The sequence below is a fragment of the Acipenser ruthenus genome, chromosome 38, assembly GCF_902713425.1.
Source record: "Acipenser ruthenus chromosome 38, fAciRut3.2 maternal haplotype, whole genome shotgun sequence".
Taxonomy (NCBI): Eukaryota; Metazoa; Chordata; class Actinopteri; order Acipenseriformes; family Acipenseridae; genus Acipenser; species Acipenser ruthenus.
Window position 1 is genome coordinate 829,679 of NC_081226.1, and position 60,614 is coordinate 890,292.

At 43.1% G+C, this 60,614-nt stretch overlaps 3 protein-coding genes across 8 annotated transcripts in view; 2 read left to right on the forward strand and 1 right to left on the reverse strand.

Annotated features, from left to right (window-relative positions):
• Positions 1–436: 436 nt before the first annotated feature.
• LOC117433589 (rRNA 2'-O-methyltransferase fibrillarin-like) lies at positions 437–6,557 on the forward strand. Its single transcript, XM_034909664.2, has 9 exons — positions 437–587; positions 2,157–2,309; positions 2,527–2,655; positions 2,815–2,909; positions 3,510–3,680; positions 4,428–4,560; positions 4,943–5,055; positions 5,563–5,708; positions 5,876–6,557. The coding sequence occupies exons 1-9, from the start codon at positions 578–580 to the stop codon at positions 5,898–5,900; spliced, it is 975 nt and encodes a 324-aa protein (XP_034765555.1). The 5' UTR covers positions 437–577; the 3' UTR covers positions 5,901–6,557.
• A 1,862-nt stretch (positions 6,558–8,419) lies between these two features.
• Positions 8,420–43,139, forward strand: LOC117433552 (dual specificity tyrosine-phosphorylation-regulated kinase 1B-like). Of its 4 annotated transcripts, none has more exons than XM_059009417.1 (11): positions 8,420–8,947; positions 32,428–32,585; positions 33,871–33,990; positions 34,883–35,071; positions 35,533–35,680; positions 35,938–36,224; positions 36,554–36,700; positions 36,897–37,058; positions 39,327–39,630; positions 40,301–40,404; positions 41,300–43,139. In XM_059009417.1, the coding sequence occupies exons 2-11, from the start codon at positions 32,523–32,525 to the stop codon at positions 41,978–41,980; spliced, it is 2,205 nt and encodes a 734-aa protein (XP_058865400.1). In that variant the 5' UTR covers positions 8,420–8,947; positions 32,428–32,522; the 3' UTR covers positions 41,981–43,139. The 4 variants fall into 4 exon arrangements, with proteins under 4 accessions (XP_058865400.1, XP_058865401.1, XP_033911763.2 ...); XM_059009418.1 differs by having other exon boundaries at positions 8,420–8,773; XM_034055872.3 differs by lacking the exon at positions 8,420–8,947 and adding an exon at positions 21,258–23,652.
• A 1,678-nt stretch (positions 43,140–44,817) lies between these two features.
• Positions 44,818–60,614, reverse strand: part of LOC117968509 (G protein-activated inward rectifier potassium channel 4-like) — a 25,757-nt gene continuing 9,960 nt past the window's right edge. Inside the window, exons 1-5 of one of the 3 annotated variants that reach the window (XM_059009424.1) lie at positions 53,293–53,840; positions 52,899–52,974; positions 51,305–51,423; positions 49,878–50,724; positions 44,818–47,104 (exon numbers count right to left, since the gene is read on the reverse strand). In XM_059009424.1, coding sequence (XP_058865407.1) covers positions 46,812–47,104; positions 49,878–50,724; positions 51,305–51,391 — 1,227 coding nt within the window. In that variant the 5' untranslated portion in view covers positions 51,392–51,423; positions 52,899–52,974; positions 53,293–53,840 and the 3' untranslated portion in view covers positions 44,818–46,811. Of the gene's footprint in view, positions 47,105–49,877; positions 50,725–51,304; positions 51,424–52,898; positions 53,841–60,614 lie in introns of those variants that run through there. The other 2 variants (XM_059009425.1, XM_059009423.1) reach the window with 2 other exon arrangements.

Genomic DNA, 60,614 nt, shown 5'->3' on the forward strand with positions numbered 1-60,614 from the left:
TGAGTGTTGGGTAACGGCCTAATTCTGCCCTGTATGCATGATTTGGTGTTTTTCTTTGCACCTGTAGGATGTTTTTGTAGAGTTCAGCATGCAGGGTTTCGATTGGGTGTTTGTCCCATTTAGTGTAGTCCTGTTGACTGAGTGGACCCCATATCTCACTACCATACAGCGCAATGGGCTGGATGACACTGTCAATTAATTTTAGCCATATTTTGATAGGAATATTTATTTTATAGAATCTTCTTTTGATGGCATAGAAAGCTCTTCTGGCTTTTTCCTTTAGTGCATTCACTGCTAGGTTAAAGCTCCCTGACGCACTGATAGTCAGGCCCAGGTAAGTGTAGTCTGAGGTGTGTTCTAGTGTAGTGCTGACGCCCATGTGTAATTGCATGTCTTCCAGGCTAGGGGGCAGCAGCGGCAGAATCGGGGGTGTCGCGGTGCGGGGCATTGTGGGCGGGAGGAGTCCACGTGTGTGGAAGGTGGAAGGGAGCAGAGCGGCTTGCATTGAAACCGGACAGCGAGCTGCAGGGAGACCATTAACAGAAGAGCTCGCAGGGACTTTAAAAACAGCAGCAACATGAGGCCAGGTAAATGCAGCGCAGTCTGGGGCATTTAAACCACATAACGACGACTTTCACATAAGCGGTCTGGTGTCTGTTTTTCCCGTAAATACAGAAATCGACACGGATTGTTGGAAGTACGGTAATGGGGGTTAAAACGTGCACCGTGTGCAAAAGTCAAATTAATTAAAAGTCTTGTTAATTAAGTTTATTTCATAAGCTAAATGTGAAATCGGGGGTTGGGTTTTGACCGTAGTGTTTGTAACGCGGCGCATTGTAAAGCCTCGGGCCCCGGTTTTTAAATAAATAAATAAAGCAATTTAATAAGTGTAAGCCGTAGCTGCTAATACTGGCTACTGCATCACTAAAGTCGTGTTTAGTAACCAATGCTAACTTTTGACGCTGGGTTACTAACAGACCATGGCAAGGTTAAACATCGCATTGCCTTAATCGATCATTGCTGTCTGTTTTTTTTTTCAGCACTGATATAATATAATACAATCGGATTACTTTTGTTTGCAGGAGTGTTTTTATTTTATTTTGAAAACAGATAAGTTTGCAACACCATAAATGCGCTGTTTTGTTCCCTCTCTAAGCGGAGCCATGTGGCCACCAACGTGACACGAGGAAGGTTTACCGGAAACAGATTCAAACAAACGCGTTCGGAGTTGCATGTTTGATATATCGGTGTATCTAATGTTCGTACGTCTACTTCTGTCGTTTGTTGCCAGGATGTATCGTTTAATTTGACTACCCGAAACTAACATTGGCTGTAAGGCACGTGTGTTGACAAATAAACAGAACCGTATATCCTAGCCCGTAGCCTGCTGTTGAATTCTCCAGCCCACGTGTGGAAGTCTTGTTTAAATAAACGTGGTCGGGTGTTTCACGTTTAGAGCTGCGTGTGCTTGCTACAGTCCGAGATAGTGTGTAAAAACAAGACACGCCTGTAAGATATGTTGCAATGCGTCCTATATTGTGGTGTTTAATTCCACAGCATCACAGGCTCGGATAGCTCAGCGTTTAGAATACGGACTGTAAACAGGGTTCGGATAAATGACTGTGTTTAAATTCTAGACCCATTTCCAATTCTCGTTCCCATTTCAATGTACAGAGTTGCAAGCCGCAGTGTTGTTGAAACCAGTGGCAACACGTTTACTTTCAAGGCACTGTTCGCGTGTTAGTCGATGGAAGCGTTCAGCTGCCTTCGTTTGAAGCCAATCGCAGTGTCTCGAAAATATCCATTTCAATTCCTTAGATGGAATTGATTTTCAAATTGGAATTGAGACCCCCTCTAGACTCCTCTGTCCAAAGTTTTTGCGGCATAGACTCCAAACCTTCCGGAACCAAAGCATTCTATTTTATAATTAACAAGTTACAGGCTAGGCTTCATATTTCTGTTTTGCTTTGCAATCTGGTAAGATATTCTATTACAGGTGGAATAAAATCTTCGGGTCCCGACCCAGGCCTTGGGCGCACATTGTGTGTGTGTGTGTGTGTGCAGTGATTCTGCAGCCCTGCTTCTCTGGCAGAACACGCCCCTGTGTTTGAAGCACCCGGTTCACTGTCCATGTCTCTCTCTCTCTCGTTGTCCAGGATTCAGCCCTCGAGGAGGAGGATTTGGGAACAGAGGCCGCGGTGGGTTCGGAGATCGTGGAGGGCGAGGAGGGTTCGGAGATAGGGGGGGCCGTGGAGGATTTGGAGACCGGGGGGGTCGCGGCCGAGGAGGATTCCGGGGAGGTAGTAGAGGTATGTGAGCGAGATTATTATTATTGTTATTGTTATTATTATTATAATAAAAAACTCATCAGGGATAGAAATAAGACTCCCATTGCATAGCAGTTCAATCCATCCCTGGGGGCTGATCAAGCTGTTAGTAAAACCTGGAATGGGTGACACTGCTGTGCAATAGGAGTCTCTTTCCTACCCCTGCGATGTATTTGAGGTGGTGCTCCTTTCTCCCCAGGTGGCTTCAGGTCCCCGGGAGGTGAAGGAGGTTTTCGGGGGGGTCGCGGGGGGCCCCGTGGAGGAAGAGGGGGTCGTGGGGGCTTCAGAGGAGGAAAGAGGGTCACAGTGGAGCCCCACAGACACGAAGGTGAGAACAGCTGTACGCAGCACCGCTCTAGTAGAGGGATACCGATTTCATAGAGCCATGGCTGATATTGCAAACCTCGTGTCTCGCCTGTTAAACCCGACTGGCCCGCCAGGACCTTCTTGGTTTGATCGAATCCCCTTTTGGATTAAATGTTCGCAGGAGTCTTCATCTGCCGAGGGAAGGAGGATGCTCTGGTCACGAAGAACATGGTGGTGGGGGACTCTGTGTACGGAGAGAAGAGGATCAATGTGGAGGTGAGCCGAGGGTGAGGAGTGACGCGGCTAGCTTCTGTGCTCGGTGTTGCATTGAGATCGCACTCCTGCACAAACACCCTAGCAGGCTTGGGGGCTGATTTCAATTCCTCTTTGGCACGTTTTTAACTCCCTAGTTTTATAGTTTAGCCTTTTTCTTTTTTTAAAAGCTTGATCTACAAACAATTGTTTTATCTATTTGCATGTTATTTGTAATGTAAGGGCAGCAGTGTGGAGTAGTGGTTAGGGCTCTGGACTCTTGACCGGAGGGTTGTGGGTTCAATCCCAGGTGGGGGGACACTGCTGCTGTACCCTTGAGCAAGGTACTTTACCTAGATTGCTCCAGTAAAAACCCAACTGTATAAATGGGTAGTTGTATGTAAAAATAATGTGATATCTTGTAACAATTGTAAGTCACCCTGGATAAGGGCGTCTGCTAAGAAATAAATAATAATAATAATTATGATTTATTTAGATGTTTTTATCGATTATTATTGCTTTGTTATTGACGCTTCCTGATGTTGCAGAGTGCTTTCCCGTTCTCATGTAAAGCGCTCTGGAGAGAGAGAGACGCTCTGTAAACACAATGCGTTGAAATTGCAGGAAGGAGAGACGAAGATCGAGTACAGAGCGTGGAACCCGTTCCGTTCTAAGCTGGCCGCCGCGATCCTGGGAGGAGTGGATCAGATTCACATCAAACCCGGGGCTCGCGTCATGTACCTCGGAGCCGCCTCGGGCACCACGGTGTCGCACGTCTCCGACATCGTAGGACCGGTGAGTGACCTTCGTCTGCGTTTAAAAAAAATCTTTCAGGGGCTTGCTGGTCCCAGTGGCTAGAGAAAGGGGCTTGATACCAGGAGCTTCAAATCCCAGTTAAGCCAGTGTGTATGTGACCCTGAGCAATTCACTGAACCTCCTTGTGCTCCGTCCTTCGGATGAGATGTAAAACAAACGAGGTCCTGTTAGTGACTCTGCAGCAGTTGTTGATGATGCATAGCTCCCCCCCCTAGTCTCTCCAAGTCGCTTCGGATAAACCATAATGAATAATTTTGAAAGTAAACCTTTTCCCTTCAGTTTTTGATTGCCCAGCTTTTTAGAAGGGATATGTTAATGGATAAGAAATGCAGTTTTCTGCATTCGAGAACAATTTACGAACGGCAGGAGGCTGTCTGGCCAACGCGTTGATCGTCCAGTTCCGAGTAGCCTGGTAAAACCTAGAAAGTTTTTTAAAGGCTCCCAGTGATTCAGCGTCATAACCTGTTTCCATAGCCTCCGCACTCTGCATGATTTGTAGTCTCCCCTTCTCGCTGAAGTCTGTTTCGTTTCCGGCTGTGTCCTCCTGGTTTATGTCCGGTTTAACACCATGCTGGAAGTCTGGGATAAACAGTATGAAAATAATTGTATGTGGACTTTAGGGGGGAACAGTCTGAATTTTTTATTTTTTGCAAGTCCCTCTTGCGTTCAGTAGGCGCACATGATTTTGTTGCAGCTGTGTGTGACGGGTGATCTCTCCTCTGGTAGGAGGGGCTGGTGTACGCAGTGGAGTTCTCTCACAGGTCTGGCAGAGACCTCCTCAACGTGGCGAAGAAGAGAACGAACATCATCCCCATCATTGAAGATGCCCGGCACCCGCACAAGTACAGGATGCTCGTGGGTAAGAGGCTGAAAGGGAGGGGAGCGTAGAGGTTCAAATTCTCACCCCCCTTTTTTAATCCATTCCACCACCTGTTTGATTGGCAGCGTTCCTGTTTTAAAACAAGCTTCTGACAGCAGCAGCAAATTACGTCAATCAGGTTTTGTTTGGCAATTTTTTTAAAAGATTTGGCTTCCAATGAAAGCAATCGAACACAAGCACTTGTATCCTGTCTCTTCTAATTCTCCAGTTCGTCTTGTCGTGTTTTTTTTTTTAAATGTATCGTTTTTGATCGTGCTGTGCGTCAGGCAAGCAGCCCCTCTCCTTGCACCCCCCTGGTCTCGCGTTGCGCCGCTGGTGTCTCGCGTGTGGGTCAGTAACGGCCCTGTCTCTCCTCCTCCAGGCATGGTGGACGTCATCTTCGCTGACGTTGCTCAGCCTGACCAGACCAGGATCGTCGCCCTCAATGCGCACAACTTCCTGAAGAACGGAGGACACTTTGTCATCTCCATCAAGGTACTGGGAGCTGCTGCAGTTTAATATATCTGTACCTGTAATCTATCTATCTATCTATCTATCTATCTATATACATTTGCAAGGGTCAGCAACTAAGATATAGATAACTAAAGGAGGCTGTGTGGTCCAGTGGTGAAAGAAAATGGCTTGTAACCAGGAGGTCCCCGGTTCAAATCCCACCTCAGCCACTGGCTCATTGTGTGACCCTGAGCAAGTCACTTAACCTCCTTGTGCTCCGTCTTTCGGGTGAGACGTAGTTGTAAGTGACTCTGCAGCTGATGCATAGTTCACACACCCTAGTCTAAATTAGTTTAATTAACCCTCCTTCCAAACTAGTTAAGTAATATCATTGACTGTTTAAACCTGGAGTGGCACAGCCCTCCAGGACCGGAGATTGGACACCCTCGTATTGCAGCAAAACCTCTTGCATGGTGATTTCGGTCTGTGTTCTGAGTCGAGGACCCTCTCTCTCCTGACACGGCTTTCTCCCCCCCCCCCCCCCCCCAGGCGAACTGTATCGACTCCACGGCGGCCCCGGAGGCTGTGTTTGCAGCGGAGGTGAAGAAGATGACGCAGGAGAACATGAAGCCCCAGGAGCAGCTCACGCTGGAGCCCTACGAGAGGGACCACGCCGTGGTTGTGGGAGTCTACAGGTAGGCACTCCCAGGCTTTCGTGTCCACATCCCGCTGTTTTTCGGAGTTTAACCGTGGAGTGCGTGAAGTCGGACTGAGCAAGAACTAGTCATGAAATCCGCTCTGAAATGTGTGAATTACGCCTGCGGCTTAGTTGACTAATTTTTTTTTTTCTTCTGTTTTGTAGGCCTCCACCTAAGCAGAAGAAATGAAGCTCCTGAAAAAAACGTTATAAACTTTGACTCTTTTTTTCCCTGGCACTGCCAGTGTTCCCCTGGCACGGAGAGCGTGAGGAGGGAGGGGCGGCATCACTGACCCCCCGTTTGGAAATTCGGACGTGCCAAAAAAAAGGACCGTTTTCAGGGCTAGCGGTGTCGTCCCTGCCTTCCATTTTCTTTTTCTCTTGTATAAAACAAACATTTAGGACTGATTAGATATTTCTTAGCTTTAAGGAAAGCCACTAAAAATACCTTTTGTATACTTAAGAAATGTTCTGCAAGTTAGATTCAGTGGACTGCTTTTGTGTGTGTCTTTCATTGTAAGTGATTTTAAAACTGGTTTCTTTTTTCCATGCTTTGGCTACCAGGGCCTGAATTCAATCAAAGTTGATGGCGGTGCTGTACTTTTGTAATTATGGCGGGTGCCATAATATTGATTAAACCCAGGCCCATGTGTCTGCTTTTGACAGGACTTTATTCCTCAATTAGTACTGAGAATGACAAGTTCAATTTGAGCTACAGATTAAGGAAACTGGCAAGGTGAATGACTGAAATGAGGAAAGAATTGGGATTTTGCGACACGTTCTCATCATTTAATATGCTGTAGTAGTGTTTTTTTTGGTCTATTTTTTATTAAAATAATTAAACTGAGTAATTTGATTTTTTTTCTGTCTGCATGGGAAACTGACATTGATTCACTAGTGCCAGGACAAATACTGGAATATTCAAACAAACATAGTTTGAAATGAGGTTACCATATGACCCCATTTTCTTGGGGACAATTCAGGCTTTTCAACTCGCAAGGCAGCTCTGTCGGTTTTTGGAACGAGTCCTCTGCGCTCCTGTCTAGTCATTTTAGAAATGCTTAACTGAAATTCAAATGACAATCATTTCAAAGTCTCGTGTTTCGGTCTGTCTTGAGCTGATTTATATAGTTGAAGCATTTGGTCATTGAAGTTAGTTACTTGTGTAGTGTTTCTAAATTTACCACAGAGTGTTCAATAGTGCTAAATACAATGACAAAATTGCCAGATTGATGCAATTCATCAAAATGCAATTCCATTAAAAAGAAATACATTGCTGGGTGTAAATCTGCAACTTGCTGTACTGAATGGGACTGCTAACTGCTGCTTGCCTTGTGTGGGCACAATACTTAACACAGAGTACCCAACGCAACTGCTGCAGTCAGTGTGTACTATAAATAATCCGTGGAACTAGCAACCCAACAAAGTGTTTTAATTGATAAGTACACAAACTACCAAAGAATGCAATACTTAATAAAATAGGATGCAGTTCTGTATTTTTTTATTTTTGGTATTTAATTCCTAGAGACTAGGATATTGAAGAGATCTATGTCACACAGTTTTAGTGATCAGAACCTCTTACCAATTGCAAAAAAAAAAAAGTGTTTGCATTCTTCAGTTCAATTTACTGATATCTGGGGGTTGCAATGAAACTTGGTAGGGACATTCTTGAAAGTAACAATTTGGGGATATATACAGACAGATAGATGGCTGTATCTCCTATTTAATGTTACTTATGGAAATGCCAGTTTATTTCGTTTCTCCATGTGTAGCAGAGATTTTCAATCAGTAGGATATTTGTGTTTCCTTGGCGATTAAAAATAAATAAATAAAAAAGGCAGTGCTTACTCTGGACTGTGTTAATGTATGTAAAGCTGGATCCAAATGCGGTGTGGACGTAAGTTAATTAGTTTATCTGTCATCGTGATATGTACAGCTTAATAAATATGCTTTCCTCGTTAAATAATAATAATAAAGAAGCCGAGCCGAGCAGCATACAACTTCACTGCGCCATTTTAGAAAGTGAACGCGCTGTGCTGCGCACTCAAAACCGCGGCGCCAGAAATAAAAGTGTTAATAAAATACATATTTATTTAACAACAACCTCCCAACGTATTCGCATCAGAAGCGTATGGTGTGTGTGTTCGTGATTACGGTTTTAATTCGCCAAAATGTTTCGTATGTAATCTAATTTTCATTAAGTAATACCGACAGCTTTAAGATTTCTAAACCCCAAACCTCAGAAGCAGACGCCATTTTGTGAAGGTGAACGAGCCGGGGCTTCGCTGTCACGCACCGCGCGCGCTCTGGCGGCGGGAAATTTAAAACACAAACTTCTAAAACGAAATGCAAATAAAAAAATAATAAAAAAAAGGACAACTTAACAAACACCCACACACATTTTATTAAAACATTATATATAAAAAAAAAAAAGAAATAACATAAAACCGGTAAAAAAAAAATTAAAAAAAATTAACATACTTTTTTTAATTGAGTTCAGCTGATGTAATAAATTCAAAGATAACAAAAAAAAAGAAAGAAAGGATACGATTCTGGCGTTAAATGTACGTACATGATTAAATATAATACATACTTATTTTTGTTTAGTTTCATTAAAATAGAGATGTGTATTTGAGATTGTTATTTATTTATTTATTTTTTTAAATGTCAGTCTTGATTCTTTTCCAACTTTTTAAACCGCACTTTGTTGTTGTTTCTCCGGCTGTAGTGACGGCGAGTTGCCGTTGCTTGCCGCCATCGGTTTGTTTTGGCAGCCATTTTGTGTGACACAACTCTACTACTGAAAACAGGAGCGAGCCTGAGCCCGGGAGCGCGCTAGCCGGGCAGACCCCGCCAGCCTTGTGAACGAGATTATCGGGGGGGGGCTAACTATTGTATATCGCGACAATCCCCCCTCTAACAACCCCTCCTTCGATACCGATACCCCCGTGAGGAGGCAAGAGAGGTTCCCGGGGAGAGAAAACGCGGCTACTGCAGCTCCCCTGCCTCCGCCTGCCACCGCTGTCCGTGCCGCGCCGGTTGAGAGTGTTGCCGCTGCGTCAGGTCAGGATAACTGTTTGGGAGGGAATTTAGGAGGACCGTTTTAAAATAAATATATATTTTTTTAAAAAGCAACCCAATAAGTGTGAGTTTCAAACCGGGACCCACCCGGTGCCGGTGGTGAGGCAGGAATAATGATGGCCGGTCCGGGCCGCCCGAACCGAATCGCCGCCTGAGGTGAGTAAGCAGACCTGATTTATTTAATCTGTTTCCCAGCCGGGTTTATCGCTGTCTCCCCTTTCCTGCCTGTTTTCAGTGTGTTTCAATGGGGGTTTGCACAGGCCGTGCTGGGAGAGAGACCGGCGCTGTCACTCCCAGAGTACCGGTGCAAAATAACCGGTTAAAAGGGAGAAAGAAAGATGGATATACGTGTGCAGTGAATGGGACACACAACCCATGCATTATAACTGTAGTAATTTCCTACACAGCAGCGCCAATGGGTTCAGCCCTGCACCGATTCTAATTAATTTCAAACTAACTACTGTGCTAATATCACTTCTACTATTGACTGACCAGTAATCCAATCGTTGGGGGGTGTGTGAGAGATATCTCTGTTTTTAAATGACCCCCCTGTTTTAATTTTTAGCGAGTGATGAATTCAAAACTAAACCCCATAGATCTGGTTACGTACTGGTAAAGGATGAAATCCCTGACGCATTCTTATTTTATTTTCAAAACAAACAAATAATAGTAATCGGTTGAGTTTAGTGAGGTGTTGGGAGAATTAAAAGAAAAATCGATGTGGGGATGTGATGTGTATTTATCAGCGTTGTTAACAGGTAAGACCTACTTCTGTGAATGGGCCTGGTGAATATGTTGTGCGTCTTTTTTAAATTATTTTAATAAAATAAGTTGCAGTTTGAGAACGGCTTTTTTTTTTGTTGTGGTGCTGAAATAAAGCAAGCCCTTTCAAAATGGACATTGCCTGATCATGACTCCCTGCTCCTCCTATCCCGCCTGAACTTATTTTCCAACTTCAAGTCGCCCACTCCCCACACACAGAGTCCACTTCGGGACACATTTATCAAACCTTACTAAATAACTAAGACACGAACTGGTGTGTGTAAAATTTGAGGTACGACGATTGTAAGGGAATTGCCAGGGTCGACACGCATCTTAGAATGTGAAATATTATTTCAGACTTGTGCCATGTCTCGGTTTGAACCTCTGACTGCATGGTTGTGTTTTTTTTTTTTAGTTTGTAAGAAGCATGTGTAACTACCAGTGCTGTGAATTCTCTTTAGTGAGGGTTGTGCCTGACACAGTTTAGCACAAGTGAGACTGGACAGAGATTCATTGTATCTGAAAACAGTTCAACATCTTCAAGATGTGGGAGGAAGTTGTTTTTTTTTTTTTCTTTTGGCAAAGGTTTTGATATTAACCCGTTTATACCCATCTATAAAGTGATTATCAAAGTGCCACCTTTCTGGGAAAATAGTGTTTGGTGGAACTTGCTGCACACAAACCTACAGGCTTTAAAAACTGGTTTTAGTGCTGAAGTAAGATTGACAAATCTCCTGCCACTTTTTTTTGTGAGCCAACAGCGCCAATGACAAAGTTAACTTACACAGGCAAATTAACTTTTTGTGCTAATTTGCCTGTAGACTCTGGCAGGCTTGTGGCCAGTGGAGTAGGGGGTTTACAACTGTGTGTTTTTTTTTAAGTTGCACGATCATTTGACATATGAAAAAGAGATTACGAGTCAAAGAAACTCTTTTTTAGTTTTTTACAAACATCTTTCTCCCATTATAATCTACATACTCAAAAGGGATCCATTCCCCATGCTTTAGAATGGAGAAATTAGGCCTGATTGTTCATATTATATAATTATAATATCACTTCATGTGTCATTTTTCCCTTTTGACAATGGGCTGATATTCCCAAGTTATTATTTATTTCTTAGCAGACGCCCTTATCCAGGGCGACTTACAATTGTTACAAGATATCACATTATTTTTACATACAATTCCCCATTTATACAGTTGGGTTTTTACTGGAGCAATCTAGGTAAAGTACCTTGCTCAAGGGTACAGCAGCAGTGTCCCCCACCTGGGATTGAACCCACGACCCTCCGGTCAAGAGTCCAGAGCCCTAACCACTACTCCACACTGCTGCTCTGCTGTTTGACCTCCTAGAATGATGGGGAGGAGAATTTTCCCACAGTAAAAGTTTGAGCTATCTAACGGCTTTGAAATCAAACCCTTGTTCATTTTAAAATGCATCCCATCAGCCCTTTTCATAAATATTATTTTTGCACTTCACAGTGATGCTACTAAACTTTTAGGATATATGGTGGGCTGGGTAGGAGATTTATTTCCCTCGTTTAGAACAACAAAAAAAAAAAGTTAGAATATTTTCTGCTTTCTGATTTGGGGTTTATGCATTGCACATTTTTTACCAGGGATTGTAAAAAAAAAAAAAAAGTTAGTACTGTATAGAATGGGAATCTCATTTCGGCCACTGATTTGTAATTGAAGCAACTTAATTGACAGTGTTATCTTAGCTTGCATGTACTGTAATTGGGTAAAATGGCAGGCGTGGGTTTTTGTAGTGTGTGTGTGTGTGTGCTGAGGTACCAAGCCCTAATAATCTCCCTCCACTCACCCACTGCCTTACGTGTTCAGGTATGTGGACTGCTGGCCTCAGTGCTATAGGGTGCTATCCTTGGTGCTGTGTTTATATCTCACTGTTCCAGCAGCCAAGAACACATTTAAGCCTGCTTGAAGCAGAGATAAGATTAATAATGGAATTCAAATGACTGTTGTTGTTATTATTATTATTGTTATTGTTATTATTATTATTATTATTATAGGTTAAAATGCACCAATAGGAGTGAAAGCCACTTCATGGAATTACTCGCTGTCTTGTCGCTGGGCCAAACTACAGCCTACTAAACAGCAACACAGACCAGCAGAGTACGAAGGCTGATTTTAGGCAGGTTCAATGTGCTGAAACAGAGGTAACTTGAAAAAAGGATGATGTGAAGCACTGGGTTATTTGCTGCTGCTGTCGTTTTTTATTTGACACGCTTTTCCTGTTTTCCGTGGAATTTCTGTGTCTCCGTTTTTAAGGAATGCTTTACTGCGGTGTGGATTTTTACTTCATTTTTTTTTTTTTTACATACACTGTGAAGAATGAAATGCCGCTGAGCTTCCTGTGTTTGTAGGTCACATTGACTCCAGTAGTCGAGCTACAGTCAGACCATGTGATCCGCAGTACACAAAGTGATGATACCAGCCACCCGCAGAGCTGTAGAAAAGTTACAGCAGTTTTGATATAACTCTAGACCCAGGTAGCTCTAATGTACATTGTTGTGGAAAACCCTATACCCATTTTCTACTTATTATCTTCAAACTGCATGGTTGTTTTCGCTCCTTTTCCAGGTTGGTTTTTTCCCTGTGGTCTTTCTGAACCAAGGCTGCTGTGTTTTGGATGCGTTCTTCAGCCGTACCCCACCTTGACTTGGAGCCTGATCTTGTCAGATCCCAGAAGCAATTCTTAAGAGCTTGGTCAGTGACCTCCAAAGCAAGGCTAAAGGAAAGCAGTTGCATAGATCTTCTCTTCCAGCAGATAGAAAGATCTACAGACCGGGTACCTTTTATTACTAACTGGATCACTCCAGCAATGATTGTTTTCAGCAGAATAAACAAGAGGCGGCACAAAGTAGAATAAAAAACGGTGCTGGGAGCAAGTAGACGGAAAGCTGAAGACACTTTTATCATGGGCAGCTTGGACAAATCCACACAGCTTCCATATAATGAACTCGGTGTGGAAATGAATGCACACACCCAGCCAGCACTGAGTAGCAACTCGCATGAATGGGTCCCCACTCCACAGGCTGCTCACAGGAGCTCTAAGTGGGTCACTGATGCCTGCTTGGGAAGCAGCAGCATTGGACAGTAATGATGAGGCTGTAGTTTAAAACCTGCAGACTTGAGGGGAGCTCTGCCAGGCGTGACTTGGGTTCTCTCTGCCACCCCCCCGACTCAAAAGAAGGGCTGGGTCAGTCACAAATTCCAGAAACTAACGTCCTCCGTCTACAGCGATGGCCAAAAGATTTGCATTAGGAGGCTGTGTGGTCCAGTGGTTAAAGAAAAGGGCTTGTAACCAGGAGGTCCCCGGTTCAAATCCCACCTCAGCCACTGACTCACTGTGTGACCCTGAGCAAGTCACTTAACCTCCTTGTGCTCCGTCTTTCGGATGAGACGTAATTGTAAGTGACTCTGCAGCTGATGCATCGTTCACACACCCTAGTCTGTAAGTCGTCTTGGATAAAGGCGTCTGCTAAATAAACTAATAATAATAATAATAATAATAGTAGAACTAACTCATTTTGCTTCATAACATGTCGAGTGAAACCTGCTGAATAATGTTACGTTCACATATTGAATTACCTAACGCTTCGTAGTCCCCCCCCATATACTTAACAAAAAACTGACACATTGAAAAATGCGACATTTCGAAATCTAACATGAAATACTACTATTACGGTTTCCTGTATTAGACTTTTGCAATATCATTTTGTAGTTTTTGATTTACATGATAAATAAAATATATGTATCGTTTTTTTTTTTTTGTCTCAATCCTACAATTCTAGGTGATGCAAAACTTTTGGCAACAGCTGTAAGTAATATTTGAAGCTGCTTTACTCTTTGAGCATCTGCAGTGGTTTGCATTGAAGTTCGCTCAGGTTTTTGCATGCATGAGACGAATTTGAGGAAAAAACTTTGCAGAGCTTGAACGTGAGAATTTAACATATAGCGTGCAGTATAAGCAAATAGGCTTTGGGATCCTAGTCCTGAAGAGGGAGAGGAGGGGGAGGCAACTCCAGCTCTTCTGTACCTCCGCTTTGCTGTGAAAGTTAAAAACGGTACGTGACAATTAGATAGCAAGGCTGCGAGAGATTATGCCAGGCTTAAAAATGATTAATCATACACTGTGACGTGCATATAGGATGAATGTGTTCTAGAAAAAAATAAAATAAAATTAGGATTTAAATTTCATCTACTGGCAGCTTGGGCTCCACATTCTATCCAGTTTCATTAATAAACTCCTGATGAAGAAAGACTTTTGTAGATGAGTAATATTTAATCCTGAGTCGCCATTGAGATTTATTTTGTATTTAATTGTGTAGTGCAACTTAGAATTGCATATTTGGAAAAGTTGTTCCTTTTTAAACACTATATTGACCATCTATATTATTATTATTATTATTATTATTATTATTATTTCTTAGCAGACACCCTTACCTAGGGCGATTTACATTTGTATACAAAAAATACATATCAAGAATTACAGTACAATTTAAGGGCAAGATACAAAATACAATGACTTCAGTCCTAATAAGAGAAAAAAAAAATGTAACTTGTTAATAATTAGTAGCTCAAGTTAGCCTATTTGGATCTGGGCAGAGTAGTGGCAAGCAGGTTCAAAACCACATAACATCATAATAAGCAGACGTGTCTTATTTTAAACACGATATTTTGAAACTGCTAATATAAAGAGGCAAAACTCTGTATAAACTTTCAGCAGTTTATTGCGGGGGTATTGAAAGCTGCTTTAACACCGGAAATTACACACTTTATTATGAGCGTATCCTATTTTGGGGGGGGCACTGAATTGCCCTGTATGTCGCTTGGGTCTCGCCCTCAGTGGCTGACGTCTGGGTTAAGTTGCTGCTGTTGCGCAAGATCAGCCAGCCGTCTCTCGCTCTGCTCGGGATTCAAAGTACATGGGAGGCACTGTTGCTCAAGTGATAGTAGGAGTTTATACCCAGGCGAGATGCGTAGCACACGCCAGGAGGCAGTGCGGTCCTAGCGGTGAAGCAGCAGGAGCTGTAGCTGGCCCTGATTTTCAATGCTAGTTCACCTGCTTCGAGTCCCGGTTGATTAAAGTGAATCCCTTTATTGTTTCCTAGTGTTCCTAGTGCCCTGTCCTGCAACTTGGAGTCCACAGAAACCACTCCGAATGACCACGGAAGCAGATTATTAAAAGATAAGGCATTATTAAAGGTAACAAAATGCCAATTGTATGGCTACGGACTGCTGTAGTCTTACAGCGAGAGAGAGTACAGTACCTGCAGTGTAGCTCAGAAACGTTTACTCATGTTGGAGGTTCTGCAGTCCCACAGCTGTCCTGCAATTTCTTGTAATATAAAGCAGGTGCCAGGTGTCGGTCTCCTCCTAAATAATCTGCCTTTTGAAATCGTCAGGCTTACTACAGGAGTTAACCAACTCGTTTAGTCTTGCCTGACCTGAGTGAGTCTTTTTTTATTGGTTTCAAGTTGGGTGAGATCGAGGCAACCATGGAGGGATGAATAATGTAACCGTTTAACCAGCGTTAGCGTGGGTGTGGTCGCTGGCACCTGATTTGTTTTTAGTCGCACATTTCAAAGTGCTGGGGACGGGACAAGCCTGCCTTCTAGGATAACTGCACAGTTAGTAAACTTTTTTTTTTTGTCCTGTAACCGTTTTTCCCCTTCAGACAACCCCTGCGTGGGGATTGATTTATAAAGATGCCACAATCTGGCATCAACACGCATCAAGTATCAACATGATGTGGATTAAACAACCACGGGTGGTGAAGAGAGGGGAAATCTATCCAATGAAAAGATGAATAATCTCATCTGGTGGAAGTGCACACAGTGAAAATACACAAGGACTTTTATTAGCAGCGAGATGGACCTGGTAATTATAACGTTACTTTTAATGTGTTTTGTTAAAAATAGACGTTCTTCGACATGTTGCTCCATCATCATTTATACTGCAGCTATTTTAGTTTCCATTCGCTGGCCCCAGGTAACCCCAGCCCAGACAGACAGACAGACAGACAGACAGACAGACAGACAGACAGACAGACAGACATCGGCCCTCCTTTTATTATCCCACTTGAAATATACCCAGAGACCGGGATAAGAACACACATAGGAAATGCTGGGAATGGGAAGAAGCAGTTTGGAAAATCGATGCTTATCCATTGGTAACACACCATTTACCTGTACCTCCATCAGAATCAAAAATATATATATTAAAACAATATGCTTTTAGATGTTACTAGTTTTCGCCATCTGTTCTGAGCGTCCTGGTGACCTCCCTTTGGTTCTGGCCTCTTGGTTGGTTGGGCTTATAAAGGTCCAGGTTTGAGGAAGCTTGAACACATTCAATGACACTAGCAGCTCTTTCCCATGGTGTGAATGCAGGCCATGATGACCTACTTCTTCACTGTAAAGCGACACTTGATTTGCTGAGGTGTTGAAGCCTATTGGTATTGACGACTGTACTTGGGCGTTTGTTATTGGATATATATATATATATTAGTGATGGTAACATTTTAATTATTACTTGAATTTTTAAAATAAAAAAATATATACTTTGTAAATCAGTGAACAGCTTTTAAACATCATAGTCCTTATCAGAAGACTTTTTTTTTTTTTTTACCAGAGGTAGAACTCTTTAGTCAGGGATCAGAACACGCTAATGCTGCATGGTCATTGTTAGCTTCCACTTGAGTATGGAGCAGGTAGGATGAACACGCATCCTCAATAGCCACATGACATCAATATGCTTTTCATATTTCATTGCTGGCTCAGAGGACGGGCCTCTGCCACTTCTGAATTCACAAACCCTGAACTATTTCAGGCATTTAAAGAATGTTTGTGTTGGGATGGATTAAAGTTTCGTATGAATGCAAACCCCAGCATACACAAGAAACAGCTTGCTTACTTGTGCGTTCTGGAAACACTAAAGCCTGTTGGAACATTTGAAAACAATGTGTTCCTTGATACCTTTTTGCCTTTGGCCAACTGGGAGAAATTGATCCTGTGTCATCGTGTGATTTGTTCAAGATGGCAACTCTCTCGGAAGATGGCGTGATTTGAGCAGTTACTGAAATGCACACTGTTATTGAGATAATTATCTCATTATCGAGCAGAGATAATGAGACTTTCTCCTCTTCATCAGATCAGCTTATCACAGTGATTTTTAAAATTGTTAACATAACTTTTAATTAAGCACGGTTTCTTATGTTTACTAAGAATGCATTCATTGTCGTAATCCATAGGGCAGCAGTGTGGAGTAGTGGTTAGGACTCTGGACTCTTGACCGGAGGGTTGTGGGTTCAGTCCCCAGTGGGGGACACTGCTGTTGTACCCTTGAGCAAGGTACTTTACCTAGATTGCTCCAGTAAAAACCCAACTGTATAAATGAGTAATTGTATGTAAAAATAATGTGATATCTGTATAATGTGAAATAATGTATAATGTGATATCTTGTAACAACTGTAAGTCGCCCTGGATAAGGGCGTCTGCTAAGAAATAAATAATAATAATAATATAATACCACTACTTTTTAAATGATCTTTAAATGCATTTCTTTCTTAAGTTAAACAAGTGTTTGTAAAGACATACAGAAAAGACCACCCCCCATTCAAGAAAAAACCTTGAATAGGTGAAATTATAAAAACTTGTCATGGATTTTATTTTTTCATTTATTTTCATACTGGGGTTGGCGGTGACCCTAGTAACCCAATGGAGGCGACACATGCCTTGCCTGCTTGAAGACCTTGGCCTTCAGCCTAGAACCGTGGAGTTCATGCTTCAGAACCATTTTGTTTTTGTAAGAAGAGTGTGAGATACCCAAAATGCTTAATGCAAGCCTTCGGATGAGATTTAAACATCCAGACTTTGAGAATGTAACGGGAGAATCTGATACGTGAACAGTGATTTTGAGAGAGGCCTCCACTTGAACACGACTCTTGGTTTTCCTACAACACGTTGTCTTGGGTGACACAGCGATGTTTACCCAACTCCTGACTGATTTTTTTTAATTGTGTTAACACCAGATTTAATTAAGAGAGAATCTTTTAAGATTACCCCCTTAATTAATTTCATCTAAATTATCGTGGGGTCCCTTCCAACTTTTTATAAAATAAACAGTTTTTGTGAAGGACACTTGTTAGTCTGAGCAAATGACTTTTCTCTGCCATTGTATGAAGCAAATTAAAAGCTGTGGTAAGCAGTGCCCATTCTTAAATGTTTATGAGCAACTTATTTTGAGTACTTTGGTAAAAAAGTTTTAGACTTGATGGATTGTGATTTTGTTTAAACTTCACACACACAAAATAATTAAAAAAAACGGGGCAAATTTATAAATAAGTGTTGTGAACTTAAAAATATGTTCTTATTCCACGTTAGGCATGTATTTAAGACATTTTTTGTACTGGTCATGGGTCAAACGGCGCTGTGTAACCTTATTTAGTTGACGAGTTTTCTTTGCCTATGAATTGGCGGCGTGCCAGTGGAAAATGTTGGCGGCGTGTACTGTGAATATATATTTGGATTTTCTGCCTGGGAATAGCCGGGTGAAATGGAGCAGTTCTGCCGTGTATTTGTACTTGTCTGTTACTGGAAGGGAGAGGGGGGGGGGGTGTAGTTATGACTTTAAATCATCCAACAAAGTTTGCCCTTCTAATATAACATTCCCCAAACCTCCCAGTAGCGTTTTTATCATTCCCTCTTTTTTTTTTTTCTTTCTCTCTCCGGTTAGCTCGCTTTATCTTCCCTCTGCATCACGTTCACCTAGCAACACACATCACCCGCTGCTGGCCCTCCCATTGGTCATTTTCAAACCGCGGCCTCGGCCAATCGCGGGCCTGTTGCCATGGCAGAGTGTTGTGTTGCCGGGTGGAATTTGCTGCAGGCACGTGAGCCCTGGATTCTTGCTTCTTTTAATCCGAGTGTCTGGAAGCTGCAAACGTGATTTACTGGAACCGAGTCACACAGATAGGGAAAACCAGCGGCACGCATAGCATAGATATCCAGCAGGTTACATTACAAGCAAAGACGCATACAGATCACACGCAGTATAAGATAGCACGTACTTTTTTTTTTAAAGGTGTAGTGTCCAGTACAGGTAGGAATTAAAAGCAAACTGACGTGCGAACCACGTCTTCTGTGTGCAGGTAGCGTGCAAACCACGGAGGCAGATATACACCCCACCCGACCCCCCCAACAACCAAAAAGAACAAAAGCTTTGAGCTCTGGGATAGGTGTCAAGTTTGGAAGTGTGCCAACAGTAACACGTAACTTTGCAAAACGCTTTGTACGTGTTTTTAATTGATGTTAAACCTTCATCATCGCTGACTCCCTCCTTCCCCTTCCTAGTTTATGCAATAGCAACGCTATTGGTGGGATTAATACAGATGTAGCTAGTTGAACTGCTAGTTCATTATAGCACTGTATACCCCTTAATGCTGTTACACGAGTTTATGAGGCAAGTGAGACGAGGATATACCACGAAATAAACCCAGCGCCGGATCCAAATGGATCAGCCGCCGTCAGGGGAGCGTGGCTGGGTTAATCCCGGTTTGTACCCGCGCCCCCTCTCTCCTTCTATTAATAAACGTGAGGGAGCGAGAAATATATATAATGTCAGTTTCAACTTCAACAGGATTTGTGGTTCAGGGTTCAGTCGTGGTTTTGTCTTGTCTCCTGTGCGTGTCTGTGTCACACAGAATGTATTTTCAGACATTCCACGAGTGGTGCGGAATTCTCAAACCATTACGTCATGCCGCTCATGCCTTTGAACTGTGCTAGGGGATACGGTAATCCCATTTATTTTTTAAAAGAGAGACAAAGAATGAATCTAATGATATTTGGACAATAAAACTTTTGAAAGAAGCATCTGCATTTATTAGTAATGCAGAGACGTTTTTTTAAAAAAGTTTGTGTTGAGAAAAAATATGCCCTAAAGTTCAAAACTTTTTTTGTAGCTCATAACCATTGATAATATTGTCCCAATGGCGTGGTTTTAATGTCAATAATAAACTAAAACGATGGGGGGAGGGGAGCGTTTGATAGTACCTACAGCACCAAAGTAACACATAGTATTTATTTACAAAGCAGAACATAAGCTGACATTATTATAAGAGGTCCCTTTTATTTTCTGCAGTTGTATTTGTAGACAGGAAGCTCTTTAAAACATGCCGGGCCCCTCCTTAACTAAAATAAACTTTTTATGATGCATTAAGAGACAGGTGCAGTGTGTATCAGTTTTGATAACTTAAATTATATAATTAAATCTAATGACCTTAATTTGTACAGAAACAATATTTTTATGGTGCTGAAATCTGAATTGATTTTGCTCTGAGGTGTGTGTTTTTTTTTTTAATTCAATGCTATTTTAAAAAGCAGCGTTTGACGTCATCATATTAAATAAAACGAGAACGGTGTACTGTCCTGGTTAAGCAGTATTAAATAATAGGCAACATCATTGCTCTCTCGCAATTTTTGTCCAGTCATTCAATTGCTTCGAGTCAGTGTTGAATTTTATTTCGCTTGTTAATACCCGGTTTTCTCGTGTCCCATTTCCAATCGGCATACCTGAACTCTATCCCCTTTCCGCGGGCACGTCACTCTCCCCTGGGCTGTGTTTCGGGGGGTGGGGTGGAGGGGCGTGTATGTACCGCTTCTCTCCGCCCACCTCCCCCCCAATAGCCAATCCGTGCCACCGGTTTGCGGCAGATCCCGCCAATCGGGAAGAAGTTGCCTTGGCGTCGGGTAGCAACAGCTGCGGGGACGCGCAAAGCGGTGGGCGGTGACATTGAAGTGACGAGCCCGCGCAGAAAGAAACGAGAGACGCGCTTTAGCACAAGAGCACCTAATATAATGGAGACGTTAAATACACGGTACCTGCGTTAGGATGCTAGCTAGTACAACGTGATATAAGCCACGGGAAGACTGCAGCTGGTAAAATGTGCTCCACTGTGTAGCAAACCCCACAAGGTGACTAATTTCAGCAACAGCAGCCCACGGAATCAAAGCCTGGTGCTTTTTAGTACAGTCCTTGCATTATTTTCTAATATAGATGCTGCGTGCTTGATGGGGAATATTTCAAGGCCTATTGAAAATGGCCCTAAGTGTTTTTTTTTACACATTAGTGACGTTTTCCGGGCTATAGAAGGGGGTTTAATTGCATTTAATAATGATCACAAAACTGTGTGACTGAATTTGTGTGACGTGCATCGCCCTGTCAAAGCGCGACAGTGTTATCAAGCCTGCCCGTGACCTAACCTTGGCGGAGTAGCTGCCGTGTATTGAGTGTACGGTTAGTTCAGCGACTCGCGTGTGGTCGTGAGAAATAATGGTGTGAAAAACGCTTTATTTATTTTATTTATTTATTTATTTTGCTATGGTTCCCTCTTGCATTCAGATGCCCAGTCAACCCCGATGACCCTCAGCACCTGCTTTCTGTGGAGAGCGCGATCCGAATAATCGGTTCCTGCAGCAATTTTTTTTAGACTATCTGATTAACAATAATAATAATATATATATAAAATAAAAAATAAACTAAAAAAAAAAACAACTTGGATTTAGTGCGTCGGGGGTACCCTCGCGAGCACGAGCTCGGTGTCGTGAACGCGCGCTCGGGAACGAGCCTCCTCTCTATCTATATATATATCTGCTAGGTTACTATAAATGGAGAGGAGCGGATGGGCGGCGCGACTGTACTTGACGGGGGGGGGGGTTTAAGCAAGGTTTACAATAAAATAAAAACCTTTCCAAATCGTGCATCACGAAGCTGACGTACTTTCTTAGCTTAAAGTTTCAGTTTTTTTCATGATATGCCATGACGCGGGAGTTATGCGAAAGGAAGCGTTTTTAAATATTTTATAACTCAAAAGCGCAACCCCCTTCCACCCCCCCCCCCTTCCTTTCCTCGAACGGTGGAGCGTTCCTGCGCGCAGGGTGTGGATCACAGCCGGGCAGAGCGAGTCAAACCCGGGGAGTGAATACGCGGGTAACGCGGCGAATATGAGCTAGTGTCGGAGGAAACATTAACAATAAACCGAGAAGGAAGGAAGGAAGGAAGGGAAGGCAGGAGGGAGAGAGAGAGAGAGAGAGGAGGGTCTGGAAAGGGGCAGAAGGATATATCGGAAAGGAGTAAGCTCTCAGTGGGGCGGAAACTGGAGAGAGGCCGACTGAACTGCGGGGACCGGCTGGGGCAGAAGCAGTCGCTTCTCGGGACCGCCGAGAGCTGCAATGCCGTGGATTTAAAACGGAGAGTTGTGCAAACCGGCTGTGAAAAATACAGAGAGGATTTATTTAGGAAACACGTTCAGAAGGACAAGCACAAGTGAATAAGACACAGGCCGGGCTTCCCCTGCACCGCTTAAAACCAATTTATTAGAAAACAGAAACCGCTTGCTTTATTTATTATTATTATTATTATTATTATTATTATTATTATTATTATTATTATTATTGAAAACGTCAAATGTGCAATAACTAGAAATGCTGTAATGTTAACTGGATTTTAAGAATATATACGGTATATATTTTGCTGTGTGCAAACTATTTCCCCATTTTTTTTTTAATGAGCTAAACCAAACTCGAAGACGGAGGAGTGGAGTCTCGTCTTGCAAGCCAGTTTCAAGCGCTTTTACCTTTTTCAATGCAAAACAAAAATAGCATTTAAAACCACCACCGGTGCATTAATTCCATTAGTTTTCTATTTTTCTTTGCGAGTGGGAGTGGTGTTTTGCTTACACTGCCGTGGATTTCTAATGGTTTCTGTCGTTGTGCCTCGGTTACTGTAACTGAATAATCGCTAGCAAGACGAGCGAGCGGAGAGGTGTGTGTGTGTGTTTATGTCTGCTCGCTTCCTGTTCCTTCATCGCTGGAGCAGAGATAGTGCGTGTTGTTTGTTATCGATCAAGGAAAGGGAGGAGGAGAGCTTGTCACTCGGACTACAACATCTGACTGATCTTTAAAAAAAAAACCTGTCGGGGTCTAAGGTCAACAGTGGACATCTGTTGACATACCCCTCTCATCCAAGAACAAACGAAGAAAGAAAAAACTAATAAAGGCGAGTGGATTTCTGCTCACCGTACCACCCTTTAGTGTACTAATGCCTGGACCGCCGTTATAAAGACCAGGACTCCTAAAACTGTATTTAAAATAAGCATCTAATGTGAAGGACTATCTAAGCGGATTACAGACTCCGCAAGATTTTTTTTAGTGTGTGTGTTAAAAGTTTATCTGCCAGAAAACGAACTCCATCAGTTCTCTGTTTTTATATATATATGCGTTAGAAGTGACAGGGTGGGTCGGTGCATTTCAGAAAAAACTCACAAACCCCGGCCAACGTTTTTTCTGCCACTTTCTGCTACCCATCTCCCCATCACCGCAACGCAGGACTCGGAAACCGTATAAGCCGCATCCATTAAACTGTATTGTGTAGACGAAGCACATAGTACTGCTTGTACGCTAAACTGTGAATGAAGTTCTGCTTTCGATGTGAGCAACCAAATAAAGAAAAACCCATAGAATATATATTTATTTTTTCAACGCACATACATACAAAGCAAGCGCTGTTGTTGCCTGAACTACGTCATCATTTGCCTTAGAGTTCCTAAACACGAACGAAACGAAGAAGCTGAAATTTTAGTGCCTTTTTTTTAATTAATTTCTTTTCTGTTTGCCACCGCTGCTCAACTCAGGAGAGAAGACATCCGTTCAGATTGGGGAAAACTTTTCAAACTCGCCTAAACTGCCTTTCTTTCTCATTTCCAGCGGATATACTGTAGTTGCACGGTTTTTTTTATTTTTGTTCAGAAGACTTTTTTCACCGCTGGACTGCACAGTTCTGTTCGATACGGTATTAAACGGTCTCCCGAGGAGTGTAGCTGGATTTGCATTTTATTTTGTGTGTGTGTGTCGGGATTCTATCTACAATAAACGATTGCAATGGTGATCACCTCTAGTGTGGAAGAGGAGCCTCCGTCTTCACAGAGAAGGCTGGCAATGCTACAGACGGAATGGACCAGCAACCACGAGCCCAGCCGCTATCTCCCCCAGTCCCATCTGCTTAGGAAGAACTCGAGAAGTTAGTATACATTTTTTTTTTAAAGCCTTTTAACTTGTTCATTAATGACGTCATTTTGTTTTGTGCTCCCCTGGAACCTTGTCACGTCATCGCTTGTTAGCCAAACAGACCTGCGTCTGGTGTTACGTGCAGCAGTAGGAGGTTATGCAGTGATCTGTTCCAAGAAACCACGTAGCTGTACGGTGTGAAAACTGTTCAGTTTATTAGTGTTTAATGTGGGTTTTGGTTGACTTTCAGATTGATCGTGTAGTAATCTATTGGGATATTTACAATGAGTTCCTATTGGAGGTACAGTCCTGTAGAGTGGCCCTTTCTGACAAGCTGTGGCCAATAGCTTTAACTGAACTCGCCTAGAATTTTAGGATTGAGACATTCAAATAAATGAATATAATTTAGAGCCTTTATTTAACATGTAATCAAAGAAACTACAAAATTGTATTGCAAAAGTCCACCGGAAGCCAGAATAGTAGCACAGTATTTCACGTTCGATTTCAAAATGTCAAATTGTTCAATTTTTCTTTAAGTACATGGGGAAAACAACTACAAAGTGGCAGTATGCAATTCAGTATGTTAACCTAACATTGTGACTCAGCAGGCTTCGTTCCACCTTTTTAAGCAAAATGAGTTCATTCTATAGGGTGCTGCTGCAAAACCTTTTGGCGGAGCAAAATAAAGGGAAGCTAAGTTAAGCCAGCGAAACGGCAGCTGCCCCATCTCTGTGCCCTTCGTGTTTGTCTCCCTAAGTTCAGAGGTGCTGAGAACGCCCTCCTCCCCATGGCTTTCGAGGACAGGATGCAGCCAGGCTTGTTAGTGGTGAAGCGTTGGCTTTGGTGTAGTCTGATTGCTGGGTTACATCGGCGAGGGTTTGAAACCATTGCTGTCGTCTGATCTGTGCTTTTTACTGCCTTGTCCAGTAAAACGCAGCTACAGCACGGCCGCTTTTCACAGTAGATGTTTGCATCACACCTGTTCAAGGTCCCAGCTCCAAACTGCCTTCTGTTTTATTTTTTTTTATCAATGAACTTTTTATCCCTGGGCAGCTAAAGATTTAATGATTTTTGTGGTTTGCAAATTTGACAAACTATGCAAACTTCTTATCTTTATTGGGATCGTATTCACAGTGTTGTGCCCCCCCCCCCCCAAACAAGATACTGTGTGCTGATTTAAGGAAATGAGATTGTAAATGCTGGGATAGGAGGTTGCTGTTTAGGAAATGTTTACATTGAGTTTTTCAGTGACCAAACTTTACTGGGCTGTAGTTTTGTGTTCAGGATTGGTCAGCATTGCTTGAATGTGGGACAGTCTGAACGTGTCACCATCTGATAGGACTCTACAGCCAGGAGCTTGGGGTTTGCCATCTGAGATATCGGGACCCAGTCAGCCCCAGTTACAGTTGCTCTAGGAAGTGACCTGAGGTGTGGTCAATACATGGGATAATAGGGGTGGGTATCATGGTTTGGAGGGGAGGGGGGGAACAAAATAGCAAAACTTATGAGATCAGGGAAATGTTTGAGGTAGATTAAAAAAAAAAAACATTTATAGATGGGGAATTGTACAGAAAACATTCAGCTGTTTTTCTACACAAAGCTCTAGTGGTTTGTAGAGTTTTACAGACTGGTTAAACAATGGAAAGTGACGAATCGGTCTTGTAAAACTCAGAGTGGCTCATGCTGCTGTGCATTCAGAGTCTTGACACTGAGTGTATACAGGACCCTGACACGTGCAGTTCAGAAGCGATGTGTCATTGTAGTTTCCGGACCCTGTGGACACTGCTCCGGGTGCAACATGCTTTGTTTGGTGTGACGCAGACCGCTTGCCACAGCGGGGGCTGCAATGACTCCTGTTACTGGCCTGTGTTGGATACCAGTAGCCAGCTGCAAGCGCACACAGAGTGGCAGCATTTGACTCTGGGCTCAGTTCATTTGCACATGTTGGCGGCAGTCCTCCAAGTTGCAGAGTATTTTGTAGCTGCCACACTACACCTTGTGCTGGGACTCGCACTGCAATGGATTTTCGGGACTGTGACCTTAGCTTTTTAACACGCTCCAGGTTCAGTCACTTGAAAACTGATGAGCGAGTTGTAATTGTAAAGAACTTTCCCCACTGCTTTGTAGCTTTTAAGTTCCTATTAATCTTAATTTTCCTTCCCTTTTTTATGTTTAATACCACCTCCTGCTGATTTATTGCTGCCTGTCTCAGTCTTTTACCATTGAGTCTGGCTGTAGCTGTTCTCAAGTTTTCTTACTTTTAAATTGAACCGTGGACTTGTGTCCTTGTGGAGCACTGGTTTTGTTTCTCTTTGACTAATCCCAGTTGTTGTAAAAGTAGATCTGAATATCCCGTTGCTTGCGACAGTGTGTGCACAGATGCCTTCCCGTCATGTTGGCTCCTCATGTTCGGGTCAAAGCTCAAGTCTTGATAACCTTGAGGGGGGAGCCTCCCGACGCTGCTGATGAACCCTGATGTTTTCCTCACATGAAAAGCCGTGCCGCTGCGGAGAAAGTAAATAAACATTTAGTCACGCGCGGTTTTGGGTGCACTTGCAACACCAGTTACGAAATCAGAAAACGACACGTCATCTCATCATAGTGAAACTTGACCTGGCTTTCCAGGTCTGCCTGCGGTGCTGTGTGCCAAGGCTCAGTTCCTTTCTGTGCGGTTCAGGTAAAGTTCTTGCTTTCTGTGGGCAAACAGAAAAAAAAAAAAAAGCTTTTATGAGCGCACTAGCAGTTTTTAATCATTTAAAATAAAGATTTAATATCAAAGCCCGTTAAAGGAAAAAAATAAAGTTGCATTGATTTTATAGTTCCATAGCAGGGATTGAAAAAAGACTCCAGGTTTTAATACAAGCTTGATTAGCCACAGTGTTCTAGGTAACTAGCTTGGGTGCGTCTCATTAAACTGGTAAAACCAGGAATGGACTGCCATGCAATGGGAGTCTTATTCCCATCCCTGTATAGGGAAGGATGTTGCAGAAATCCACCATCTGCTGGAAAGTTAAACAGTAAACATGCTCTGTATTTTCGTGTTATTTTTTTACAGTATATAAAGGCAGTCCTCTTTCTGAGAGAGAAGGGTGGAGTGTTTATGTGAAAATCAAGGGACAGCCCAATGTGGTGTTAAGCCCCAATCTAATGAGCTACAAAAAAAAAAACAGGTGGTGTCTGTGTGCTGGACAGTGTATATATAGGAACCAGTAGCTCAAACAAAAATAATGCTTGTTTTGACAAGAAAATGGTCTTTTGCGTTGCACAACATTTGACAGTGATGAAATCTGTTTTGAGATGTTTATTTTGCAAGTGTCCTTTTAGTTGTGGTGTTAATGTCTTGTACCCAAGAGCCTGCCAGCCTCTCCTCTGTAGTCCCTTTTCTCTGATCACCTCGGAGCTGGCGGTCATTGGGTTATGGGAGTTTGTTTTCAAGCAGTTTAATTTGCTGGACAAATGGTTTTGAAACACAAACAGAAAACGCCATATCCCTTCCCATTTAAAACACACACACACACAGAGCAAATCCCCCTAATATACTTTCCACTCATGCACTCTTAATTTCCTGTGTTTCAGCCCTTTAACTGTATGCTTTCAGTGAAGCAGTTATTTCTTCAATCGGACCTCCAGACCCTCCCCCCCCCCACCCCCAAGTCTCTGGCACACAGAGACGGTACCCAGTGCAGAAAGACATGTGATCAGTGGAGACGCTCTAAATCTGAAACGTGACGTCAAGACAGGCAGTTTTCAATTGGAGGGGAGCTAGTACGGAAACCGATGTCTGGTAAGACAAGGCCCTGGCGGTGTTGTTATTTCAGTGCCTGGATTTTATCTCTTTTAGTAAGTGGTCTGGGATGAGAAGCAATATCCTGCTGGTTTAGATCATATATTGGGGACAGGGGCTTGGCCCGAGGGCCTGTTTTAAAATGGGTTTCACCATACTGTTAGGACCTGCTTAGTGACTGCAGGAAGGAAGCATTTAAAAGTGTTTTTTAGAGGGAGGGAGAGCTTTGTGATGGGCACAAACTGCGTGGTTCATAAGGCATGCTGTGCTTGTCGTGAGAATTGTACAGAATGGAAATATGCAGAATAGAATGTATTTTAATTTGATTTTGGGACGTTGAAGTTCCGTTCTGTTTCGACTTCCAGAGAATCAGAAACTCGACGGGAGAGCGCTTGCTCTCCTGGAATGAGAAAGTAGAAGTGTTTGAGCAATGCTGACTTTGGTTTTCCGGTGCTTTCCAGGAACACGAACGCCGCTTCTGTTCTTTACTTGATATGCCAACGGACGCCAGGAATCGGACTGTGTGTGTGTGTGTGTGTGTGTGTGTGTGTGTGTGTGTGCGCGAGAGGGTGTTGCCTTAAACTTGGCCGCAGAATAAGTGTGTAACTTTCTTTTTTGATCTTTTAAAGAAAACAAAAGTGAAAACTGTCTTTTCAGCAAGTTTGACGCACAGGTTTGTGCTTGGGGGGGACGGGACGGGACTTCAGATTCCAACATGCTTCTCAGGCAGCGGTTGGACGAGACAGAAGATTCAGGTGTTTCGTTTCCTGTTGCTGATTTGGCTGCTGCAATTTCAGTAAGCTGGTTTCATATTAACAGTGAACCTCCAGGTTTTTTTTTTTTTTTTTAAGTGCAGGGCAGCTCTGAGATCGAATTGGCTGGAGCAGGGGGACTGGGAGAGAGGCGGTGTGGTTTTGTGATTAGAGCAGAGGACTGCTCGTTTGGCCCTCGTGGCCTATCGCCTGGAAGCCCAGTGAAATGTGCCAGGGCTTGAATTAGATCTCTGTTGCTGTTCGACGCAGGACAAACCCAGATGGTCTTTATTAATAACCAGTGTCTGACTCAGCTTTGAACTTGCAGTCTAAAGTTCAGTCGGTGTGGGCGCTTGCCAGTGCTGGCGTTTGCTGCAGGGAGAAACAAGGGCCTTGGCTAGTCTTATTTATTTAGATGCCATAAACGAAGGGATACTGTTTATCCACACAGCATCGCATACTGTACAAGACTTGTTGTTTTTAAAGGAATGACAAGTCTTTTGAAATCCATTTTCCTGCCCCATTCTGGCGTGCTTAATGTCATTTGGTGCTTTCTGTTTTTTCAGATGTGTTTTGAATTTATATATAGTGGCGTTTTTATGCCGTCCCCCAGCGTTGTACAAATGAAACATGTGCAGGGGTCTGCCGTGGCGCCAGGTCCACAGAACAGCCCTGTGTGGTGTTGGATCAGCACCACCCAGCTGTTTTGATCCATCAGTTTTGTGATCATTAATCCTCTCCAGACCTGCATGCATTGAGCTGCTCCCTGCATTACAAGGGCAAGTCATTTTAAACACCTCCTTACCAACTAAACAATGCTTTTAATTATAACTACGTTTTGTTGTTTAGTTAGTCAAATAAAAGGCATCCCCTCTCCTTCTCTTTTGTTTATTGCTTCTCATTACAAATTATCGGTTTTCTGCAGATAGTTTTGGTTATCTAGACTTTATTTTCACTTTGTTTCCTGTCTGGATTTGTTTAGTTCCTGTGCAGCGGGGTATTCGGACCCCACAGAGAAGCTCAGGATGTGGGGGTGGGGGGTCCTATTATCTGCTGCACCAGAAGTGAATCTTTGACAGGGCTTGAAACTCTCACTAGCCCTGCACCCAGTCCTGGGTTTGAGATGTTCTCTTGTTTAGGTATGTTATTAAAATGACCATGCTGAATATAATTGGAATGGATCACACCTATTATCACAGCATGAGTAAGTCGCACACCCAGTTATAACTGTTCGTGCCGCGACTAGGGAGGAACAATGTAACGTCAGCCTCCTGATTATTTCAGTAAGCTACCTAATTTTGAAGGTAGTTCTGAATAGGGCTGGGTATAAAAGTTCCACGGTTTGATAATCCAAAAAAAAAAAAATGCCATGGTAAAGATCAGACAAGCTGTGAAGTACAGGATGTTGACAGGAACACGAACGCAGCTTTAACAGTTTGTCTAGAGAAATTACGATATTTGTGGTGTCTGTACCTTAATGTGCCTAAACCACACAACCGGCATCTTCAGTTCTGAAAACAGGGACTGGGTGCGGTGCGAGAGAAAGATTCAAAATGGACTGCCCCAAACACGAAGGGAAAGGGGGTTAAAAAAAAAAAAGTGTACATCTTATCTACGGCTTAGTAAGGGACCTGCAGGAAGGAAGGTATAGGTAACTTGAACTTGTTTAAGAGCTGAAAACCATTACAAAGGTCTAATTGAGCAAATGGTCAGTTCAATGAAGGGTCTAGTTGAGTAATTGAGAGCTCAGGTGGAATGAAAACCAGCAGACTCGGGGGGGGGGGGGGGTCCCCCAGGACCGGGGTTCAGAACCCCTGCATTAAACCATCGGTTTTCACGTTGCTCGACTCCTCCTGTGTTTGTGTCTGCGTTGTACAGAAAGGCGCTGTCCAGGCTGTTCTGTTTACTCCGCTAGGATCTCTAGACATGTTCCCAAACCTGATCTGACAGCATCCCAGAGGTTTTTTTCACAGATTGGGTTTTTGGGCTGAAAACAAATAACCAGAGAGCTCCTCGAAATGAGATGAAAGGTCTCTATAACTGCCACCTTGTAATCGCTGTATGAATCCTGGGGTGTGTTTGACCCAGCTTGGTGATGCCTTCATACAGTGGAAAGAGTTGTGCAATACAGCAGGGTTTTAGGGCAGTACAGCACTACTATCTGCAGACATTACATTGAAATAGTAATGTGCAGTTTTCAGTTGTACAATGTAGTGTACTGGCGATCTGAAGAGGATCCTGTCGGTGGACGGTGTGGTGTGGTTTTGTATCGTGTCCTGACGCGACACCCCCACAGCAGCAGCCTTCGTGTGGGCAGGGAAGGCAGTGCTCTGATTGGATGCCGCTTCTGCCATGTCCTCGGTTGACCCAGGCACTGACCTTCTGAACTCTCCAGTCTCTGGGCCCCGCCATCTAAGAGGCTGTAAATGAAGGGCCTATTGCATCCTGATACACTGTACAGCATTTGAAATTACTGTATATTTAGATATGCTCACAAGAGCCAGCTTCCCCACGTTTCGGTATGCTTAACATACCTTTGTCAAGGGGAAGTGTGTTTGAAAACAAGCAGTGGAGGTGCTTCTGATGCCATGGTTAGCTGCAAGTCTATTCATGTACTACATAGTTAATGATGTAACAATCTACTATTCCTTTATATATATATGTGTGTGTGTGTGTGTGTGTGTTATTAAACCTTTAGACTAGACCACGTTTTCATTTAATAATCAATTAAACTTGACAAAACATATCAGAAAACCTGAAAAGAAAGTTGCCATACGGATATGGATTTATCTAACATTAAGGGGCAGACACATTCTTTTAAAAGTCATGCTATAATAGAACAATAAAAGCTGACATGATTGTTCCTTTATTTATTTTTATTTATTTCTTCCTTCCTTTTTGTGACCAAGCTGTTTAACTCGCACAGTTTCCATAAAAAAAAAATAATTAATTAATAAATCTGCTCTTGGAGGCAGACCTGCACGTGAATGACCTCACCGTTTCCCCTCTCCCTTTCTTTGTGGTGTGAATCTATTGTTTGCTTGCCTCTGTCCCTGTATCGCTCTCTGCATAGAGACGGATACCCAACTTTGGGCAGGAAGTCTGCAAGGGGCTTGCTGGGCTGCGTGTTTTGTCCTTACAGGGACTTGCACGGGACAGCTTCAGCACTTTTTGCAGGAGAGCGAGAGAGACAGGGGGGGAGGGGGGTGCGGTTTGAGGCTCCTGGCTGCTGCTCAGCTGTCGGCCAGAGCACCTGATTGGGTGGAGCTTGCTGGTTGTCTAGGCGACCGGTGGTGAGTGGCTGCTGGCAGCTGTGTTTAGTTTAGTCAGCTGTGTGCATGGGTGGGAGAGGTGCATGGTGGGAAGGGCTGCTGAGACAGCAGGACACCAGCAAGGTTTATTTATAGAGGCCCCACAGCCAGCCCTGGATACCGGCAGCCGATTGGATCAGCAGGAGGGGGGCTCCACCAATCCAGGGTCAGGGATATACAGCATGGGGGGGGGTGGAGTTGATCTAATACAATACCTGACCCCGTTTGACCCTCTTCATCTGGAATGGTTAACGCTGGTGATTAAAGTTTTGTAATGATACATCATTTTCCTCTAGCTGTTTTAATACGAGTTCCTACTGTAAAAGGTACAAGTTTCAGTTTTACCGCGTCGGTCCTTTGGGAATAACTTCAATTTCATTGCAAATATATGTTGGGTGTACAGTGTGTCCAGCATAAACAATGGCTGCGTCAAATACGTTTCCAATTGTTCAAAAACTTTATAAGCAAGGCTCTTTTTATATTACCAAACAATCATTTTAATGATGGGCTGTTTTTGTTCAAAGACTAATTTTAAATTGGATAAGGAGAATATGAATATGTATCCAGCTATATATAACACACTTATTCGTCATTCAAGGACCATTAGGTGAACTGCAGTGAGCTATGTTTTGCTTTTGGTCTTGTATCGTACATACCGATACATAACTTGTAAGAAACGATGTGTGAAAAAGTATGTAATATGTAATATGAATCATTACCACCCCTAATGGATAATGCAGGGCAAGTTATCTGAATTTTCACTTAGACCCAAGTCCTGAAGCCTCTTAAAATACAGCCTCAAGTGTGACTAATTTTAATGTATTCATCATTAACCCACCAAAGCATTAATGGGACTCCTAACCTGACTTCCAGTAAATTGTGTATTCTGCAATACCAGTGTCGCTCACCTTGCCTTCTCTCTGTCTTTGTGGGGTTCCCAGGTGGAAGCAGCTCAGGATGCAAGCCCTCCTCCTCCTCCTCCTCCTCCTCCCTCTGCCTGCCTGCTGCCTTGGGCTTCTCGCCCGCTGAGGCAACCATGTCGAGCCAGCAGAGCCTCCCCTCCTTCAGCAACATCCACTCCATGGCCGACCAGCAGCAGGTAACGGCACCCCTCTGCTCGGGGGGAGCCTTCCTCGATGTGCTTGTAGGGGATTGTGGTAACTGTGTTATTTATGAGAATGAATCGGACAATTCTACTTTTGATTATTCGAATTACAATGGTTTATTGATTTTTTTAAATTAATTTATTTTAAATAAGATTATTCTTAACGGATGATTATATACGATACCTGATTTTTGCATTCGTTGGTTATTCAAGATACAGAAACGTCACAATAATTATTGCAACTTGTTTTTCTAGACGAGAAATGGTAGTCCCCTAACTTGCAGTCAAAATAGTATTTAGCCGTGTTCCCTTTCTAACTGGGAATGCCCTTTTCAGACAGGTTATAGAGGAGATGTTTCTTCCAGTGAAGACACGAGCAATTCATTTGGTTGTTGTCTCCGTTAACCTTTATGTAGTCCCTCACAGGTTCTGTATTCTAAAACATCTCCTAATGATGATGAGACAGCTCTTTCAAATACATAGCATGTCATTTTACCATAGGAGACCTGTGTTTCCTTCTCCACTCTTAACAGTGCACCCCTGTTGAATCATTGTGTCTTTCCAATCTCATTCCTTTACACAATATAGAAATGTTCGTTTTAACGCTACATGCTTTAAACCGCTGGTACCTGAAACTTTTGGTTTTTTGCTTGTAAATCAAAAAACAAATAAGGGCGTGCACCTCCTTCTTGTTTAGTTCAGGCTTAGGTCGGCCAGAGTGTCCTCGGCTCACCGCGCACCAGCGACCCCTGTGGTCTGGCCAGATGCCTGCGGGCTTGCCTGTAAGCTGCCCAGAGCTGCGTTGTCCTCCGACACTTTAGTTCTGAGGCAGCTGCATGGTGACTCTGCAGTGTGAAAAGAAGCGGTCAGCTGACAGCACGTGCTTCGGAGGACAGCGTGTGTTCGTCTTCACCGCTCCTGAGTCAGCGTAGGGGTGGTAGCGGTGAGCTGAGCCTAAAAATAATTGGATATTCTAAATTGGGAGAAAATACATAAAATAATTGGCGACTACTAAATTTTAAAAGAAAAAAAATAAAAGCTGGAATTGATGCGTTAAGGGGAGTTCTAATATGACTGGGCAAAGTAAAATATTACAAATGAAAAGGTCAACTGCAGCCATATCTTTTAAGACCTCATGGTTTCTAAGAGCTTAATAAAGCTTTCTAAGCAGGGTGAGGAATCTGCACAGTGCTAATCCCGGATGTTGGGTTTAGATGACGGAGCTCTAGACTGTCCTGAGTTAACTTCTTTCTTTCTTTCTTTCTTTCCGTTTTGACAGGTGCTGTCAGACATGACGATATTACAGAGGAGGATCCCCCCAACCTTTCGTGACCCGGCCTCTGCACCCCTCCGAAAACTCTCGGTGGATCTCATAAAGACTTACAAGCACATCAATGAGGTGATTACCCCCGTCCCACATACTGACAATGATGGATCTCCTTTACTTGTAAAAACCCATGATTTGTATTTGTAGCGATTTAAAAAAAAAAAAAAAAAAAGATGAGTGCTGTATTGTATTGTATTGTATTGTATTGTGTGTGTGTGTGTCAGGTGTATTACACAGTTAGATGCGTGCTGTATTGTATTGTGTGTGTCAGGTGTATTACACAGTTAGATGCGTGCTGTATTGTATTGTGTGTGTCAGGTGTATTACACAGTTAGATGCGTGCTGTATTGTATTGTGTGTGGCAGGTGTATTACACAGTTAGATGCGTGCTGTATTGTATTGTATTGTGTGTGTCAGGTGTATTACACAGTTAGATGCGTGCTGTATTGTATTGTGTGTGTCAGGTGTATTACACAGTTAGATGCGTGCTGTATTGTATTGTGTGTGGCAGGTGTATTACACAGTTAGATGCGTGCTGTATTGTATTGTGTGTGGCAGGTGTATTACACAGTTAGATGCGTGCTGTATTGTATTGTGTGTGTCAGGTGTATTACACAGTTAGATGCGTGCTGTATTGTATTGTGTGTGGCAGGTGTATTACACAGTTAGATGCGTGCTGTATTGTATTGTGTGTGTCAGGTGTATTACACAGTTAGATGCGTGCTGTATTGTATTGTGTGTGTCAGGTGTATTACACAGTTAGATGCGTGCTGTATTGTATTGTGTGTGTCAGGTGTATTACACAGTTAGATGCGTGCTGTATTGTGTGTGGCAGGTGTATTACGCAGTTAGATGCGTGCTGTATTGTATTGTGTGTGTCAGGTGTATTACACAGTTAGATGCGTGCTGTATTGTGTGTGGCAGGTGTATTACAGTTAGATGAGTTGTATTGTCTGTGTATCAGGTGTACTACACAAAGAAGAAGCGGCGTGCCCAGCATGTGCCCCCGGAGGACTCGAGCACGAAGAAGGAGCGGAAGGTGTACAACGACGGCTACGACGATGACAACTACGACTACATTGTGAAGAACGGGGAGAAGTGGCTGGACCGCTACGAGATCGACTCGCTCATCGGCAAGGGCTCCTTCGGGCAGGTCAGACACTGGAGATCGGAGTGGGAGTTTACAAGTTCTAAATATGAAATTAAAAGAATTTATCAATTAATTAAACGACACAAGTTTCTTTTTCATTATCCTCAAGTCCAAAACATTTGTCGTTTTTTTAATTTTATTCAGTGTCTCCTTAAATTCAGGACTATTGAGTGATTTTTTTTTTTTTCTTTTTCATTTTAAGTTGGGGGATGAAGAAATTAAGAAATGTATAGTTTGTTCAACTTTTTTTTTTTCTGTTAATTTGTATTTTTGACATTTTTAAATGTGCTTTTAGTATAGCAAGCCAATCTTTGCAGGAAAGAGTCCATGCTTTCAAAAAAAAAAAGCTTGTCTTGCTGTTAAGATTTTTCCTGCTTAACTGCTGGTATTAAAGGCAGGTTGTATGGTCTTCTAGCTGAAACCCCACCCTGGGGTTGGTGTTTAACACTGTGTGTGTGTTTCAGGTGGTGAAGGCGTACGACCACCACGAGCAGGAGTGGGTGGCCATCAAGATCATCAAGAACAAGAAAGCCTTCCTGAACCAAGCCCAGATCGAGCTGCGTCTGCTGGAGCTCATGAACAAACACGACACGGAGATGAAATACTACATCGGTGAGGGAGCCTGCAGCGGGCTCGATGCACAGCCATGTTCACAAACAAGCCTTGATCTTCTCGCGCTCACTTTAGTATGCCAGACATGAGCAACCATTGGCTTTGCACACTTAAGTGAGCACTAACGCTTCGGAATATGTGTTATATATAGAACGACTTCTCGCTAGTCTTTCTAATTTTGAACCCCCCCCCCCTCCCCTCCCCTCCCGAAATCCTTTTTCATTGCGTTTTTTTTTTTTTTGTTTTCTCCCTGGCAGTCCACTTGAAAAGGCACTTCATGTTTCGCAACCACCTCTGCCTGGTGTTTGAGCTGCTCTCCTACAACCTGTACGACCTTCTGCGCAACACCAACTTCCGCGGCGTCTCCCTCAACCTGACGCGCAAGTTCGCCCAGCAGCTGTGCACCGCCCTGCTGTTCCTGGCCACGCCCGAGCTCAGCATCATCCACTGCGACCTCAAGCCCGAAAACATCCTGCTGTGCAACCCCAAGCGCAGCGCCATCAAAATCGTCGACTTCGGCAGCTCCTGCCAGCTCGGACAGAGGGTGAGGAGGAACGTCTTGGGCAGGGGGGGGTTTGAGAATCCCGTCTGTGACTACTTGTGTCTTTTTAAGAATCGTTTTGATCAGATCTAGTGGTGTGGGGGTTTCCTTAGGATGCGTTTTAGTCTTGGACAGAACTTTTTCAGTAGTCGCTTATGGGTGTTTGTGTTTTTACCCAAATGGTGGTTTTGTTTAGGTGAACCCATCCAAAATTTCAAAACATTCAATGAGGATTGTAATTTAGTGAAGAGGTCACAAACGTTTGTCCATCTAGTTATAGATGCATTAGTGTGCTGACTGACTTCTGTCTTGTGTGTGTCTCTGTCACTTAGATCTACCAGTACATCCAGAGCCGGTTCTACCGCTCTCCAGAGGTCCTGCTGGGCATGCCCTATGACCTGGCCATCGACATGTGGTCTCTGGGCTGCATCCTGGTGGAGATGCACACAGGGGAGCCCCTCTTTAGTGGTTCCAACGAGGTACAAAGAAAACCAATACGTGGATACTTTTAAAATGTTTCAGGTCTCTATTTTTCCCTTTAGGCAAATCACCCCATCCATAGTAAATGTAGTACCTGGACAATTTGCCCTCAGTGTGTTGTGTAGAGCCAGCTGGTTGTGAGTTTGTATTAGGTGCCCCCTTGCGTGTATCTGATCTCCCTTCTCTCTCTCGCAGGTGGATCAGATGAATAAGATAGTGGAGGTCCTGGGAGTCCCTCCCTCCCACATGCTCGACCAGGCCCCCAAAGCCAGGAAGTACTTCGACAAGCTGACCGAAGGCCTCTGGACGGTCAAGAAGAATAAGGACATAAAGAAGGTACTTTATCCGTCGCCCTCCGTGAGTAACTTCTTCAGGCTTCTTCTTCTCCTCCTCCTCTCCGTTCCTCCCCCACTCCCCCCTTTCATCACCACACTGGAGACCTCTCCCCTTGTTCTTTTCTCCTGTAACAAACAGTATCGTTCTCCTGGCTCTGGCTGTGCTGCTTTCAGAGAATATGCGAAACTGCACTCGTGTATAGACTCGGTATGTTGTTGTACAGCTTGGCTATGAATAAACAGCAACAGGTTATTGGTCAAACATGAAATTTTGATAGGTAGACTGCGCAATTTCTACTTTGGCCCAGTGAGGGCGCTGAATCCCATCATTATTGAATTAGGGGTGCACAGCTTCCTCCCTCTTAATAGGGTGACGGTGGAGTACAAGATCGTTTTTTGCGATTTACAACGGGGATGGTAATAAGACTCATACTGCATAGCAGTTTCACCCATTCCAGGTTTTACTACAAGCTTGATTAGCCCCAGTGGAAAGGTAACAAGCTCGGGTGTGTCTTATCAAACAAAATGGATCAAACCTGCTATGCAACGGGAGCCTCCATCGCTGTAATAGTAGGTTCATACGTTGCGTGTGTGCATTGAGAAGCTTTGCCCGAATTGCCTGAGATGACATCAGTTCTACAAGAAGAGCCACCTTGCACACCAAGCACTTACAAACCGCGTCGAAGCTGTGCTGAAATCCGTGAAATTCAAATCGCAAACCAGAGCCAGCGTGCAAAGAGAAGCGGTACTGTCTGTTCTGAAAGACGATACATACTCCCAAGTGGAGCACAGGGAAGCAGATTCCTCACGGAGGCTCCTGCTGCTCCGGGGGATTGCTTCTTTGTTTCCCCCGCTCACAGGTATGTATGAACTGCCTGCTGATTTTTGCTGATCCAGTGTTGCATTATTATAACCCTTTGCACTCAGAAACCTCAGCAGCAGTGGAGACTGCCACCTTGTATCCTGACCCGATTTTGTGATTTTACAAAAAAAAAAAAAAAAAAAAAAAAAAGTTCAGTTCATGTCTGCTGAAAAAGATCCAGGCAACCATTGAAAGGAAATGGTTTTCAGTTTGTTACAAAATGCCAGCAGGACTAGCCTCCTCATGCAATACCTGGGGCTTGTATACCACATGATCAAGATTCGGACCTTTGTCTAACTGGATTGATCCTGATATTCTGCTGGGCAGGGTTGCAATAATCATTGCAGTTTTCATGCCGTGCGTACTTGTCGTGGTTCTGTTAAAAAATCTACATGCAGGGGTTCAAATGGTGACCAGCAGTTTCGCATGACTGCTTTGGTGCTGTGACTCCTGTGGTGGAGAAACCGCTGTTTTAATTCATACCTGCAGGGATTAGGAGAGGAGCTGTAATCGGTCTGACCCAGCCTGTCTAATTCACTTTGCACTAAGTGGATTATAAGGGCATAGCTGGGGCAGTTGAATCCGTTGGCAACATTTGAACCCTTCTGTATGTATGAATGTACAGCTGTGGCCAAAAGTTTCACCTGGAATTTTAGGATTGAGACACCTTTATCAATTTGTCAGTTTTTCGTTCAGTGTTTGGAAAACTACTAAGCGGGATGTAATTCAGTATGTTCACATCATTCAGCAGGTTTCATCTGACTTTGTGAAGCAAAATTAGTTAATTCTATAGGGCGATGCAAAACTTTTGGCCAGAGCTGTATGTATGTCTGTATGCATGTTTCTATATCATGTGTATATTTGTGTGTCCTTTCTTTTGTTCTCCTTTACCGGGTTGAAAATGAATTCTTATGAACAGCTATTGCTGTATCGCAAAATAAATTCAGGTATTTATATAGCGACACTCCTCTTCATTTCACGAAGGTTAGAAATGGCATGTTAGAGACGTGCTGTGTAGCGGTGATAAGTCAACTAAAAAAAGATCTGCTCTTAAAGCCAACTGAAATAAACGCTGCGTCACACAGATACCGAGCTATAAATTAAGAGCGAAGCGAAGGAGGAGGGAGCGTTTTGGTATTCAGAAACGCTAGAAATGTATCGCGCCTCTTTTAATGTTTCTAAATGTGTCTCAGTTTTTTAATAGTGGTTTGGTGTTCATTACATCTCATTCACATCTATATACAGAGAGGTCTTTTTTCTTTTTGTAATACTCAGTCCTAAAATTCTAGGTAATGCAAAACGTTTGGCCATAGCTGTAGTGTTGCAGTCTTAACAAGTTCTCTCGATCTCTCTCTCTCTCTCTCTCTCTTTTTTCTTTCTTTCTTTTTCTTTCTTTCTTTCTTTCTTTCTTTCTTTTTCTCTCTTCAGGAGTACAAGCCGCCAGCCACTCGCAGGCTGCACGAGATCCTGGGTGTGGAAACTGGGGGCCCTGGGGGCCGACGGGCGGGGGAACAGGGCCACGCCCCCTGCGACTACCTGAAATTCAAGGACCTCATCCTGCGCATGCTGGACTACGACCCCAAGACCCGCATCACCCCCTTTTACGCGCTGCAGCATAACTTCTTCAAGAAGACCACCGACGAAGGGACGAACACTAGCAGCAGCACCTCCACCAGTCCAGCCATGGACCACAGCCACTCCACCAGTACCACCAGCTCAGTCTCCAGCTCAGGTAACAATGCTGCAGTCCACGGGAACCATCAAAATATCATTGGCTCCCGGCTTGAAACTCAGTCCTGGGTTTCAGAAATCCCTTCAGTTAGGTATATCATTTAAAGGAGCAGGAGTTTTTTTTTTTTTGTTTGTTTGTTTAATGAAATGTTCTTCCCCCTTATAGCTGTACAGACAGCTTGTATTGGTAAGCAGACAGGCTCAGGTGCCATGTATTCTTGCTGTGATAAGTATGATCAGTTTACCTGGTGCCTGGCTCCTGGTCATTTCAATTGTAAGTCGCCCTGGATAAGGGCGTCTGCTAAGAAATAATAATAATGTCATTCCCCGTACATATTTACAACTCCCTTCTAGTTGAGGTAGACGCTAGCTTTTGAGAGATTACATTACACAAACCAACAAAAAAAAAAAGGATATATAGCAAATTGAGGCTTCAGAATATAGAATGGCCAGTGCCTCTAACTAACTTTAACCCTTTTTCAAAATCGCAAAGAACTCCACTGGAAATTTGAGACCCTCTTGAAAGATAGGAATGATGACTTGAAAAACACCAGTAATCTAATATAGGGATATGTGTGTATTCTTCTGTATGTGAAGCAATGTAATATTAGTTACCCTCGGTAAGTCTTTCTGTGAAGTGACCGCCTCAATTCATTCCGCTTTCGTTGCAGGTGGATCGAGTGGCTCTTCCAATGATAACCGGAATTACCGGTATAGTAATCGATACTACAACAGCGCTGTCACTCACACGGACTATGAGATGCAGAGCCCACAGGTACCAGTATACCTTTCCTGCATGTACTTCCATGTGTATCAATCTGAAGATTTGTGTATTGAATAAGCAGTTCAGTTTCCATAGTCAGATGAATCCATTAGGATGTGTCCCTGCAAGACAGCTGCTTACCTGACCGGTGGTGGCTTGTCCCAGAATCTTATTGCCCTTCATCTGGGTTTCATTGCTCTGTTTTGTTCAGGATCGGAGGCAAAGGAAACGGCCAGTAAAGCAAACCTCACTAAGGCAAATTCCTCCTATTCGCTTAAGTCGCCCTGGATAAGGGCGTCTGCTAAGAAATAAATAAATAAATAATAATAATTATAAAGCTGCCCTCAGCAGCCTCAAATGCATCAAAGCCACTCTAAGACCTAGGTGCGGCATCAAAACTCTCTGAAAACTTTGATGCAAAAACTATGTAACTCATTTGCGCGTTAATATTGCAGTGCCTCATAATAAAAAGTAACAGCACTTTTTAATAGAGGGCTTTTTAAAAAAAAAATTGGATCCAGCAATATGTGTTTTGCATCGCTTAGAATTTTAGGATTGAGACATAAAAACAAACAGGTATATGAACATAATTTAGGTATTTTATTTATCATGTAGTCAAAGAAACTACAAAAATGATATCGCAAGTGTTTACCGGAAGCCATAATAGTAGTACAGTAGTATTTCATGTTTTTTTTTTTGGTCAGGTTTTCATGAAGTATATGGAGAAAACTACAAAGCGGCATGTAATTCCGTATGTTAACGTAACATTGTTCAGCAGGTTTCGTTCGACTTTACGAAGCAAAATGCAGTTAATTCCACAAGGTGGTGCTAACCCTTTTGGCCAGAGCTTGTGTATACGTTATTGTACAGCTTTTGCTGATGGCCCTGCTTGGCTCTCGTTTCTCAGGCTCCCTCTCAGCAGCAGATGAGGCTGTGGCCGGGCGGTGACGGGCCAATCCCTAACAGCGACTCCTACCCCCAGCTTCTCCTGCACAAGCCAGCCGCCACCCAGCAGCCTCGCCACTACCCCTCTGTGCTGGTGGGTGGCGGTGGAGGAGGACTGACCATCATCGAGCCTCACCATCCGCACCCCATCTACGGGCACCACGGCAACGGGCGCCAGCTCCAGCAGCACCGGCAGCAGCAGCAGCAGCAGCAGCAGCAGCTGATGCCCATCTCTTCCCCTCAGATCCCAGACTCCATCGAGCTGAGCCTCGCTCATCACCACCACCACCACCTGGCCCCGTCTTCCATCCACCATCCGCCCACCCTGCCCCCCAGCCTGGACTCCAGCCAGTACGGCTCTTCCAACCTGCACCTGGGTCTCTCCGCCTTCCGGACTAGGACAGTAGTAGCCCCTCCCCAGGACAGTGTGGTGGCCACCTCCGGGCTGAGCTACCCCCCTTACTCCAGCTCCAGCAGCAGCAGCAGCAGCAGCAACAACAACAACCCTCCACATGGTGGCGTAGTCGGCAGCGCGTTGACGGGGCTGCCCCGAAACAGCCGCTCCGACTCGGAGGAATCGGCCATGGTGGGAGTGTGCGGGGGGGGCGGCGCCCCCTCGCAGGGCACGTCCGCTAGCTCTTGATGACTCTTGAACAACTGCATAAAGCCATACAGTTTAAAATGATGGAATAAAACAAACAGAGACACGCGCAGATCTACAGAGACGACGAGAAAGTTAGCAAGTTGTTTGTTTGCATGGGCGGGGCAGGGCGGGGGCGGGAGGGGAGTTTTTAAGGTTTGTTTTTTATTCAGATTTTTTTTTGTTCAAGAAGGACAAATGGAGGGGGGGGTGGGGTCTAAATTAAATGGACGACGTGTGGCGGGTGGGAAATGGGTTTCTGTGAGAGGAGGAAGAACCCTGTTTGTTTTATTATTATTATTATTATTATTATTATTATTATGTTATTTTTTTCTGAAGTCTAGGTGTTTAATTGTAAATTGTTAATTTATTAATAATCACTACATGAGGTGCGAGACCTGCGTGTGGAGAAGAAAACAAACTAAAGGAGAAACAGCAGGGTGTTTTTTTATTATTATTATTGATACAGAAAGAAGAAATAACCTCTTGGACTTCTAATATTTTTCCTTTTTTTTTTTTTTTCAATTTTTTTTTTTTTTTTTTTTTTAACTTCTCGCTACACACTGGCTTATAAAAAAACAAAACAAAAAAAAAAACAACTACTAAAGGAAGGAGGGGGGATACCTGTCATCATGAATCGCTTCAGAAAAAACTAAAACATTTCTCATAAGAAGAAAACCAAATGCTTCCGGTTTATATTGTCTGTCGGTCTGTGTCTCTCTCTCTCTCTCTCTCTCCTTTCTTTCTTTCTTTCTTTCTTTCTATCTTTTTGCTCTGTCTCTTCTCCCGCCATCTCTCTCCTGCTCGGACGGACTGGTTAACAGTAAATTGATTGACAGGCCTCACTCCTGGCTGTCACTTTTGGGGGTGTAAGAACCCACTTTTTGTCGTCTGTCAACAAAAAAATACTTCTTGTTCATTCTTCCCTTTCTTTCTAGAGTGTTTCAGTCCTCTCTCTCTCTCTCTCTCTCTCTCTCTCTCTCTCTCTGATATATATAGTTTCTCTCAAGCTGCTAACTCCACTCAACAATGTCGGGATTGCTGCTAGACAAAAGAAAAAAAAAACTTTGTAACCCTCCTGCTTAAAAAAAAACAAAACAAAAACAACCACTGCATCTCATGTATTTATTACTATTTAACAAAAAAGAAGAAAAAAAACGAATCGTGTTCTGCTGTTTTTATTTTTTATTTTATTTGGATGAAGAGAGAGGGAGGGAGGGGGGAGCTACATCAAGAGCCATTTTAACTTTTATTTGTAGTTTTTTTTTTGTTTTGTTTTTCCCCAGAAAAAAATTAAAGGAAAGAAAAAAAAAGTCACTATAGTATTGATTCTGAACTTTTTATTGATATTTCCTTTTATTTCCCTTCTGTTTTATTTTGTATTAATTCATTGTATTAGTTTTTCATGCAACCCAAAGACTTTAGCCTTTTCCGTTAATCTTGATCAACAACAGCTATATATAATATAATATATATTGCAGAATAGTCAGGGAGCCAGCTGTAAGTGCGTGTCAGTGTGTGTGCGTCAGCGTGCGTGTGTGCGTCAGCGTGCGTGTGTGCCACCTAGGATATCCATCACAAGCCAGCACCGTGTTGTCGTGTCATCAATGTGCAGGGTTAAAAAATAAGTGCTTGTTCATTTTTAAATAGCTGTGATGTTCTTAAAAAAGCCATTTCCACAAAAAGCAAGGTGTTGTGATTGGCCTGCAGCAGGTACAGTCGGCAAGTAAAGGAATCTGGAGCACCAGGTGTGTTGAGGGGAATTCGGGGGTTCATTTTAAAGCTTCAATTTGAAGTATTTTTACTGAATTACTTTAGGGCCGACAGTGCCCTCCACTGGTAACAGGTGGTAAATTATACATTTTCTTAAAGTGTTAAGTAGCATCAAATTACAGCTTCTAATTATTATTATTTTATATCTGCAGTCATTTCGTTATTTTAAATGTTTGTAACTTTTTGATATATTCTAAGTTCAGGTGTTGATCTTCAGTTCCAGCTGGATCCGCGGTTCAATCAGCCCAGGTGTCTCTTGTAGAAGCATCCATCAGTCCCAGCTCATGCCCCGCTGTGTATTGTCAGCAAGGCAACACTTGGTACAGAGTGGCAGACCAGCACATGACTAGATCACTATACGAGAGTGGATGGCATAGCCCAGGTTTCATATCAGCTGGGACTGTGGTTCTCAACCCTGGGTTTCATTCCAACTGAGCTCTCAATTACTTAACTAGACCCTTAATTGAACTGATCGTTTGCTTAATTAGACCTTTTGTGATTGCTGTCAGCTCTTAAAAAGTTGCCGATTTCAAGTTTCTTCTAAAATGTTATAATTAAGTTTGTATAGATAGATAGATCATCATCATCTATATATCTATAATGTAATTGATAAACTGTCTGACTCACCATATTATTAACGAGCTGCACTATTTCGGCTACTGTGTTCTTCAGGTGGTAGAAATAGCCAGATAGACTGATGCTGTTGAAGTCGAAATTCTCTTTCTCTCTATGAAAACCTTGGTTGTTGAACACTCAAGAGCGTCCTTTCGTTATCAGCGGCAGGTGACGCCTGTTCCCCCAGCAACGAGTACCTAGTGGAGATGCAACTGGGTTTATACGTTGTACTTCCATTTGTAATGTACGTAGTGTGAGCCGCTCAAAGAAACGCCATGAAAACCAGCCTGATGGACAGTTGGGCAGACTGATGGACAGTTGGGCAGTTCTGCAAGGTGTCAGGGTCTCCTCCCCCTCCCCATCCGGTCGGCAACGGTGATCTTATTTTACAAGTGTAATTGACAGAGGTTAACACTGCCATCATTGACATCCATCCAGGAACATAAATGAGACACATTTCACTGACCTTTTATTTAAAAAAAAGAAAGAAAAACAGCTACAAAAACACAACACAGCGCGCAATGAGAGAAAGTGTCTTTCGATGCTAATGGGACAGTTTATTTACAGACCTATAGTACAGCTCTTTATATAATGAGCAGTGAACACCACAGCTGTAAAATCACACACAGGTAAATGCTGCACAATACTTGTCAAAACAAAGGTGTTTTTTTTTTTTGTCTCCATTAATATCTGCTATACCATCAGATGAGACTGCGGGAAGTGGAAACTAAATCTACTTCAATTGGACTAACCTAAGCTTGGCAAGTCATTTTCTCACCTATTAGCTTTCGCAACATCCTCAGCGGTGCTCCGATATTAGCATTGTGCTCTTACAGTGCTTTCATTTGTTATTCATTTAAGAAGGAAATGTCTTCAAAACGATCCCTGCGGACAATTCCAGCCACCGCTGACGAGCAGGGGAGTCGAGAATAATTGGGACAATAAACAGCTGCTTTTTGCAAGCCTTACAGTTCAGGGTTTTTTTTTTTTTAAATGGACTGGCTTAACCAGCACTGTCAGCAGGTATTCAATACACCCAAACATGCTGCTTTTTTAATATGTGGATTTCAAAATGAAGAAAACCTGTCCTTCCCTCACCTTTACAATCGAGTACCACGCAATGGCGACGAACAAGTCACTTCTGCATTGAGCGATTTTTTTTTTTTTTTTTTTTAAAAGCCGAAGTGGAAGTGAATTTTCCTCGCACCCGGAGACGCTGGTGTTCTGGCTGCTGTACCGAGGCCCCGTGAACTGACGTTTCTTAAAGGGAAGCGCTCTGAACAAACTAGCTTCAGAACAGCCCTGTTAGAAAATACACTGTCACACCGTAAAACAATACTACCACAGAGAAGAAAATTGAAAATTACAGTTTGTCAAACTGCCGGTACGTCTGAGTCATGTTTTAGTTCGTACTGTACAGCAAGCTATAAAAAATCAATGGAAGTCTGCGTGTTTATGTAATGATAACTTTGATTTGCCTGTCACCACAATAAAACTAAATATAACGTTGCAGCATCTAACGCAGGAAGCTGCATCTGTTGTCCAGAAATGTATAGAAATGTGCACAGCAACTCTAATAAGGGCAATCATAAGAAAGGCACACGATACCCTAATCACCTTTCAACTACGTCACACCTTAATGGTCTTTAAAGTCCTGTGGATAAAACTAGACCGAAGTCTTAAGGTATCTTCCGAATCTAGGGAATCCTGTTTCAGATCAAACAGCTGCTCAGACCCGGACGAGCGCTGACGGTTCAGACGGCCTCCTCTTGTTTCTACATTATCTCTTGTGTTCCCGTACAGCAGGGGTGACCGGTCCTGGTCCTGGTCCTGGAGAGCCCCAGTCCTGCAGGTTTTCAAGCTGTCTTTACATCATCAATGGCTAAAGATCTGGAGCACCTGTTCATCTTGACTGATTCAGCCAATAACTGGTTCATGAAGTAACTGAAAGCTTGGTTGAAAATGAAAAGCAGAAGCCCCTGTAAGCTCTCCAGGACCAGGGCTGGAGACCCCTGATATATAACACAACGGCAGCTCCCAGGCTGCTTTCTCACACTTATCGTTATCAACACGCTGCTCCAGTGCTCAGGCCCTTACATGGGTTACCAAAAGAGCTACCAAATTGATTTGAAAGTTTTGACGTAAAAACTGATCAGGGTCTTCCTGGATTAGGGCCATCCTGTCTCCAAGTACTACCAACTCCATATATCCGTTGAGAAGTATTCTGGTTCACATCGTTAGGCAGGTTGAAACATTGGATTGTTTTAAATCTAATTTACGAAAACATTTTTATTTCACATGTGCTTTACTATAACCAGCTGCAGCCGGAGTGTACTGTGCAAAGGAGCTCTTTTGTAAAGCGTGATGGGATGCCATGGAGGTGAATAAAAATGCATTTTCATTGTACTGTATTGTTTTGTGCTATACTGTGTTGTATTGCATTGTCTCATTCAGGGTGTCCTTTCTCCATTCTGTTGACGTCTCCGTTGATGAAGTCCTGGGTGTCCCCCCTCTCCGCCTCCTCCTGGCTGCGGGGCAGTCTGGGGGGGTTCCCTGGGGGGGCGTCCAGCTCGGACAGCTCCTTGGCGGAGCAGGAGGGGGTGGGGGTCTCGTAGGTGCTGTGGAAGGTGTCGTAGTCGACCTCATAGAAGCCCTCCTCCAGGGTCAGCACAGGCATGAAACGCTGCCCCCACATCACCTCCGAGTTCAGGTAGGAGCTGCGCGCCTGGCAAGTCATCCCTGTCAACGACAGCGCGCACAGAGGGTTACATAACCGAGGGCAAGAACAAAACACAGCAACCATAGCCACAGCACAGCCCAAGTGTAATCAAGCACAGTGAAAGCACAGAGGTATGCTAAAGCATAATCAAAAAAAATAACAAGCCGGGGTAAACTAACCCTTATAAACAAAACAGTTTCCCCACAGTAAAAGCACAGCAAAGTGTAATCAAGCACAGTGAAAGCATGGTAAAGCATATTAATAAACATGGCAAACCAGGGCAAACTACGGTACACACATGGGAGAACTACAAAAATACTACGCAAAAAATTCTGCGGTTAGCTTTAAGGGCAGAAACTGGTAGTTGACTAATCAGCATTGTAAAGCACAGAGAGGTCTGGTAAAGCATAGGGAAGCATTGTAAAGCACAGAGAGGTCTGGTAAAGCATAGGGAAGCATTGTAAAGCACAGAGATGTCTGGTAAAGCATGGTAAATGCAGAGGTATAACTATGGGAAAACTTATAAGGGTCATACTGAATTTTAAACAGAATTGTCACTGTATTTTAGAACATAACTGTGGGACGCTGGCAGCTTTTAGATACATACAAACCAACACACATATGTGAACAGACAGATACAACTCCAGCACATCACTCGCTGTACGTTCCTTTCATAAATAATTTGAGCAAGAGTACTTTTCTTTCCATTCCAGATGACTGCAATTCATTTACAGATGGAGGAAATGGACTGCAGGATATCTCCAAATCCAATTTAGTGGCGTCAGGAATCCCTTTGAAAGATGCCTCAAAAACCAATTACTTTAGAAAGCTGCATTACAAGATCTTTCAGGTTATACGAGTAGAAGATGAGTGACTGAGCGCTTTGGCACTAGAGTGTGGCTAAAATAACCTTCCCTTTAAAGCCATTGTAGCCGACAAAATAATTCCCCCCGAATCGTACCTGTTATTGCAACAGACATCTGGTACTACACGAGGCTAAAGAGATCAAGATTTGCTAGCCTTGCCTTCTGTTGCTGCTTCACTTCCTGGATCTTCAAACCTTAGCAGTGTCACCTGGGTCAAAGCATGTCAGTCAAGAGGGGAATCGGCTGATTGAAGGGGTGGGGCAGTCACCCAGGAGGAAGCGCCACGCTAACTGAAAGCACGGCTCGTAAACAAAGTATTTTTTTTTTAGCCTGTTGTAGTAATAGATCTCATGTGTTAAAATGCAAAATACATGTTTGCTTTACCTAGTATATGTGGTTCTTTCAAAACTGCACATTTCATATCTATATAATGTATGGCTGTGCAAGGCACGGGGAAAATGTGTGGAACTTAAAAAAATAAATTGCTATACTTTAACATGTATTATTATTATTATTATTATTATTATTATTATTTGGTCCAATTGTATTTTAATAGGGGCGGTTTTTCAAAATTTGTAATCCTGTAGTTTGTGAAAGAGTTTATTTTTATCAGGATCATTGTTTTTTATTTTATTTGTTTGTCTTGTTTTGTTATTTTTTTTTTTTTTTTTACATGCATCCATATTATAAATAAATTACGATTTTCGAAATCCGGTTTTTGAAAAGTAATCTGAACCACAGAATATAGGATTACAAAATCCGGATCACTTGTTATTCAGATTACAAATTTCGACAAACCGGCCCCTGGAGATTTCACTAAATCAATCCAAACTATTGAACACTCCCAATAGTTTTAAATTTAGAAACACTAAAATAAATAACAAAACAAACGTTTCGACTGTAAATCTCTCTCAACGCTTTCAAAGTTTGACAAACAGCAGATCAAAATCCCTCCCCACATTACATGCTGTAGCAGGAGTGGGCGCTTTGTGCCACCTTGTGGTTCTATTTAGAACTGCAGTCAGCTAAATCAGAAATCTAAATGTGAAAATAATGAGGTTCTTTCCCCATATAAATCAATGGGGGGAGGGGAGGGGGGGGAATTATATTTATTAAATGTGCAAACCACTAAGCTACTCCCTGCCTTCCACACTGCAGACCAGCGTTTTCTCTAACCACTGAGCTACTCAAACCCACTGCCTTCCACACTGCAGCCCAGCGCTTTCTCTAACCACTGAGCTACTCAAACCCACTGCCTCCCTTGTTATTAGTGTACTCTCACACACTAGTGGTGCTGAACGATTAATTAGCAGTAATCAATCCAGTGTGAATAATGTTAACACAGTGCCGATCTGCGTCTCATGAGATGTCAAACCCAGAACTTGTCACGTGGGAGAAAAAAACAAACCGTATTAAAAAAAGACTTAACTGGTCGATAAAAAAGCCGTTCAGAAATCCTGCGTAAAGATGGTTAGAATCGATTCGTCAGGTCTAATTACAGCCCTGGAGCGCCTCCCCCCACCAAACTACAAGACCTCAGTAATCAATAGTTTAATTTCTTCAGTATGCTGTATACAACCCACAGCACACGGGTTAGGAAACGAACACGATTGATTTTCTTTCTTACAAATCCATGCTAAGGATCGTTTTAGAGACACACAGAGCCAAGTTTTCAAAGTGTTTCTTCACTCTTAAATTAGCTTTTTTTAAAATATTAATTCAATATGTTAACATCATTCATCAGGTTTCATTCGACTTTAAGAAGCAACATTGGTTAATTCTATAGGGCAATGCAAAACTTTTGCTCACAGCTGTATAGATAACAAGCTCGGGTGTGTCTTCAGTAAATCCAGGAATGGATCGAACTGCTCCGCGAGTGGAGTCTTGTTCCCGTCCCCGGGTACAGCAGTAATGGTTTCTCACTCACCCGTAGCCTCCACCATCCCCTCCAGGATGACGACTATCTCAAACTCCTCTTTCTCCAGCTGGGCCTGCGAGATCTCCCAAAAGGGGCTGAGCTCGTTGAACTCGTGCGAGATGATGAGCGGCGACACCAGGAAGAGGCGGTCGTCTCCCGTGTCGAAGCCCACGTTAATGTCCGTCTGGTTCAAAGGGATGAACTCCCCTTCCTTGGTCTGCTTGGACCGGATGAGCTTGGCCCGGATGGAAGCCTCCACGATGTGAGAGTTGCGCAGGTCCCCCACTCTGAACATGAGACACAGCTTCCCGTCCCGCACAGACACCACCGCCTTGTGGGAGAACATCAGCGTCTCGGCCCTCTTGTTGGGCTGGGAGATCTTCACAAACATGCATCCCACCATGAAGGCGTTCACGATGGAGCCCAGGATGGCCTGGACCAGCAGCAGGGCGATGCCTTCGGGGCACTTGTCCGTGATGACCCGGTAGCCGTAGCCGATGGTGGTCTCGGTCTCGATGGAGAACAGGAAAGCCGAGACGAAGCCGTTGAGGTTGTTCACGCACGGCGTCCACTCGTGGTCCTCGGTGTGATCCAGGTCCCCACGGATGTAAGCGATGAGCCACCAGATGAAGCCGAAGAAGACCCAGGTGCTGGTGTAGACCAAGGTGAAGACCAGCAGGTTCAAACGCCACCGCAGGTCCACCAGGGTGGTGAAGATGTCGGTCAGGTAGCGGTAGGTCTCGCGCACGTTGCCGTGGTGCACGTTGCACTTGCCGTCCTTCTCCACGTAGCGCTGCCGCCGCTTCTTCCCGGGATCGCCGCCGCCCGCCACCACCAGCGTGCGGCTCGTGGGCACCTGAAACACAGACAGGGGGCGCTGTCATGTACGTATGTGTATATATAGGCTACAGGGCAGCAGTGTGGAGTAGTGGTTAGGGCACTGGACTCTTGATCGGAGGGTCGTGGGTTCAATCCCAGGTGGGGGGGACACTGCTGCTGTACCCTTGAGCAAGGTACTTTACCTAGATTGCTCCAGTAAAAACCCAACTGTATAAATGGGTAATTGTATGTAATGTAATATCTTGTAACAATTGTAAGTTGCCCTGGATAAGGGCGTCCGCTAAGAAATTATATATATATATATATATATATATATATATATATATATATATATATATATATATAAACCACTAAGCTACTCTCTGCCTTCCACACTGCAGCCCAGTGATTTATGTCTCTACCATGTAATTTAAATTTGGTTTATTTGGATAACATTATTTCCATTACACTGCTGCACACCCTGAGCTATTACAGCAGCTGCAGGGTACAGACCGCTCGATGGTGACCTGCGCAGTGCCGGTCTCGGTAGTTTTCGGTGCGGCTGGAGCTGGTTTCTATTCGGAGAGGTGAGGCAGCGCACAGGACTGTAGGCTGACCTTTTCCTTGGGGGCGTCCCAGTGCTTGGACAGCTTCGCGCTGCGGTTCTCCACGCCCTGTCCCGTGAACCCCTTCACGCTGCTCATCTCTGCGTGCAGGACCCTCCCGAACTCTGCAACTGAGACAGAAAGAATGTGATGGACACGCACCCACGAGGCAGAGGAGTGTCCCAATCAATCCCGGACCTGGCGGGACATTACTCCACCCCAGGCTTGTTTAACAGGTACAGTGGGATCATGCACGAGTTCAGGGTCTGGATGGTGGCTGAACTGGTTCAATTAAACCGTTTAGAACACGGATGGAACGAAGACCAGGTCTGGAAGGGGCGACTTTGACCGCCCCTGCGCTTAATTTGATATTAAGGCATCTTAAAAGCATCTGAAAGGGGTACGTTTGCAGAATAACAGAGGTAGCATTTAGACTTAACTTTTGCAGGTTAACAAAAAATTAGCCTAAGGTATCATAACAGGCAGATGCCAGTTAAAAAAAAAAAAAAAAACGCCAAAAAATGACAAATTTCTCAAATAAGAGGAGGTTTAAGCTGTATGTTCTAAACACAAGATGAAAAATGATTAGTTGAACTATTAAAAAAACAAAAAAAAACCTTTAAAATGATATACAACGTGTCCCGGAGATGCCGGTGCGAGTCTTCAGGGCAGGACTTTAATAAGCGCAGACAGCGGATTAAACAAAATAAATAGCCTGTCTTTCATCTCCCCGTTTCACAATAAATTATAATGAGTTTATAATGCGAGGCCGCACGGAGTTGGCAAGCTAATACATTAACGCGTATTAAAGAGCGGACGTGAAGGGAGACTTTTATCTCACCCGCGTTTAACTGTTTCTAGATTAGTGTGGTTTTGCTGGGAGACAATTTGTTAAAAAAATTATATATGGGTCATGAAATTTCAAACATCAACCAAGGTGGGTTACTGGCGAAAGATTTCGGAGTTTAGTTTATTTTCATTCTTCTTTTAAACGCATCAATAACGCGTAATACCGTTATATATATATATATATATATATATATATATATATATATATATATATATATATATATATATATATATATATATATAAAATTTAATCAATCCCTTTTTTTTTACTATGTAAAAAAATGTTTAGAATCCATTGCATAAGATGTACGTTTAATACCTAAACGTTTAATCTCCAGTACACGAATTCAACGCCTTTCTGACTGACTGACTATCTATCTATCTATCTATCTATCTATCTATCTATCTATCTACGTCTTAATTGCTTGTCCAGCGACCCTACAGTATTGCCAGTGCGCATAGTTTATCATCACACATTAACACTGTTTGTAACATGTGGATCTCATCTACACACCAGAGCGCTACCGCTCCGGGCTCTGTACCGCCGTCCCGTTCAATACAGCACCGAGCGAGACGCACGAGTCAGGGGAACGCTTTCCAGATCATTGCCGACAACAGAGTGCAGTGTTTCGGGTACGCAGTGAAATATTCACAAAGCAAACTATGCAAAATGATGAACACGCGCATTGCACCCACATCACAAAACCTCGATATCACATATAATAATGCAATTCATGTAATGTAGTCTTTACTGTACCTGCTTCCTTATGATGGACGTGCTCTCCAAATCGTAAGCGTGCCTATTTCTCAGGCGATATTCTGCAGCATAGCTTCTGTGAAAACAGACGCGAGAGGCTGATTTATGAACTAATGATGGAATAAGTCAGATATATCCACGCCTCTCTGGTATAGAGAAGAGAAAAAAAAACGACCTTCTAAGGAAGTTGAAAAACATTTATATATATATATTTTTGAGAATTTCACTTTATATTGCGAGTTTAAGTTTTAAGATATGCTATTGGGATAGGACATATATATAAACACGTTGTATTAAAGTCCGCGTCGTGAACAAAAGAGCCGGTCGTCCAGTCCTTGGGTGTTTCCCGTTAGTTTTAAACACAATAATAGCCCGCTGGTCTCTATAAACTTGCCCCGGCAGATTGTCCGTCTCCGGGTGTTCAGAAAAGCTCTAGCCGGAGATGGTGTCTCCTACGTCGGTTGCCGTTTCGCCCACGGTCCGCAGCAGTGTTTCCGAATCACATCTGTCGGCGCAGAGACAAAACAGTATAATCACAAGCACAACCCAAATCAGAATAACAAAACGCCTTTCTCTTTTGTGTTCTGGATCGGGAGAGAGCGAGTTGTGTGTAAAGCTGGAACCTGTAAGACTAATGGTAAGCAATACAATTTCACAGTGTAATTAATATTAAGGACTCCTGCTGCGCCTACAGCAAACTGACTTCAATTCATCTTCCTCCTCCTTTGTCACGCTCTCTCTCTCTCTCTCTCTCTCTCTCTCTCTCTCTCTCTCTCTCTCTCTCTCTCTCTCTCTCTCTCTCTCTCTCTCTCTCTCTCTCTCTCTCTCTCTCTCTCTCTCTCTCTCTCTTATAGTCCAGATATTTTTTTTGCTGCCGCCTCTTTCACGACTCTTCCCCTCTCTCCGCCTCGCTGTCTCTTCGCATACTGTGTTATCCTCTCACAGCACCGTGCAGTATTGCATTGTAACCTGCGGATATTCCGATCCCTGCGCTGCCAGCTACATCACTAATCCGACATGCGCCGCTTTCAGACTCCAGTTACGCGCTGCTATGGCAATCCGAATTAACATTTGGAGTGGTCTGGTATTCAGTGATTAAGCCCTGGAGGGAAGTAGCTTCGAATTGGGATTTTACTTACCCTTTTATGACGTGTAAACATTCTAAGAGTTTTTTTTTTTAATTGCAGCTACTGTATTGCTCTTCTGTTCCAGCTGTCTGCCCGGTACATAATGACACACCCCCGCTTTACTTTGGTATGAAGTTTCCTTTTGTATTGCTGGCAATATATAGTTGTGCACTAGATGGCGCTGCGGTTTACTAACATAGACACTTTTGTCTGATCTAGCCTGTATTGTCTATGGCAGCTATCCAGAACTAAAGAACAGCTCCTGAACAGAGCTGAAAGCTATATAAAACGATTAAAAACACACACACACACACAATACTGGGTAAGGGTTTCTGCTAAGATAATAATAATAATAATAATAATAATAATAATAATAATAATAATAATAATAATAATAATAATGAGCCTCTTGGAATTATATATGGGTAAAAGGTAACAGTAAATAAATTAAAAAAACCAACCCTGAACTCTGAATAGGACACAATGGTAAAATAATAATTGAGGCTGAAATGGATGCTGTCGTATAACAAACAGCTAACCACTCTTGGCCTTATATTATTATTATTATTATTTATTTCTTAGCAGACGCCCTTATCCAGGGCGACTTACAATTGTTACAAGATATCACATTATTTTTTTTTTTTTTACATACAATTACCCATTTATACAGTTGGGTTTTTACTGGAGCAATCTAGGTAAAGTACCTTGCCCAAGGGTACAACAGCAGGGTCCCCGACCGAGTCCAGAGCCCTAACCACTACTCCACACTGCTGCCCCAATATACGACGCAGTTCAGACTCTTTGTATAAGCCATTCCACTGTTAATAATACATCCACTATATGATGATAGTCTCTGGCGTTTCTTGCAGATCCGTTGTGTGGTCTCTGTACAGCGTGGAGGTGTGCTGTATCTGTCTGTGCGTGAGATTACTAATCTGTTTCCCCTCCGGTGCTGTTTCCTGATGGCCATTAGTGTTGTCTAGGTTTCATTTCAAGCGTTCTCAGAACTAATAGTGACGGTATACTAATGACGGTCTTAATTCACAGGGACCTGCGGGGGCAATTCAATCAATCAAACATCATCCTTAACCATTTACACGAGTAGCTGCATGAAGTCAGATCTCAGCCAAGTTCCCAACCCAATAACATTGCCTTCTGCAACAGTGACTGACTTAGGACAGAGGGAAGGAGACACTTCTTCACACAGAGAGCGGTGAGGGGGATGGGATGGGCCGCCTAGCCATGCTGTTGAGGCTGAAATCGCTATCTATCTATCTGAGCAGCATTTTTTTAAAAGGAACTCAATCGATTATTAGAGCCCTTCTGTTTCAGTTGAATTGTTATAATTAAACTCAAGGGCTTTACGTCATAAATACATAATGAGGAATAAATGATTAAAACAGAATACATTTTTTAGAATAAAAAAAACACATCAGTTTTCCCAGCGGTTATATTCATAATTAAAATCTCAAACGAATGTATCAATCTTTATTGTCTGGCTACTAGCAGATTAGTTTTGGCATCGTCCTGGTGTCGAGAGAAAGTGTAATAAAGCACAGTGAAAGCATTGTCAAGCACAGAGAGGTGTGGTAAAGCATAGGGAAGCATTGTAAAGCACAGAGAGGTCTGGTAAAGCATAGGGAAGCATTGTAAAGCACAGAGAGGTGTGGTAAAGCATAGGGAAGCATTGTAAAGCACAGAGAGGTGTGGTAAAGCATAGGGAAGCATTGTAAAGCACAGAGAGGTCTGGTAAAGCATAGGGAAGCATTGTAAAGCACAGAGAGGTCTGGTAAAGCATAGGGGAAGCATTGTAAAGCACAGAGAGGTGTGGTAAAGCATAGGGAAGCATTGTAAAGCACAGAGAGGTCTGGTAAAGCATAGGGAAGCATTGTAAAGCACAGAGAGGTCTGGTAAAGCACAGGGAAGCATTGTAAAGCACAGAGAGGTCTGGTAAAGTATAGGGAAGCATTGTAAAGCACAGAGAGGTCTGGTAAAGTATAGGGAAGCATTGTAAAGCACAGAGAGGTCTGGTATAGCATAGGGAAGCATTGTAAAGCACAGAGAGGTCTGGTAAAGTATAGGGAAGCATTGTAAAGCATATTAAGTTAAACTGATAAATATGGTACTAGAAACAATTGTTGGCAGTTGGCAATTACCTGCAGAAATTAAATGATAAAATCAATGTGGAAATCAGACTCTTATCATTGAAGCCCTGGAAAAAAACACAGGATAGTCTGCAGAATGAAGGAAAATACACGGTGACATATGAGTGGGGCTCGCATTTACACTCCTTAATATCTGACGCCAAACAAGATTTTAAATACAATCTGTAATAGGGATGGCAAATCATTCTACAGAGATAACAATACTGTTTTATAAATTCATCTCGGAGTCTATGACCTCGGCCAAAGGCAGTATAAATAATATATGTCTTTGCCCCATGCAATGTTTAATTGGGAGAAAAAACAGAAACGCAATCTTCACAATGGTATTCAAAGTTTAGTTACTAAACCCGTGCAATAGATTATTTATTAAAACACAGACTAGACTATTTGACGCTGTATTCTTTGGTCTCGCCTTTGAGGTTCCCCTACCCATATATGAACTCGCAGATAAGTGGAGAGGCTGACCGAAGGGAAGGCCATGGGCAGGTGGACAGGATAGCTGCCCTCCCCAGTTAGACGAAGCCAAAAAACACAGATGGAAGCTGGGGAAGAGGAGGCGAACTCTGACGCGCAGCGGTGACGTAATGGATCGAGGCAAGCGATAAATCCCTTCCTTGTCGCTCATTCGACGTAATGTTTATGGAAAAATAAAATACTAGCTATTCGACGGACGATTTGTTCAGAGGTCAAAGCGAGTTCCCTGACAGAACCACCGCTTTGCTTAATTTATTAGTTCTCTCTTAGCAGACGCCCTTATCCAGGCGACTTACAATTGTTACAAGATATCACATTATTTTTACATACAATTCCCCATTTATACAGTTGGGTTTTTACTGGAGCAATCTAGGTAAAGTACCTTGCTCAAGAGTACAGCAGCAGTGTCCCCCACCTGGGATTGAACCCACGACCCTCCGGTCAAGAGTCCAGAACCCTGACCACCACTCCACACTGCTGCCCATTTATAATTTATAACGTAGGAATGTTGTTCTCTCTATTTTTGTTGTAGATTTATTACGGACAATTGTTCACACAGCCTACTGCGGCGGCACCAGTTATTTTTTTTTAGAAGGAAATAATCGGTGACATATTGTTCTCTTCGAGGTTTGCGTGTCGAGTCAATACAGTGAATGGCTATATCGATTAGCGTGAGATGGACTGGACATCTTTACTAAGAGTTAAACCTCCCCCCTGGTCTGCCGATGACTCTAAATCATCACCCGGCTCTGTCAAAAAAAGAACATTAGCTCAACCTGGTAAATTAAAAGTCTCCAGGAGATACATCACTGAAATCGTTTCTTTTAATAGTACGGACCAAAACATGCACTGCGGATGTTCTGTCGCCTTTAATGGAACTGGAATAAGCAGGAATAAAAGGATCTATTGTCGCATCCTTATCCCCCCCACCCCACGTGTTTCAAACCGCGTGTAAGCCTGCAGTTTAGTTCATTATAAATATCACTCTTTCCACTTTTATTTTGCACAGACCTCTCTCCTCCTCTAAGCTGACCCCAATGTCCGCTTTTACATTTCAACAGGCCTACTCAATTATGCGGTGATAATTACGATGATCAAAAACCCAGAGCGTTGGTTGCTCAATCTCATTTTTACACTCTCGCCTCTATTTCCGAGGCTTTTCAGCTGCTAGCAAAAATATATATTAAAAAAAAAAAAAACTCAAACCTTTATAAACGCGGTTCAATCTCTACAATCTCTTCAAAGTCAAGAAAAATTACATTCAATATATATATATTTATAAACAATGGGAGGCCGGGATCCTGTCATTAGTCTGTTTATCTGTTCAGATAAACAGGGATCCTGTTTATCTGTTCAGATAAACAGGGATCCTGTCATTAGTCTGTTTATCTGTTCAGACGGCAAACAAGGTTTATTTTCAGGGGACGGACCGTCTTTTGCTTTCATTCATCGTGGCATTGGGAAATCTCACTCGTTCCAGGAAGTTAGCTATAGGCAAGTTATAGGTTGGTTCATGACGGTCGACGTCAGAAACTGGTAGTCGACTAATCGCAGCTCACGTGATTGCGAAGCGATTAGTTTCAGATGAAACGGAAGTGCCGTTGCGGTTGCAGTACCCAAGCGCGTTCCAACCCCTGCACGTTTTAATCTGTGTAATTTGTTCCAGGGGTCAGTGCCCCCAGGATGCTACACGCAAACACTTTGCCTGCTCCTGCACACAGTGCGTCATTAATGCAGGGGTGGTGAATAGTTCTGCACCTGCTGCTTGAAGCTACAGCGTCTGTTCAAAGGCATTTTAGAAGCGCTGGGCTGGCTGCAAGCCCATTGTGTCGTATCTGATTCATGCATCGCGGTCCTTGCGCCAGATTGCAGACTCGAATGCTGCCCTCTAGCGGCTGTTTGGATTTGTTATTTGTTAAAGATGACTCGCAGGGAGGAGTTAAAACCAATGAAGACGGATTTCTATCGCCCGCACGAATAGATTAAATAAAATTGTTCAACCTGATTGGAGTTTAAAACATTTGGGGCCGATTCATAAACCTTTAGGGAGGCTGCGGTGACTCACTGTGTGTGACCCTGAGCAAGCCACTTAACCTCCTTGTTCTCCGTCTTACGGATGAGACGTTGTTGGGAGTGAATCTGCAGCTGATGCATAGTTCACACGCCTTAGTTTCTAAGTCGCCTTGGATAAAGGCGCCTGCTAAATAATAATAAAGAATGCTTTTTAGAGGTCTGCTTTTTAAAATGAACATTCTCTCAATCCAAAAGTTTTTCATTAACTGCAAATTTGATTTGATCATTTAAAATGTTTTTTTTTTTTTTTTTTTTTTTTTTTAAAGTAACATACCATTCCTTAGGCCGGAGATACACGAGCAATTTCTATTGTCAATTCTAGTCGACAACTGAATTGCTGGAAACAGATCAGTGGTCTATTTTAGCAACTCGATTGCTAATGGAAAATGTGTTGACAGCTCGGGTTGTCAGTTAAGAACACAAGCTGTAAATAATTAAGAGTCCATCGGATTCTAGCCAGATGCCATCCGACACGGGCAGAGGAGCAAAGGATAAGAAGAGCGATGAAAAATCAAGGCAGTTATCGAGTTCACAGTGTAGGTACGTACAGACAGACAGACAGACACATTTTTTTTTGAAAAAAGTAAAATCATTTGTTGAAAATCTTGACCTTGAGGCTTGTCTGTCATATTTCCGTTGAGTGTTTTTTTCTTTTCCTACACGAAAGCAGCTGTTGTAATCTCGGTGTATCTGAACGTATGAAGATATTAAAGCTCTTAAGCCGTTTGTATCGATCCCCCCCGCTGACTTGCTGTGTGAAAGCATCTGCTTCTGTCTGGCTCCTCTGTTGAGTTTCGTGTCTAGATTCAATCCAACTGTGCCATCTGTCCCAACTCGTTTCAGAAGGGAGACCACAGGCGTGGCAAACAGACAACAAACACTCTACAGCTCTCGACAAAAGTTTAGCATCACCTAGAATTTTAGAGTCGAGACACTAATATATATATATATATATATATTAGTGTGGAGTGTGGAGTAGTGGTTAAGGCTCTGGACTCTTGACCGGAGGGGCGTGGGTTCAATCCCAGGTGTGGACACTGCTGCTATACCTTTGAGCAAGGTACTTTACGTAGATTGCTCCAGTAAAAACCCAGCTGTATAAATGGGTAATTGTATGTAAAAATAATGTGATATCTTGTAACAATTGTAAATTGCCCTGGATAAGGGCGTCTGCTAAGAAATAAATTATATATATTTAGATATTTTATTTAACATCATGTAATCAAAGAAACTACAAAATGATATCGCAAAAGTCTACCGGAAGCCATAATAGTAGTACAGTAGTATTTCATGTAAGATTTTTTTTCAATGTGTCAGTTTTTTTTTCGTGAAGTATACGGAAAACTACAAAGCGGTATAGTGATTCAGTATGTTAACTTTATTCAGCAGGTTTCAATAGACTTTATGAAGCAGAATTATTAGTTAATTCTATAGGGTGATGCTGAACTTCCGGCCATAGCTATACGCGCTAAAGACACGCCCACCTTCACTGTATCCCCATTGAGAGACTTTGAGTAATTAAAAAATATCTAACAACTAACACGTTCCGGTGTTAAAAACAAAACAACCACAAAACAAAATAAAACCAGCAAACTCAGACCTCGTGCTCCTGTATAAATTGCCCACATAGCACAGAGGATTATTCCCATTACCCATTTGGGCCCGTACTTTGAGTTAGACAGCAGCGCGTTATGTAACACGCCATTAGTGCGCTCAACTTGAGATAAATTCGGGGGCTGCTGCTGTGCGTGGGTGCCGGTGAACAAGAGGACATTACCGGTAATGAGTGCTAAGAGGTGCCTTTAGTGGGTCTGTCGCTCTCCCATTGCCGCTGAGAGACGAGAAAGCAGACCATTAAGTAAAAACGGGTCCTGGGT

Coding starts and splice junctions, on each gene's coding strand:
- LOC117433589 (XM_034909664.2), top strand. Junction 2,310..2,526: donor ATTCCGGGGAGGTAGTAGAG/GTATGTGAGCGA, acceptor CTTTCTCCCCAG/GTGGCTTCAGGTCCCCGGGA. Junction 4,561..4,942: donor CAAGTACAGGATGCTCGTGG/GTAAGAGGCTGA, acceptor CTCCTCCTCCAG/GCATGGTGGACGTCATCTTC.
- LOC117433552 (XM_034055872.3), top strand. CDS start 23,514: ATGGTGATCACCTCTAGTGTGGAAGAGGAGCCTCCGTCTTCACAGAGA. Junction 35,681..35,937: donor GGAGATGAAATACTACATCG/GTGAGGGAGCCT, acceptor TCTCCCTGGCAG/TCCACTTGAAAAGGCACTTC. Junction 37,059..39,326: donor TACTTTATCCGTCGCCCTCC/GTGAGTAACTTC, acceptor TTCTCTCTTCAG/GAGTACAAGCCGCCAGCCAC.